The sequence below is a fragment of the Microcaecilia unicolor genome, chromosome 5 (assembly GCF_901765095.1).
Source record: "Microcaecilia unicolor chromosome 5, aMicUni1.1, whole genome shotgun sequence".
Lineage (NCBI taxonomy): Eukaryota > Metazoa > Chordata > Amphibia > Gymnophiona > Siphonopidae > Microcaecilia > Microcaecilia unicolor.
The window spans coordinates 360,822,539-360,894,627 of record NC_044035.1 but is presented as its reverse complement, the minus strand read 5'-3'; the positions used below and the strand labels follow the sequence as shown (position 1 = coordinate 360,894,627).

The 72,089-nt window shown below is 45.5% G+C and overlaps 1 protein-coding gene across 1 annotated transcript; it reads left to right on the top strand.

Annotated features, from left to right (window-relative positions):
* The first annotated feature begins 28,318 nt into the window (after positions 1–28,318).
* On the top strand, positions 28,319–64,570 carry PSMD7 (proteasome 26S subunit, non-ATPase 7). Its single transcript, XM_030204670.1, has 7 exons — positions 28,319–28,476; positions 30,892–30,983; positions 39,470–39,562; positions 41,812–41,909; positions 42,862–42,942; positions 48,869–48,960; positions 63,751–64,570. Exons 1-7 carry the CDS (start codon positions 28,403–28,405, stop codon positions 64,178–64,180), a joined length of 960 nt encoding a protein of 319 aa, XP_030060530.1. The 5' UTR covers positions 28,319–28,402; the 3' UTR covers positions 64,181–64,570.
* The last annotated feature ends 7,519 nt before the right edge of the window (positions 64,571–72,089 follow it).

Here is a 72,089-nt window from a genome sequence, read left to right as displayed (position 1 = left end):
AACAATCTGCCATTTATGGTGGGTTACAATAAAACACCATTAACCCATAAAAACATCATTTTTAAATAAATAAAACAGTGTAATACGATAATCACAAATGGCGGTAGACTGAAAAACACCAGTCCAGTATCCTAGAAATCAAGCGCAAGGGAATGGTTCTGGCCCTTGCTCCAGTCTTCCCATGCCCTGCAGACCAGTGCTACAGCTAACCTTCAGATACAGACCCAAAACAAAGCTCCAGTTACCCGCCTTATGCAGGTGATCCACGTGGGATCTAAGGGGTCCTTTTAGTAAGGTGCACTGAAAAATGGCTTGCGGTAGTTTTGGGCATGCGCCGATCCATTTTTCAGCACACCTGTAAAAAAGGCCTTTTTTAAATTTTTGCCGAAAATGGCCGTGCGGTAAAATCAAAATCGGTGTGCATCCATTTTGGGTCTGCGACCTTACCGCCAGCCATTGACCTAGCGGTAAAGTCTTGCACTGTAACCGGGCAGTAATGACCTACACACTTGAAATGCCACTAGGTGCGTGTCCGAGACGCACATCAAAAATGAAATTACCACAAGAGCCAAGTGGTAGGCGGGCAGTAACTCCATTAGTAAAAGGGCAAGCCAGGCAACTTTTAGATTCAAAAATATTCAGGCTAGAACAGTTAGCATGTTTTACTGTTAAAGCCTATTAAAAATAAATCTGAGTTTTGAAATTGTATTTCCGACATATGGCTGATAGTTTTTTGGGGTTCAAAGATAGATATATTTCCTGACATATCAAGGGAATTGCTGACTAGGAGGTGTGAACTCTTGGCTTTTAAGCCAAGAATCATTGCCCTGGGTGGGACCTTCCTAGTGCGATTCCCTTGTAAGTGTTTTATTTCCTGATTACTTATTTGTTGAACCCAGGAAATTATAAGAGTTTGTGGAGTTAAAAGAACAGATGAAGAACCCTCTGCAGCAACTTCCTTTAGTTACCACTGTACCAGCTGCAATTACCGATTAACCTTCCTCCCTCAGAAAATATGAATTGTAAGATTAACCATTCCGTGTTTTTCTTATTTTCTTTGAGATTGTTTTCCTGATCTTGGATCCCCCAATTGTGGACAATAATGTGGACTAACAAAGATGATTAAAAATAAATCTGAGGCTTTCTCAAATATCCCAAAATTCTACCCTTCATCCAGGCATTACCTTCTCTGTGTAATAACACTCTGGTCTATAGGCTGTTAATCATTCACCCTCCTCCCTAAAATAGCAGGTTCACTTGAACTGATCCGCCACACCTTAGAAACTGTTGTATTTTCTGATCCTAGACTTTGGTTGTATAAAGGAAATCTTAAAAACCTCTGAAAAACATTCTTATTAACTGAGGTTAGTCTGTGATTTACAGTACAGGCAATATAGAACTTATCCTGAGCTCAGCTTGCCAGGAGCCACTTTCTCAACCAATAAAATGAGTTACTGTATTCTATTAGCAGAGCTTCAAGCCTGATGGTTAGACTCTTTAGCCAGTTCCTGTAATGCACCATCCAAGCTTATGATGTATATCTGTAGGGCAGATGTGTCCAATTTATTGTCTGAAACCCCAGACCGTTAGTACGGTGCAGGTGTCCCTTCAGAACTGTACTGCTACCAAAATATCACTTTGTTCTGTTTATTTTCCACTTCAATCCTGCTATCTTTGCTCTTCTTGTCTCAGGCAGCTGCCTGGGTAGTGCGATGGATCCTCACCAGCTCAAGGGCTGAACCCTCGTCTTCAAGGTGCATCCTTGGTACCACTTGCTCTGGAGTGGCAAGAGTATAAAATCAGTTATCCACCCCTCCCCTCCAGAATCCACTTCCTCGATTACACCCAGACATGACTGGCCTCAAAAGTGGGGAGATCTAGTCTTGGATATCATTAGGAATTCACCTCACAAGCAAGGACAGTTCCTCCACTGGTAAACTAGGCAGCTGCCTAGAGCACAATAATTTCTAGGGCCGCTAACAGGGATTTTGCTATGCGTGAACACATCGAGGTCTGTCCCTATGATTCTACTGGCCAGTGCCCTGATTCTGCATCCCGCCCTAGCTCCATCCCTACCAGGCAGCGGTGTAGCCTTTTTGTTTGAAGGATTCAGTCAGGATTTTGAGGTGTTTATCTCTGTCTCTTGGGTCAGAACAGATATGGTGGTATCGTGTGGCTTGGCTGTGTATAATGGATTTTTTTTGTACGTGAAGGGCTGAAGCTGGAGTTGTGGAGACAGCTGCATCTGTCCTTAGGTTTCCTGTGTATTCATGTTTGTATACAGCCATTGCTGATGGAAACTGTGGTGTCTGGGGAGATCAAGCAGACACATCAAATTAAGATCAAATGAGTATAAATCTCATTTGACACATAAAGTAATGAATGCTCTGGACATACGATAGAAGATCTTGAGTGAAAGGTGATAGATAAGATTGAGATGGGTTGGGAGGGAGGTAACATTGAATATTACATAAGCACATAAGTATTGCCATACTGGGAAAGACCAAAGGTCCATCAAGCACCCATCAGGCGACCCTCAGGGGGAGGAATGCTGGCTTCGGCCTAACCCCTTGTAAGCCTTTCCTTGGCTGAGAGGTGCCCAGCTCTACCACCGGCTGCCTTTCAGGTGCTGTGGAGGACTTGCAGCTCATCTGCATATCCTTACAGCCTTCTCCGGGGTGACACCCAGGTCCACTCCGATCTTCCCAGGGCCCTCACTCCAGGTGCCCAGGGTTTCCAGGTGCTTTTTGGGTAGGATCAGGCAACCCTCAGGGGGAGGAATGCTGGCTTCGGCATAACCCCTCGTAAGCCTGTCCTCAGCTGAAAGGTGTCCAGCTCTACCACCGGCTGCCTTTCAGGTGCTGTGGAGGACTTGCAGCTCATCTGCATATCCTTTATAGCCTTCTCCGGGGTGACTCCCAGGTCCACTCCGATCCACTCAGGGCCTCCGCTCTAGGAGCCGCGCGCCATCATTTTTCTCTTTACATTTATTTTTCTTCCAGTTACTACTTATGGTTCCAGTATACTTTTTCTTCTTGGTACTGTCCTTCCATCTGAAACCACTGTACACTGCAGGAACACATTGTCCACCCTCTGTATTCATCATCTCACCATCTCTTTTTAACTCTTCCTTTTTCTCAGTTCTCAGCTCTATAGGGGAATCTTGGTGCTCCGATGCTTATAGGATTAGCTCTCAGTGTGCTGCATCGGTGCCTAATTTAATCTAGTAATCTATAGGGGAATCTTGGTGCCCCGATGCTGTTATAGGATTAACTCTCAGTGTGCTGCATCGGTGCCTAAGTTATTCTACTATTCTATAGGGGAATCTTGGTTCCCCAATGCAGTTGTAGGATTAGCTCTCAGTGTGCTGCATTGATGCCTAAGTTATTCTACTATTCTATAGGGGAATCTTGGTTCCCCAATGCAGTTGTAGAATTAGCTCTCACTGTGCTGCATCGGTGCCTAAGTTATTCTACTACTCTATAGGGGAATCTTGGTGCCCCAATGCTGTTATAGGATTAGCTCTCAGTGTGCTGCATTGGTGCCTAAGTTATTCTACTTTTCTATAGGGGAATCTTGGTTCCCCAATGCAGTTGTAGGATTAGCTCTCAGTGTGCTGCATTGGTGCCTAAGTTATTCTACTATTCTATAGGGGAATCTTGGTTCCCCAATGCAGTTGTAGAATTAGCTCTCACTGTGCTGCATCGGTGTCTAAGTTATTCTACTACTCTATAGGGGAATCTTGGTGCCCCAATGCTGTTATAGGATTAGCTCTCAGTGTGCTGCATCGGTGCCTAATTTAATCTAGTATTCTATAGGAGAATCTTGTTGCCCCAATGCCTTTATGGAATCAGCACTCAGTGTGTTGCATCAGTCCCTATCTTATGCTAATATTCTGTAAGGGAATCTTGGTGCCCCAATGCTGTTATGGAATTAGCTCTCAGTGTGCTGCATCGGTGCCTAATTTAATCTAGTAATCTATAGGGGAATCTTGGTGCCCCGATGTTGTTATAGGATTAGCTCTCAGTGTGCTGCATCGGTGCGTAATTTAATCTAGTAATCTATAGGAGAATCTTGGTGCCCCAATGCCTTTATGGAATTAGCACTCAGCGTGTTGCATCAGTCCCTATCTTATGCTAATATTGTGTAAGGGAATCTTGGTGCCCCGATGCTGTTATGGAATTAGCTCTCAGTGTGCTGCATCGGTGCCTAATTTATTCTAGTAATCTATAGGGGAATCTTGGTGCCCCGATGCTGTTATAGGATTAGCTCTCAGTATGCTGCATCGGTGCCTAAGTTATTCTACTATTCTATAGGGGAATTTTGGTGCCACGATGCTGTTATAGGATTAGCCCTCAGCATGCAGCATTGGTGTCTAACTTATGCTAGTATAATACAGGGGAATCTTGGTGCCCCAATGCTGTTATAGGATTAGCTCTCAGTGTGCTGCATCGGTGCGTAATTTAATCTAGTATTCTATAGGAGAATCTTGTTGCCCCAATGCCTTTATGGAATTAGCACTCAGCGTGTTGCATCAGTCCCTATCTTATGCTAATATTGTGTAAGGGAATCTTGGTGCCCCGATGCTGTTATGGAATTAGCTCTCAGTGTTCTGCATTGGTGCCTAAATTATTCTAGTAATCTATAGGGGAATCTTGGTGCCCCGATGCTGTTATAGGATTAGCTCTCAGTGTGCTGCATCGGTGCCTAATTTATTCTAGTAATCTATAGGGGAATCTTGGTGCCCTGATGCTGTTATAGGATTAGCTCTCAGCGTGTTGCATCAGTCCCTATCTTATGCTATTATTCTTTAAGGGAATCTTGATGCCCCGATGCTGTTATGGAATTAGCTCTCAGTGTGCTGCATCGGTGCCTAAGTTATTCTACTATTCTATAGGTGAATCTTGGTGCTCAATCGATACATATCTTGTGACACCAACTATACAATCAACCATTATTTGCTTTCAGTCACTAGTCCACTTGGCAGCCATTCACACCTGAGCCCTGTATTTATCTTTCTTGTCAAGGACCTGCCCCTCTCGTCTTGTACCTTTTACTGACGGTCACCTAAAATAACTTATTATTTTAGGTTTCTATCCCGTTTGACTGGCTTTACTGATATTATTTATCTGGGGCTGGTGTCTTTTAATGTATGGTATACTGGGAAAAACCAGCAGCTCTAATCACAAAGATTTTGTCAGTTTAAGTATCATGAAATCAAATACAGCTTGATGTGTGCTTCACTTTTTAAATAAATTATACGTTTAGCCGTCCATTTAATAAAGCTCCTGCTATTCGCAGCACCTGGGAAACAGATTTTCTCTCCTCGTTTCTGGATCTCCATCATTGTTGATATAAATTTAGCAGAGGTTGTTTCTGCTCAACATGGGGAAATGTCATGACATTAGTTCCCCAGCTTTGCTGCCTGTTCTTTTAATTCTCATCCTGTTATTAGGTTTTAGGAAAGGTTCATTCGTTATCTGCGGCGCTTGGGGAAAACAGATTTTTCACGGTGTAATCTTAAGTGTTCTATTGAAGGTAGCACCACAAGGGGGTACTAGAACTTTATCAAATTTGTCCTGATAAGTTGCTTTATTAAGGTGAAGTGATTACAGCTTCACAGAGTTAATTTTAATATGTTAATGCATCACAGCAAGTTGGGGAATGAGTAAAATTATGCAATTAATTTCAATTTATGAGCTGTAGCACAGTTTAGTAAGGCTGTTTGTCAATTATATTAACATAAGTTATCACGTTTAAAATTCAATCTTCTTAGAAATGAGCAGCGTGCTCTTTCCTGACCACAGAATGAAGCATTTTTGTGATTCTTCCCTCAGGTTTCTATTTGAAAAAAAAAAAATTAAAACCAGTGAAAATCAGAATTCACACCTTAATGTGAATTATTTACATGTTGAAATGGTGCATCTTGTCTGTCTCTCTGATCTGATGATTAGTAAAGCCAGGGCGGTTACTGGAGCTGTTTCTTCAGACGGTTCCTTTCATACACTGCATGATACAGGGAAGTGAATTTGTGTGTGCATAGAGTGCTGTTTTGTGCATTTGTAGTGCAGCTGTATCTTGCACTTAGTTGCCTTACTTTCTGCTAGTCATAACTCTAATCTCATTGGTTCACCCTATGCATGTGACCCCCCAGCTCACACTCAGCACAGCTTGTCTGGTCTTTCCTCGTTCCACTATCTCTTATTGGTTCTGATCTCTGATTTCGTGCCTGCTGGGTAGGTTGCTCTCCTCCTCCTCCTTCCACTGCTTTTGACACCGTTAATCATAACATTTTACTGAACCAGATACAAACAATAGGATTGACTGGTACTATATTATGCTGGATCCATTCCTTCTTATCAGGTAGAAGTTACTGCGTATTTAATGAATCTGAGAATTTGAGTTTGTTGCATGTTCAACTGGAGTTTCCCCAGGGCTCCTGTCTGTCTGCAGTGCTTTTTAATCTTTTACTCAGGGGCAGCCTGACCATTAGGCCACCTGAGGCGAGGGGGCCTCGGGCAGCAGTCTTCAGGAGCGGCATCATCTCCCCCTTCGCAGCATTTTACCTCGTCACATTCCCATAAACTGCCCTGCCGCCAGCACCCGCCTCTTCCCTTTACTGCGGCCACCTCTCTGATGTAACTTCCTGTTTTGTCAGAGGCTCAGGCAGACGCAGTAAAGGGAAGATGCGAGTGCCGGCGGCAGGGTAGCATATGGGAATCGCTGCCGCTGCCAGGTTTGAAACATGATGAGGTAAACGCCGTTCGGGGGGGGGGGGGGGAAGGCAGCATGTTAGCTCCGCCTCAGGCGACATCTTGCCTTGGGCCGACCCTGCTTTTTCTTATATCATTATGCATTCTTACTGAAATGTCTTGGAGATAGCAGATAGCCAAGACCTGTCGCTTCTTCCTCTTTAACATCAGCAAAATTCGCCCTTTCCTCTCTGAACACACCACCCGAACTCTCGTCCACGCTCTCATTACCTCTCGCCTGGACTACTGCAACTTACTCCTCACCGGCCTCCCACTTAGCCATCTATCCCCCCTTCAGTCTGTTCAGAACTCTGCTGCACGTCTCATATTCCGCCAGAACCGATATACTCATATCACCCCTCTCCTCAGGTCACTTCACTGGCTTCCGATCAGATACCGCATTCAATTCAAGCTTCTCCTTCTTACCTACAAATGCACTCAGTCTGCTGCCCCTCACTACCTCTCTACCCTCATCTCCCCTTACGTTCCCGCCCGTAACCTCCGTTCACAGGATAAATCCCTCCTCTCAGTACCCTTCTCCACCACCGCCAACTCCAGGCTCCGCTCATTCTGCCTCGCCTCACCCTATGCTTGGAACAACCTTCCTGAACCCTTACGCCAAGCCCCCTCCCTGCCCGTCTTCAAGTCTTTGCTTAAAGCCCACCTCTTCAATGCTGCGTTCGGCACCTAACCCTTACCGTTCAGTGAATCCAGACTGCCCCTATCGGACCGACCGTTCACTTGTCTATTAGATTGTAAGCTCTTTGAGCAGGGACTGTCTCTCTTTGTTAAATTGTACAGCGCTGCGTAACCCTAGTAGCGCTCTAGAAATGTGAAGTAGTAGTAGTAGTAGTATGTTGATGGCATCCAACTTTTTATTGCCAGTTGTAACATAGTAAGTGACGGCAGATAAAGACCTGAACGGTCCATCCTCTGCCCTACAGTCACGTTCATTATCAATTCAAGATTAAGTCAACAATGAACTTAATATTATTATTTATTATTTGTTACATTTGTATCCCACATTTTCCCACCTTTTTGCAGGCTCAATGTGGCTTACATAGAACCGTTAATGGCGTTAGCCGATTCCGGTCTGAACAAATACATAGTACGAATGAATACAAAGTGATATTGTGGTAGAATAAGGTACATGTATGGTAGGTACAATTGGGGGGAACTTAGGGAGGGAAAGGGGGACGAAGAGTCCGGTAATGTCCGTTACGGTCTTTGGTTACATTGTGTCGCAAGTGTCCAGGTCGGTGGGGTATGCTCTTCTGAACAGGTCCGTCTTTATGTACTTGATCATGGTCTTTCTTTGGTATGTCTAAGACACAGACCGTAGAAGTCCGTCCAGCCCACTCCAGCCTATCTGAATCCATCTTGCCATTTGCGGGACACAGACCGTAAAAGTCTGCCCGACACTGGCCTCACGTTTCCGTTGATGCTCTCTCCAGCCCATCCTACACCGGATTGCTATATGCAGGACTCAAACCATACAAGCCAGCCCAGTACCGGCATTACTTCATACAGCCAGAGTGGCCAGCTAAGGACCACTTGACGTGCAAACCTTCAAGTTTTGGTTTTACACCATTCATCCCACACCATTTTGAATCCCACTACAGATTTTTCAGTGGCATAGCTAGCTGGGTTGCCAGGGGAGCGACCAGACCACCAGCCCCTTGCATTCGTATCTTTCACAGGTCCAGGCTTTTTTTTTTTTTTTTTTTGAGAGCCCAGACCTGTCAAACAACTGCTGTGGGATGATTATGCCCTGGGCACATGCCCAGGCACAATCCTCCCACAGAAGTACCCCCATGATCAAAGCTAATCGTGTGCATAAATTTGCACACTGATACCTTCGATCATAGTGGTGTTATTTCCCCACGCTGTTCCAGAGCTAATTTTGGAATAGTGTGGGGAAATTGATCATTGGGGCCATAGCTTGGGGAAGGCAGATGTGGTTCCTGGGAATTGTAGTAGAGGGGATTTTCTCTCACAGGTGGCCTATTTAGTCCCCAACTGGTTAGCAGAGAGAGAGGGGGGACGTGACTCACACTGTGTACAAAGCCAGTTTCACAATGGAGAAGGTCCTATAGTCATGTCTGAAACTGAAAGAGAAATGGAGAGGAACGTCATGTTCCTTTTTCACAAAAATAAAACAATCATCCTGCCTGAGTGTGGCTGCTATGGATAGGCCAGGTTGGACTGGAATGGATATGACTATGGTACTGTTGGGCTGTGGGTGGGAGGGAGGAGGGGTGGCCCTGAAACTCAGACGGAGGGAGGGGTGGACCATGAAACTCTGAGGGAGGGGCGAGGGGACCAAGAAACGTGGAGGGAGGGGGTGAGGGGACACAGAAACATGGAGGGTGGGGGTGAGGGGACCCAGAAACATGGAGGGAGGGGGTGAGGGGACCCAGAAACTCTGAGGGAGGGGGGTGTACCCTGAAACTCTGAGGTAGGGGGGTGGGGCCCCTGGCACACACTCTCATTCTCACACACATACTCTCACACACACACTCACACCCAGTCTCACTCGCACACAGTCTCACTCTCTCTCTCACACACCCCCACTCGCACATTCACTCTCTCCCTCTCACACAGTCACTCTCACACACACTCTCTCAAACATGCACACTCTGAGGAAAACCTTGCTAGCGCCCGTTTCATTCGAGTCAGAAATGGGCATAGGCGTAGTTTGACTGTTTCATTTGGGGGGGGCAAAAAAAAAATGGGCGGAGCATATTAGCATATCATTTGCATATATAAATATGCAAATGAATATGCTAATATGGAGGAAGGAAATGAAATTTACAGGCAAAATATCACAGATGCACATTTCAAAAAGCTGACACATTTCAATTAATAAATTATGAATAAGATACTTTTATTTACCTTTGTTGTCTGATCATTTAGTTTTTCTATTCGCTTTGATCCCAGTGTCTTCTGTTTTATGCAGTGTCTTCTTTCCAGTAGGCTTCCCTCTGCTCCCCACCCTCCCAGTCCCATCCATCTCTTGCTCCTTCCCTCTGCTCCCCAACCCTCCCAGTTCCATCCATCTTCTGTTCCTTCCCTCTGCTCACCATCCCTCCGTCCCATCCATCTTCTGCTCCTTCCCTCTGCTGTGCCTGACCTCTCCCAATCCCATCCATCTCCTGGTCCATCCCTCTGCTCCCCACCCCTCGCAGTCCCATCCATCTCTTGCTCCTTCCCTCTGCTTCCCACCCCTCCCAGTCCCATTCATCTCCTGCTCCTTCCCACCCCACCCAGTCCCATCCATCTCCTGCTCCTTCCCTCTGCTCCCCACCCCTCCCAGTCCCATTCATCTCCTGCTCCTTCCCACCCCTCCCAGTCCCATCCATCTCCTGCTCCTTCCCTCTGCTTCCCACCCCTCCCAGTCCCATTCATTTCTTGCTCCTTCCCTCTGCTTCCCACCCCTCCCAGTCCCATCCATCTCTTGCTCCTTCCCTCTGCTTCCCACCCCTCCCAGTCCCATCCATCTCTTGCTCCTTCCCTCTGCTTCCCACCCCTCCCAGTCCCATTCATTTCTTGCTCCTTCCCTCTGCTTCCCACCCCTCCCAGTCCCATCCATCTCTTGCTCCTTCCCTCTGCTTCCCACCCCTCCCAGTCCCATTCATCTCCTGCTCCTTCCCTCTGCTTCCCACCCCTCCCAGTCCCATCCATCTCTTGCTCCTTCCCTCTGCTTCCCCCCCCTCCCAGCCCCATCCATCTTCCCCCTGCTCCCCCCCCCCCCGAGGTCCAAGATGGTGACTCCGTTTACCCCCTCGCTTCCTCCCTCCCTCCCTCCGGTGCAGGCAACAGTCTTCAGCTTTTCCAGCGTTCCTGGCAGCGGTAGCGATGTACACGCTGCCTTCGGTCTGCCCCGGAAGCCTTCTCTTCAAGTTCCTGTTCCCACCTATGCGGGAACAGGAACTTGAAGAGAAGGCTTCGGGGCAGAGCCAAAGGCAGCGTGTACAACGCTACCGCTGCCAGGAACGCTGGAAGACTGCTGCCTGCGCCGGAGGGAGGGAGGAAGAGAGAGGGGTAGACGGACACGCTCCTCTCCGTCCGCTTGGCTTCCCTGCCCTCTCTGTCTGCGTCCCGCCCGAAAGGAAATGACGTCAGAGGAAGGCGGGACGCAGATAGAGAGGGCAGGGAAGCCAAGCGGACCGAGAGGAGCGCGTGCCTGCATGTGTTTTTTTTTTTTTTAAACTAATGGCGCGGCGGCGCCTCGTGTCGTTTGGGGGGGCATTGCCCCCCCTCGCCCCCCCCCCCAGTCTACGCCTATGGAAATGGGTATTTATTACTAGTAATAAATAAATACTCAAGGTGAGGTCGCACCATGGAGCGATACAGAGACATTATAATATTCTTCCCTTGGTTCATTAATCTCATCCCATGGCTTTTCCTCCCATCTCTATGCTGATGACTCCCAAATCTACCTTTCTACCCCTGATATCTCACCTTGCATCCAAACCAATGTTTCAGCATGCTTGTCTGACATTGCTGTCTGGATGTCTCAACGCCACCTGAAATTAAATATGACCAAAACCGAGCTTCTCATTTTCCCCCCCAAACCCACCTCCCCGCTCCCCCCCTCCCCGTTTTCTATTTCTGTTGATGGCTCTCTCATTCTCCCTGTCTCCTCAGCTCGAAACCTTGGGGTCATCTTTGACTCTTCTCTCTCCTTCTCTGCTCATATCCAGCAGATTGCCAAGACCTGTCGTTTCTTTCTTTACAACATCCGTAAAATCCGCCCCTTTCTTTCCGAGCACTCTACCAAAACCCTCATCCACACCCTTGTCACCTCTCGTTTAGACTACTGCAATCTGCTTCTTGCTGGCCTCCCACTTAGTCACCTCTCCCCTCTCCAGTCGGTTCAAAACTCTGCTACCCATCTCGTCTTCCGCCAGGGTCGCTTTACTCATACTACCCCTCTCCTCAAGACCCTTCACTGGCTCCCTATCCGTTTTCGCATCCTGTTCAAACTTCTTGTACTAACCTATAAATGTACTCACTCTGCTGCTCCCCAGTATCTCTCCACACTCGTCCTTCCCTACACCCCTTCCCGTGCACTCCGCTCCATGGATAAATCCTTCTTATCTGTTCCCTTCTCCACTACTGCCAACTCCAGACTTCGCGCCTTCTGTCTCGCTGCACCCTACGCCTGGAATAAACTTCCTGAGCCCCTACGTCTTGCCCCATCCTTGGCCACCTTTAAATCTAGACTGAAAGCCCACCTCTTTAACATTGCTTTAGACTCGTAACCACTCACCTCCACCTACCCTCCTCTCTTCCTTCCCGTTCACATTAATTAATTTGATTTGCTTACTTTATTTATTTTTTGTCTATTAGATTGTAAGCTCTTTGAGCAGGGACTGTCTTTCTTCTATGTTTGTGCAGCGCTGCGTACGCCTTGTAGCGCTATAGAAATGCTAAATAGTAGTAGTAGTAGTAATTCTTGGTCTTATTTTGCATCCCTTTCCTAAAAATTCCTAACATCCTGTTCGCTAACCGCCATGTACTGCTGAATATTGCCGGTTAGAGGCTGGCGGATGATATAACCAGCTATCTGCCGATTTTTAAAGCCTGACTTGCCAAGTTTGGCTGAATATCGGTTTGGCCAGTCAAAGTCAGACCGGCCAAAAACAAACCAGATATTCAATGCCAGTCACTGGAAACGGCCCGGCATTGAATACGCTTTCTCAGCTTTGACCGCTGGAGCTAGCCGGTCTAACTCCACAGTCTGAAAATCGGCCTCTGTATGATGTTTATATTTATTATTAGGTCTGCTTCACTTGTTTGGGCAGCGGAAGCCATGGGCTTTCTGTACTATCCTGGAAAGAACTGTACATCCCCTCTAGATACTTAATCACCCTAACCTGGTATCTGCTCATGACAGGGTTACACAGTCAAGGCAGTATAAACCTATGTAATTAGAAAGGAACCCAGTATTTAGTAGATAAAGAAATAGTTTATTAACATTGATATCTCACCTAAATGTAGTACAAACAATTCAGGCATTCACATGGTAGTACAGCACCTCACGACAGATGACATGTGCCTTCAAAGGTTGCTGGCTTCTCTCTTCTTCTCTCCAAAGCACTGCTTAGGGAGCAGACCTTTTATACTTTTTTGATCCCATAGATCCCTATGAGCATTTCACTTTCACACCTGCACTTTCGTCATAATTGGCACATATATCCAATTATGCCCAAGTTCTAACTTTTCTTATCTTTCATCCAATTAGGACCGAGTTTCAACCTTAGCAAGTTTGCTTATCAGTTATCCAATCATGACCAAGTCTCAGTTTTCTTATCTCTTATCCAATTATGACCAAGTTTCAGCTCTCCTATCTCCAAACTTTGCTTACCCTTAAATTGAACTTTTCTTCATCTGGCCCAATTATTTCTTATAGTTTCTTAGCATGCCTATGTCCAGCTATACACAACCCTTGCCAACTTTGTAACTCTGCCAAGGTTAAGCAGGCTGTCACATTTCTTCAGTGCTGAGAGATGCTATCATTTTAGAGGCCTAGTTTACTTTAGAAAGCCTGAACCTGTTTTTCACTGCATTCAATTTGTGACAATTATTTCCAATGACTAACATTCTTACAGTAGCCTCATAAAATTCAAACTTTTAAGCAGATGCAGTTTTGATACAAGGACTAAACCCTCATATTTTACAGGGGTTTTGTATAGCCATGTCTAGCTCAAATGCTCCACTGTTTGCACGTGTTATATAATACTAAATCAGGAGCCCAACTTCTCACTCAGGGTATCTGCACTGTTAAGCACCTACCCACCAACTGGGTTCCCACCCCACAAGCTGTTCTTTACTGGTTTCTAAACTCACTGAGATCCCACAAAACCCTGAAGGTCACCGAGTCCTAGCAATTACAGGTGACGAACACAAATTGTACCGTGAATTACTGACCAGTCACAAGACATAGGGCTATAAAACAAAAAGTTTAGTGACAAACAGAAACAACGAAGAAAGCAAAGGATTAATTCTACAATGAACCACAGGTAAAACAGCAGATAATCACTGTGTTTAACCAGTGCCAGGGGACGTTCAAAATAAACTGTCCTCACTAGAGTTGGGAAAGGACCTTGACACAGATCTACTTCCTCAGTACTTCAAAGCAAATTTGGGGTCAGTCTCCCCTGCTAGACTATTTACAACTCAGGGAGAAAACTGGGAAACACTCCAAGCTCCAGAGTTAGGAGAGCCAGAACAAGCCCTAAAAGACAGTCATAGGGAAAGGAGTTAGACTGCCACCTGCTGGTCAGTTTAAAGAAGGACATATCACTGAGGAACCCCCCCAAACCCCACCCTTTCACCTCTCTGCAAAAAAATAAATGCATGATCCTGACAACTAAAACTGCTTGATTTTATAGCCCGCTCTGTTCTGGGTTTGCTGCCTCTGAAGGATCCACTTATCACTGTTTCAATAGAGCGAGTGATTGGCCCGTTTTCACTGAGCTTCAGAACCTCCTCAGCCACTTTTTGAAGTTCTTTGGTCGATGTCTGTTCTTCAAAGTTTGTCAAGGGACAGTAAAGGTACAAACCTGTGTCCATCTGCACTGCTGGGATGATAATCTCAAATTATTTCGAGAAGGCAGTTAAGGATCTGCGAAAACCTGGTCCCCTTGACATGCCGTATGTCAGAAGAGTGCAAACGAGCCAGCTAATCTACCAAATGAAACATCAAATTAAGAAATGGAACAGAAAGGCAGAGCGAGTCATGAAAATCTCCATTAATTGGGCCCAGCTCACACTCTATCAACTGATATATTAATGTCTTCCCAGAAGAGCTGTCGACTGGGATTGTCATGCAGAGTGGCAATGCCAAAGGTCGACACTGCTTATGAGCTGCTCCAACACAGCACGCTTTATACCTTTACTGTCCCTCTGTTATTGCTTGACATGATTTAACAACTGTAATTCCTTATTTAATGATGTCAAAGGTTTTTAGGAAATTGACTGAATTTCAGCAACATTATATTTCTTCTTGATTACTGAGTGTTTAAAATGATTTTTAAACCAAGGCAGCAAAATAAAACAGGAATACAATCAATAAAATGTGCTTAAAACATTCCTTCTATTAGGTAATGACATTTAAAATATCCCAAGCTTGTAACGGCACTTAGGATATGCCCAGAAATCAATGTGCTAAATTACTTATTGAACGAGTTAATCTGAACATTGAGCTTTGTATATGGATAGTGGACAGGCTGAGAGAACAGACATGTCTCCCTCTGCCGGAATAAAACTCAGGAGAACAAAAGGCAGCAATCTGAATCTTTTGTGCAATATCTGGGGTATTTAAAGGGTTAACAGCAGAAAACCATTCTTAATATAATTACTGTAATCCAGTGTAGACTGTAAGATGTGCAGAATCACACGCTCCCTTTCTGGCAGCATATTCACCGAATTTGAGGGGTAAGGGGGGGGCTTAATCTTTTAAGGGCAGCCTCTCGAAAAACACCCCCTCCTCACCTCACAGCAAGACTTTACACTTGAAGTTCAGTTGCGATACTTCACTTTATTGATCCAAAGAGATTACTCCAGCTAATTAGACCAGTCAACTTGTACCGGCATTGACAATTTAATGCCCCCCAGTTGCTCTCCTGTAACACCTGAGCTGAAGAACTGGATTCCCAGAAATATAACTGTGACCACTGCCAGCACACTGGTAGGCACAGAGGTGATTTTTAGAGCATCAAATATTACTTTGAAAAAAATCTTCTGATGAAAAGAATCTTTCATGTATCAGGATGGGAATAACGAAACTAAGTGTAAAGTTCATTTGTGACTAAGGCTCATAGTCCGCTGATTCATCTAGCCAAAAAGAGTCTGTGGGCTGAAAAGGTGCTTTAATGACAGATGCATAAATGACATTGAGGTCTATGGAACAGGCTTCTTCAGTACCCATGGTCTGAAATGAAGAAGTTCTTTCAATCTGGAAACAACTGGACACCATAAAGCCAGAGCCAATAGAATGACAGAGGCCATTTGCAGCCCTAGGCAATAAACATGGTACCGATATTGCAGCAGGGTGTACACCAAGAGGGGTCTCGACCATTAGTGAAGCACCATTTAAACACAGGTTTATCTGTGTCTACTTCTTTCTTGATGCTACTAAAATATTTGTTATGCGTTTATCTGACACCTTTTTCAGTAGTAGCTCAAGGTAAGTTACAGTCAAGCATAGTAAGTATTTTCCTGCCCCCAGAGAGTTTACAATCTAAGGGTCTTTTTACAAAATGCTGCATGTCTTGTTTTATACCTAGGGGGTCACATGTCACTTAATGCACCCTAGTGTCCAAGGGTCCCTGAGTTTGTACCTGAAGCAATAAGTCACAAAGAGCAGCAGTGGGGTTTGAACCCACTCCAGAGCTATCCCTGCTTGCCTTGGATTTGAGGAGGAAAAGCCCAAGGAGGCTTTTGTTCAATTTCTATGCTACTAATGCCAGTAGTTTGACATTGGGATGCAGAAGGAAGCCACAAACAGGAGTCTGGTGAATCCATTGCCACGAGAAAATGGCATATATATCATGTCTTCTCATATGGATTACTCTATTTCTTTCACCGGTCTAAAAAACCTCTGTATGAAAATACATTTTTACTTTGTAATGAAATGCCTAGCCACCTGCCTGGGGCTAACCCATGGCCACTTAGAGGGTTTATTCCCAGCACAGCTCAGGTCCGCCTGTACCTGCTGCTTGTGCTCTACACTAGTACCTTCCTCCCACCGACTGGGTCCCAACCGCCTCTGAGCAAGTCTCCTGCTCTCAAATTATCCCCAGTGATTTCTAGGTTACTGGAGGCCACACAGCTCCCAGTGGTCCCACAGCTCCCAGAAAGCACTCACAGACCCAACACACAAACCACCAGGATTCTTAGTCAGTCCAAACAAGCAGAGGCAGTAAACTAAAAAATGTTTATTGTCATGAAAAAAATATTGAACAGTGAACCACAGAAGCAGATGGAACAAAACAGCACATAATAACAGATAACTGAATATGGATCAATTATAACACTCTCTAAACATTTGTTTACTATCTAAACAGTACCTGGGGAGATCAGGACATGTAGCTGCTCACAAGTTATCAAATCTAACTGCTCCCAGGGCCTCAGCAAAGAGATCCTGCTCTCTTTTCTCCCTGGCAAAGACTGGAGAAAAAGCCAGTACAAAATGAATTGAGCTCCTGGACAAATTAAAGCCCAGAACAACAAGTTTTTAAAAATAGCTGGCCACATCACTGCAGATTACCTCTTATCTGTGTTAACTAAAGAAGGCACAGTCAGTTCTCTGTAACAGCTTTAAACATAAACATGCACCACCTGCTGGCCAAACTAGATAAATACACTTCAAGGAATTATTAATACAGTTTTACAGGCTAAAAAAAACCCACTGTTTTGTCACATACTTCTTTTGAATTATTTTCCTTTCGTATTTTTTTTCTGCAATGCTGTCACCATACATAGTAGATGACGGCAGAAAAGACCTGCACGGTCCATCCAGTCTGCCCAACAAGATAAACTCATATGTGCTACTTTTTGCGTATACCTTGATTTGTACTTGTCCTCTTCAGGGCATAGACCATATAAGTCTGCCCAGCACTATCCCCACCTCCCAACCACCAGTCCCGCCTCCGACCACCGGCTCTGGCACAGACCGTATAAGTCTGCCCAGCACTATCCCCACCTCCCAACCACCAGTCCCGCCTCCCACCACCAGCTCTGGCACAGACCGTATAAGTCTGCCCAGCACTATCCCCGCCTCCCAACCACCAGCCCCGCCTCCCACCACCAGCTCTGGCACAGACCGTATAAGTCTGCCCAGCACTATCCCCACCTCCCAACCACCAGTCCCGCCTCCCACCACCAGCTCTGGCACAGACCGTATAAGTCTGAGCTAATTAAGCACTTAATTTCAAGCCCAATGTGGCCACTGTTTCACCTTGTGGCTTCCTCGTGGGCTTCAAATAATTACTGTACTCAGAAGCTGCTTTAATTCTGAAAAAAAAAGACACCATTAAAATCACAATAAAATGGTCATTGAAAAATCAAACACCCAAACTTAACAGCTTACAATTTATCATTTATTAAAACCTTCTATATGCCTGGCAACCAGTGATCACAGCAGTTTACAATATAGAATCCAAAATGAGAAAGGAACTCCATTGTAGATAGGATAGGCCTAACCTAAACCATATATGCAACAGATCTTAAGTCATAAGAAAACAAAACCCACAAACACTATTGCTAATTTCCCTTTTCTTCAGAAACATCAGGAAGGCGAAATGCTTGGGTAAAGAAATGTGTTTTTAGTTTTTTGTAAAGTTAGGAAAGGATTCTATTTTGCGAATATCGGATGGAAACTGATTCCACAGGCAGGTGTCAACTAAAAGAATGTACTTTTGCAGGTAGATACCCAACGTGCCCGAGTGAGGGAAGGAATAACCAATCTGTGCTGAGATAAAGTTCTATCTGGGACATAAGGAATAGTCAAGGGGTGACTTCTTGAAAAATGCTTTATGTGTCAGTATAGAACCTTAAATTCAACGCAGTAGGGAATAGGCAACCAGTGAAATTGGATATACAAAAGTGATACGTGATCAAACTTGTGGGCATTCCAGCTGCCGAGGGGGCCCGATGTTTGAGAGGGAGATTTCAAGACATGTCCCCCAACCCTGCCCTACTCCACCCAACTCCACCCCAGCCCCACCCACTCTACTTCCTGGCTTCGCCCCTGGCTCACCAAAATTCTGCAGGTCATCTCTCTTTGGGAGCAGGACCAGTCTTGCTGTGAGATTTTGCAGTTGTATTGCAAGACTCATCCTGCAGCAGCAAGAGATGACATCTTTATTAACACGTCTCCTGCCGCCAATGGATAGGGCTGTCAACTTTTTGACAGAGAACACAACCTGACACCTGCCCTGCTCCATGCCCCTCCCTTGCTCCTCTGGTTCCTTGTCCTGCCCCCATGCCCTGCCCCAAATCCTTTGCCACATCAACTGTTGCACCCTTTGCTCCACTCTTCTACAATCAACTGTCTGCACTAGGATTGCTATTTCAGAAGAAAAAAACTGCCAGAAATACGGTCTAATATTAAATCAAACTAAAATTATATTAAAGTTTTAGTGTCCCCCTCAACAAGGCCAACACACAATCCCTCCATTGGAAAACACTATGCACAAACACACTCAGAACCTCACCGTATCATAACAGCACTAATTCCAAGAGAAAGAACCTTATTCGTAAAAAGGAAGCCCTAAAACATCAATACACACCTGGTGAGAAAACAGAACAAGCAGGACTGCTGCAGATCTCCACACAGAAGTTACATTACTGCATCTTGGTCACATGTGCAAAACACTGACAGACCCCCCCCCCCCCCCCCCCCCCCCCGCAAATATGAAATGTGGGACCACAGGTCAGTAACAGAGATATGAACTTAGGCAGTCGGAGGCTCAGCTGTTTGGAGAGGCTGAAGTGGGAGGGGCTGGGGCAGAGCCGAGCTGGGACCTCAGTCTGTAGTCGTTTGACATGCAGAAAGAAGGGTCAGCAAAGTAGTTGCAAGTAGTACCTTTTTAAAAATTTAGGTATAAAATATTTATCAAATGCCAAAGAATAAAATGGAAAGAAAAGTAAACCGTGTAAACTTGAGTATAGAGAGGTCTCTTTGGCAACTGAATTAAAGCAGATTGAAAAACATGTTTGTAGATGATGCCTAGGCTTCCATGAAGGTCTGCAGCCAGTCTGCTTCTCTCTTACACAACTTCCTCAGCCATCAGATCCTGTCTGATGTAATGACAAACTAAAATTATGTTAAAGTTTTGATATCACCTCAGTAAGGCCAGTACTCAATCCCTCCACTGCAAAATACTACACTCTACCTAATGCTCCCCTTTCTTTTCCCTTCCTCCTGCACTACCTCTCAATTCCCATCACCCCTTCATAGTCCATCCCCCTCTCTTCCCCTCCCCCAGTCCAGTCTCTATCTCCCCCACCACCACCACCAGCAGCTGGTTCACATCTATAACTACCCTCTCCCTCCTGAGTCCAGCATCTCTTCATGTCTGTCCATCTGTCCTCCCCTCCTCCCCACCCCCAGGTCAATCACATGCAACTCTCTTTCTCTCCATCTCACAGGTCCAGCATCTCTCCCCTTCCCCTTTCCTCCTGCGTGGTTCCAGCACCTTTCCCTCCTTCCCCACAGTCCAATGATCCCTCACACTTGCCTTGATTGCTGCTGGTACTGGCACTGCAGCGATTACAGCAGTCTGCTTCAGTCTTGGCCTTCCCTGCCACGCATCCCGCCTCCTTTGATGCAACTTCCTGTTCCGCATAAGCTAAACACTTGGCAGGGAAGGCCAAGACTATGAGACAGGCTGCTGTAATGCCTGCAGGGCCACCACTGGCAGCGCTCAAGGGAGCAGGAGAGATGCCAACAGCCCAGGACAATGCCTGCCCTGAACTGAAAGCTGGAGGGGGGAGGAGAAACCTCTCAAATCCCCTGTTGCTGGTTGCTGTAGTGGGCTCTTTGCTACGTGCTGTGTTGGGATGCCATCGGTTTTTGACTTGGTGGGGGCTGGTTGCATTTGCAGCTGGAGAGGCTTAGCCTCCCCAAGCCTCTTCTACTGGGCAATTATGGATATGAAAACAAAAAATCTGTAAACATCAAGAAGCCAGACTTGCAATAATAGAGAAATAGAAACTGAAATGTAAGATATCAGAGATACACATTTCACAAAGTTGTATGTTCCAACTAATATATTCAAAATAAAAGTTTTCTCTACCTTTGTAGTCTGAGCATTTTATTATTCGATTTGATCCACCAGTGAAGTACATGTAATTGTTTTTTCCTCCCCCATTAGATTGTAAGCTGCTCAGATACCAGTTGATGGGCCCTTAACAAACTTGAAACTTGATCCAAGTGTCTCGTCTGCTTTTCTGTTCCTCCTGTCTTTCCAGGATCTCCTGTACATTTGACATTTCTTCTCTCTCCATCTTCCCTCTGCATCCTGTCCAGCATCTCTTCTCTGTTTCCCTGTTCCTATCCTCCCCCATGTTCAGCATCTGACCTCTTAGTGTCCCTATCCTCTCCTTATATTCAGCCCCTCTCATACCTATCCCATCACCTCTTTTCTATCATTTCATCTCTGTAACCATGTACCTATGATTATCCCATGCCCAGCATCTCTCCTCTGTGCCCTGACCCTTCTTTTTCTCTTCCCTTTCTCCCACACTCCCCACCTGGTCCAGCATTTCTCCCATGTTCTCTCTCCTGTCCCCCTCTCTCACGGTCAAGCACATCTCCCTCTTTCCCTTCCTGGAGCCAGTGTTTCTCCTCCTCTGGAAGCCTGGATTGGCCGCTGTCGGAGACACGCTGGGCTTGATGGACCCTTGGTCTTTTCCCAGTATGGCAGTGCTTATGCACTTATGTACTTATCTGTTTCCCCCACCAATCCAGTCTCTGTCTCTTCCCTCCTGCCTAGGGTTACCATTTGTCCGGATTTCCCCGGACATGTCCTCTTTTTGAGGGCATGTCCGGGGCGTCCGGCGGGTTTTGCCTGCATGCACGTTTGTCCGGATTTCTGGACAAACGTGCGTGCGGGAGGGCGCGCGTGCGTGCAGTTGCGCGATCCATCGGCGCCGTGGGTCTCCCCTCACCTTCCTTACCATCTTCCCTGGTGGTCTAGTGACGTCTTTCGGGGCAGGAAAGAGTCCCCTCTTTCCTGCCCGGAGCTCTGCCTTGCCCATCCTCCTTCTCGGTCTCTGCTGGTGATTCAAAATGGCCACCGAGAGTTGAAGTCTCGCGAGGCCGCTTCAACTCTCGGCGGCCATTTTGAATCCTCAGCCGAGACCGAGAAGGATGTAGGCAAGGGCAGGCAGCGCTCCGGGCAGGAAAGAGGGGACTCTTTCCTGCCCCGAAGACGTCACTAGACCACCAGGGAAGATGGTAAGGAAGGGGAGGGGAGCATGTGACAGGGGGAGGGGAGTATGTGATGGGGGGGTGCGGGGGAGGGGACTATGTGAAGAGGGGAGGGGAAAGGGGGCGGAATTACGATCCAAAAGGGGCGTGGCAGTGGGCGTGGCGGGTGCAGGCGGGGGCGTGGCATGTGTCCTCTTTTTCAGAGGACACAAAATGGTAACCCTACTCCTGCCCCTCCCCTTCCCGGGTCCAGAATCTCTCCCTTTTCCCCTCCTCCAGTCCGCTCTCTCTTCTTGTCCCCCTTCCTGGCAGGTCTAGCATATCTCCATTTCCTCCTCCAGTCCAACACATTTCTATCTCCGACTCCTTCCTCCCCTCCCTGCACATCTCCATCTCCCTTCTTCCCCCCTCCCCCAGGTCCAGCAGATCTCCATTTCCCTCCCTCCCCAAGGTCCAATACACATCTCCATATCCTTCCCACCTCAGGCCCAGCACATCTCCATTTCCCTACCCCCTCTCCAGTTACAGCACATCTCCATCACCCCCCCCCCCCATGTCCAGCACATCTCCATCTCCCAACTGTCTCACTGAAGTCCAGAACATCTCCATCTCCTTACTCCCCCCCCCGATCCAGCACATCTCCATCTCCCTCCTCCCCATATCTAGCACATCACCATTTCCCTCCCTCCAATCCAGAACATCTCCATCTCTGTCTCCCCCCCCCCTCCAGGTCCAGCAAATCTACATTTCCCTTCCCTCCCCCTCCATCTCTTCCTACTACTACTACTACTTAGCATTTCTATAGCGCTGCCAGGGTTACGCAGCGCTGTACAAGTTTAAACATGGGGAGGACAGTCCCTGCTCAAGAGAGCTTACAATCTAAAGGTAACAAACTAAGTAGTCAGTGTAGGTATCATGAAGGGGGAAGGTGGTTATACGCCAAAAGCAAGGGAGAAGAGATGGGCTTTGAGTAAGGACTTGAAAATGGGCAGGGAAGGCGCCTGGCGTATAGGCTCGGGAAGTCTGTTCCAGGCATAAGGTGATGCGAGGCAGAAGGGGCGGAGTCTGGAGTTAGCGGTGGTGGAGAAGGGTACAGATAGGAGTGATTTGTCCTGAGAGCGGAGGTTACGGGTGGGAACATACGGAGAGAGGAGGGTAGAGAGGTAATGGGGGGCTGCAGATTGAGTGCACTTGAAGGTCAATAGGAGAAGCTTGAATTGTATACGGTAGCGGATCGGGAGCCAGTGAAGCGACTTGAGGAGAGGGGTGATATGAGAGTATCGGTTCACGCGGTAGATAAGACGTGCGGCGGAATTTTGGATAGATTGAAGGGGGGATAGGTGCTAAGTGGGAGACCAGCGAGGAGAAGGTTGCAATAGTCAAGACGAGAGGTAACGAGCGAGTGGACGAGGGTTTGGGTGGTCTGTTCAGAGAGGAATGGGCGAATTTTGCTAATATTATAGAGGAAGAAGCGACTCACCCCTTGATGATTCCAGTACCTCTACCTAACCCCACAAATGAGTCCAGCATCTCCCTCTCATACCCCAAGTCCTTCAATTCGATCACCAGCAGCGCCTGCAATTAAGGTAGACCGGAGGACATCTCTGCCAATGTCAGGGTTTTCCCTGTATAGTGTCCCACCCGCGTGTAAACAGGAAGTTGCATCATAAGAGGGAGGGTGCTGTACAAGGAAAGCTCCAATGAGGCAGCTGCTTCCAGTAATTGAGGCCAAGTAGGAGGACCAAGGGGGACTGAAATCAGAAGCAGTGGATGAGGAGAGGAAAATGGAGAGATAGAGAGTTTGGAGGCTGCTGAGCAGGAATTCTTCACTCCCCAGCAGGAGTCTCCCGCTAGATGCAGAATTGGCAGGTCTGTAGCAGGTATTTGCTTAAAAGAAATATGCTGTGGCCCTACTATCCATAGTAGTAGGATCAGGGAGATAAAAGAGTCTGGACTTTTTCTGAGTTGGGAGTATGGAGTAAATGACCTCAAAGCTACTGTAAATAATTATTTTTTCCACTTGTTACCTTTTATACTGCTACTGCCTCTGCCACATTGTACTTTCATTGCCAAATAAGTGAAGTCCTTCATCATGCCTAAAATATCTGATGAATCAGATAAACTTTTATAAACAAGATCCCTTGATTTCTGCTGCATTTTCATCTTTATTAAAACTAGATAATCTTATGCTCATTCCATCTGACACTTCATTGAAGTCATCCTTATGGTATAACCCTAATATTCACATAAATAAACATCCTCTCCAATGGAAAGAATGGTTTCACAGTAACATTTGGACTGTTGAAGATGTTTTTTCAAGTAACAAATTAAAACCGTTCTCAGTTCTTCAAACCCAGTTCAATCTGCATCCTACCCAATATTTCCGTTGGATTCAGTTGAAACATTGTTTTGACTCCATCCAGACTTATTTATCATCCCGACTGGCTGCTCCTTCTCTTTTTGATTTTGTTTCTTCAATCACATCAAAAGGTCATGTTGCCTCTAAACATTTCAAGTTCATGATTACTTCACTCTACAGTGGAAAAGCTAGTCTACAATCCATATGGGAATCTGAGTTGAAATGCCACCTGACAGATCAGCAGTGGAGTTCGTTATGGACCAGAATCAGTAGACCTATAGCACAGTGGCGTAGCCACAGGTGGGCCTGAGTGGGCCAGGGCCCACCCATTTAGGGCTCGGGCCCACCCAACAGTAGCACACGTTTAGCGGTAGCTGGTGGGGATCCCAAGCTCAGCCAGCTGAAGACTTCCCCCTGATGGTAACAAAAACACTACTGTCCACAATACTGGCACCTGAGCATGCTCATTTTTCAGCACATGCTTGCTGTGGGCTGCCAAGGTGGAAAGAAGTGTTTTCCCACCAGCTGAGATATTTTTTGGTGGTGGTTGGGGGGGGGGGGGGGGGGGGGGAAGAACACTTGGTGCCCACCCACTTCTTGCCTAGGCCCACCCAAAATCTGTTGTCTGGCTACGCCCCTGCTATAGCATCTGCAAATTATTTGCAATCCCTCTTCTTTCCTCATCACAGGTCGTTGTGGACTCCTCACAAAATGAAAATTGCTGGTCTTTTGGATAATAACTTATGTTGGTCTTGTAAATCAGCTATAGGAACTTTCAACCATATTCTTTTTGATTGTTCTAAAACCTTCAAATTTTGGAATAATATTTGGCGTGTGATTGCTGATATTTTTCATTTGTCTGAAGTGCTTTCAATCAGTAAAATCATATTTGGTTCGCCTGTTATTGAAAGTGTTTTAGTCAAATATTCCTCCAAACTGTATGATACGTTAATTGCTACAGGCTTAAAAATGGTTTTAGCAAATTGGAAGGATAATTCCTTTCTTAATTCTCACTTTTGGTGGCATTCTGTTTTACAAATACACAAATTTGAATTATCTTTAGCCATCAAAGTTAAAAATTCCTTATATTTTGACAAAGTGTGGTTGCCTTTAAAAACATCTTTCTTTAAACAAGAGTTCTCCATAGTATTTGAGTGTAAATTGCAGATTCTGTTTTGAATATATTTATAACTTGCTTTCCCTTAACCTCCCCTCCTTTACCTCCCTACCTTTCCCTCCTCTGTTACTTATATATTGATATTCTTTGATATGACTATTTGATTATTCCTTGTATTTTCCATCTCATATCCCTGTATCATTATAAATTAATCAAATTTCAAATGGTACCAGATAAACTTTTATTTGACTTTCTAATCTCTATTGCCATTAAAATTATCGTAAATCACTGGAAGGATAATTCATCTCTCTCTTACCAAATGTGGTGGAAATGGGTTATTTTATATAAGAATTATGAATCCAACCTTCGCTGTCATACTTTCCCAAACTCTAGGAAATCATTAAAATGGAAAATGCTAGATACATATATTTTCTAACTTATAATTTGCAAGGCCAGCAATAATCCACTTTTGAGTCTACTACACCTTTATCCTTATATAAAATTCTTTATTACTCATGCTTGGGGTTTTTTGTGCTTTATTTAACTTATATTGTTCTCACAAATGTGACACTTATGTAATCTATTTCATGAATGTTACTCATATTGTTAATATTTGAAACTACAATATTTAAAATGGTATTTTGCTATGTATATTTTTTAAAAATAAGTCTTGGGGCTCCTTCTGCAGAGTGGCGCTGCCGATTAGCGCGTGCTAAATGCAAAGAAGGTCGTGGGAGTTGAATAGGCTTCTTTCAGCGCACGATAATCGGTAGAGCCACATTGTAGAGGGTGCCCTTAGTAGATTTGCATCTAGTGAAATGTTTCTCTCACCTTGGTTGTAATGTGATACAGCTTATTTGTAAAAATAATTAAAAAAAAAAAAAACCTACTCCCCTTGGGCTGGGCTTCCTCCCAGTCACTCCCCCAATCAGTGACACAGGGACTTACTGCTCTTAATAATCCCTACCTAACAGGGTATTACATATGCTACAGCCTCCTAAAGAAATCTGCCTCCATTGACTTTGGGATAGGCCACCCTTGGCATATGTACAGCAACTGAAGAGAATTTGGCTGGTCTTTTCTTGTTGTTTACAATAACGTTCGTTGGATTGTTGTCATTTTGTGTGTGGGTAAAGTCAATTGTGATTCTGTGACTGTTGTAAAGATTGTCACCTGCCTGGCGTCCTCACGTGCTCTAGACAAATATTCCTCCAAACTATATGATACGTTCATTGCTGTAGGCTTTAAAATGGTTTTAACAAATTGGAAGGATAACTCCTTTCTTAATTCTCACTTTTGGTGGCATTCTGTGTCTTACAGATCCACAAATGTAAGCTATCTTTAGCCCTCAAAGTTCGAACTTCCATATATGTTGATAAAGTGTGGCTGCCTTTAACAACCTACCTTTCTTTAAACAAGAGTTCTTCCTATTACTGAAGTGTAAATTGCAGGTTTTGCTTTGAATGCATTCACAAATTGCCTCCCTCCTTTTCCTCCTTCTGTTACCTGTCCACTGATATTCTTTGGTGTGATTACCTGATTATTTCTTGTAATTTGTATTTCCTACCCCTGTTATTAAAATTTAATAAAAAATTTGTAAAAATGAAAAATGTAAAGATTGTCACTACTACTACTATTTAGCATTTCTATAGCGCTACAAGGCGTACGCAGCGCTGCACAAACATAGAAGAAAGACAGTCCCTGCTCAAAGAGCTATGTAATAAAAGTGAGCCAAGTATAGGACAATCAAGCCATTGTGACATCACTGATGAGGTTGGCTCTTATTGGTGGCCTGAGGCATTATGACATCACAATATTAGCTCTGGTTACAAGAGACTACTACTACTACTATTTAGCATTTCTATAGCGCTACAAGGCGTACGCAGCGCTGCACAAACATAGAAGAAAGACAGTCCCTGCTCAAAGAGCTATGTAATAAAAGTGAGCCAAGTATAGGACAATCAAGCCATTGTGACATCACTGATGAGGTTGGCTCTTATTGGTGGCCTGAGGCATTATGACATCACAATATCACCTCTGATTACAAGAGACTACTACTACTACTATTTAGCATTTCTATAGCGCTACAAGGCGTACGCAGCGCTGCACAAACACAGAAGAAAGACAGTCCCTGCTCAAAGAGCTATGTAATAAAAGTGAGCCAAGTATAGGACAATCAAGCCATTGTGACATCACTGATGAGGTTGGCTCTTATTGGTGGCCTGAGGCATTATGACATCACAATATCACCTCTGATTACAAGAGACTACTACTACTACTATTTAGCATTTCTATAGCGCTACAAGGCGTACGCAGCGCTGCACAAACATAGAAGAAAGACAGTCCCTGCTCAAAGAGCTATGTAATAAAAGTGAGCCAAGTATAGGACAATCAAGCCATTGTGACATCACTGATGAGGTTGGCTCTTATTGGTGGACTGAGGCATTATGACATCACAATATTAGCTCTGGTTACAAGAGACTACTACTACTACTATTTAGCATTTCTATAGCGCTACAAGGCGTACGCAGCGCTGCACAAACACAGAAGAAAGACAGTCCCTGCTCAAAGAGCTATGTAATAAAAGTGAGCCAAGTATAGGACAATCAAGCCATTGTGACATCACTGATGAGGTTGGCTCTTATTGGTGGACTGAGGCATTATGACATCACAATATTAGCTCTGGTTACAAGAGACTACTACTACTACTATTTAGCATTTCTATAGCGCTACAAGGCGTACGCAGCGCTGCACAAACATAGAAGAAAGACAGTCCCTGCTCAAAGAGCTTACAATCTAATAGACAAAAAATAAATAAAGTAAGCAAATCAAATCAATTAATGTGAACGGGAAGGAAGAGAGGAGGGTAGGTGGAGGCGAGTGCTTACAAGTGGGGCATTTTTACACAGCGCTGCAGGATGTGGCTCTATTTACATTTCAATGTTTTGACCCTTCTTTAAGGTTTTTTATTAGAAGATATAATCAATTCTGGATTTCCAATTGAATAACACTTAAATTGCAAAGAAAAGAAGGCCTGTCAGTTGAGCGCCCAATCCTTAGTTGCGCAGTCGTCGTCCTTTTGCTTCCGGGTTAGTTAGTGCGCCTGCGCCGTAGCTTCGTTTCCTCTTCCGGGGCCGTTACAGCGCTGTTGACGTCACGTCCGGTGCGTGGGCCGGAAACCAGCCGGGAGGCGCGTTGGCTGCTGCTGCTGTTGCTGGGAGGACGCGATGCCGGAGCTGGCGGTGGAGAAGGTGGTGGTTCACCCGCTGGTGCTGCTCAGTGTGGTGGATCATTTCAACAGGTCAGTACCGGAGCCGGGTCCGACTCACGACTCAGGCCTGGTCCCGCCTCTGCTGACTCATGACAGGGGCCTGGACACATCTCCCTCTGCTTTCCTGCTGCTGACTCACGATGGGGGCTGGGGCAGGAGTAAAGTTATAGGCAAGCTAGGCACTTGCCTAGGGCCCTCTCAGATGCACTAATTCACTGGCAGAAGTGCAACTACAGCCACCAGTCTCCACAGAAGTTTGTCTAGAATCCTTGCATTGGCCCCCTTTGTATTGCCCTGCTTGTACAAGTTTTAAAATCTTCTATATCTTCTTCTATATATATAAAAGGCGACCCCAACGTTCTATGAAGCCTCCAGCCGGAAGTGTGAAGCGCCAGAGATATCCGGTTTCCCCATGAGTGAAGGAAAACAGCACAGCAGGAAATCCCTCTCTCTGTAACAGTGAAGGACTCAGAGGGGGGAGGGGAGACAGATGCCCTCACTCTAACACAAACACAGAACAGCAGGAAACTTAACACTGAAGGACTGGACTCCAAGAGGGGAGGGAGAGAGGGCAGAGAGCAGGGACACACACTCCCACATGCACACTCTGAAGAAAACCTTGCTAGCCCCCGTTTCATTTGCATCAGAAACGGGGCTTTTTTACTAGTCTATATATATATAAAAGGCAAGACCAACGTTCTATGAAGCCTCCAGCCGGAAGTGTGAAGCGCCAGAGATATCCGGTTTCCCCATGAGTGAAGGAAAACAGCACAGCAGGAAATCCCTCTCTCTGTAACAGTGAAGGACTCAGAGGGGGGAGGGGAGACAGATGCCCTCACTCTAACACAAACACAGAACAGCAGGAAACTTAACACTGAAGGACTGGACTCCAAGAGGGGAGGGAGAGAGGGCAGAGAGCAGGGACACACACTCCCACATGCACACTCTGAAGAAAACCTTGCTAGCCCCCGTTTCATTTGCATCAGAAACGGGGCTTTTTTACTAGTCTATATATATATAAAAGGCAAGACCAACGTTCTATGAAGCCTCCAGCCGGAAGTGTGAAGCGCCAGAGATATCCGGTTTCCCCATGAGTGAAGGAAAACAGCACAGCACGAAATCCCTCTCTCTGTAACAGTGAAGGACTCAGAGGGGGGAGGAGAGAGATGCCCTCACTCTCTCTGTATGCATAGACATGTCCCAAACATCAATATGGAGCACAGGTCATAAATAAGTAGTAGTTTGATATCTGGAGATCTAACTGCCTCACACAACCATCAGAACATACAATTGTTCTATCGCAATGAGCGAAATGGTGTGGTGCAAATCCTCATCGGCTCCTCTCATTATTCACCAACTATTCATTACATTCTTATATTTCTTTTTTGTAAACCACATATATGAGTGAGTAATGAGAGGAGCCGATGAGGATTTGCACCACACCATTTCGCTCATTGCGATAGAACAATTGTATGTTCTGATGGTTGTGTGAGGCAGTTAGATCTGATGGTCTCCAGATATCAAACTACTACTTATTTATGACCTGTGCTCCATATTGATGTTTGGGACATGTCTATGCATATTATTCAATAGTCCCCACATCCTCTTCTTTTGGTGTTTTTTTTTGTGAAGAGTCTCACTCTCTCTGTAACACAAACACAGCACAGCAGGAAACTTAACACTGAAGGACTGGACTCAGAGGGGGGAGGGGAGGGAGAGAGGGCAGAGGGCAGGGACAAACACACTCCCACATGCACACTCTGAAGAAAACCTTGCTAGCCCCCCGTTTCATTTGCATCAGAAACGGGGCTTTTTTACTAGTGTTTTATATTACAGTGGGCTCAGTGAGCTTGTTTGCCTAGAGCTTACTAAGGGGTTAATCCAATCATGGTTGAGGCCTGGCTCTGTTCTCGCTCCTCTCCTGCCTCCTGCACTTACATATATTTATATATACAAACACATCCCCTGGAGAGAGCTTCCAGAGCCACTCTACTTAGGTGCTGCTCCTCATTCATTACCAGGGCCTGGCTCTGCCTCTCTCCTGCACTTACACATATGGATATATACAAACACATCCCTCTGCTTGCCTGCTGTTGCCTCATGCTCTGGCTCCAGCTCCCCAAAGCAAGAGCTGACCAAGACTCCTCTGCTTACCAGGCTCGGGCAGATTTAGTCCCTTTTACAGCTTTCCCTGACACACACACACCCCTGAACTTGCTGTTGCTGACTTGGGCCTGGCTCTCCTTTCCCCTCCTACACTTTGTTATATACAGGTAAACCCATCCTCTGGAACGAGAGCTGCATGAGTCCTCGTTCCCCAAAGCAACAGCTGTCCAAGACTCTTCTGCTTACCAGGCTCAGGCAGATTTAGTCCCTTTTACAGATTTCCCTGACACCATGGCTATAATCCACAGCCTCTTCTTTCTCTCTCTCTTTGCTTTTCAGAATAGGTAAAGTTGGCAATCAGAAGCGAGTGGTTGGAGTGTTACTGGGCTCCTGGCACAAAAAAATCTTGGACGTGTCCAACAGTTTTGCAGGTGGGTTTTTTTTCATCATTTCACCTGACTGGTGCTAGTCCCTTTATTTGACCTTGTCTGCACCTAGATTCTGTCATTCTCCTTTACTCATTGTGTATTAACAACCAATCACAGGATGAGTGGTGTAGCCAGCAGGGCTCTTCCAAAAAGAATAAGAGGATGAATGGAGAGTACCAGACCCGATACGGCACTGTGTTTCAGCTAAGTGCCTGCTTCAGGAGCCTAAGGTCAAAACAATCTGTGGTATAACTCGAACATATATAAAAAAAGAAATAAAATGTGTAAAGCACATTGATAGGAAATGTATCTAAATCATTGTAAAATACATAAACTATAATATACATACACACAAATAGATTTTTATAAATGAATATATAAAAAACGGGGGTACGGACTACTTGAAAATATGCACATGTGTATATAGTAACTGTAATGTGTAAAGGATTAAAGCAGATATGATATTAAATATAAATGCATACAAATTCAACATTACAAATGAAAAGCAGGAAATGGTTATGAAGCAGAACAACACACCTTTATATAGTTTTTCAATGTCTGAACTCACATTGCCAGAAAACACGCTGTCTGTAGAAAAGAAAAAGGGACATAAGACAAAACTGTGGGAAAACACTGGGCACGTAAAAAAAAGTGATAGTGCCGGGTTGTGGCTGGGAGACCTGGGGCCTAGAGCTATGCTGGACACATTGTATAGGAGGCACTTACAAAAGGCTAATGGTTAGGACTCCTCCTCTGCGTGTGATATCTTGGAATGTATCGGGGATAAATTCCCCAGTGAAGCGGACCAAGATACTAACATGTCTAAAACACCACCAGGCCTCTATTGCATGTCTGCAGGAGACTAAGTTGTCGGACGAGGAACACCAGAAATTGAAACAACAATGGGTGGGGGAATGTTATTACTCATCGGCCACAGGCCGTAAGGGAGGAGTAGCAGTCCTCATAAAGAGGGGCCTCCCCTGCGAGTCACGGGTAGTGGAAAGAGATAAGGAGGGCAGATACATTTTGATACACATAAATTACATGAGCCAGAATTATTATCTTTGTGGTATTTATGGGCCCAATACCCGTGACCCAAGTTTTTTTCCAACCTTAGTAAAATTAGGACTAAAATATGACACGGCACCATGGATAATAATGGGAGATTTTAATCAAGTGTTAAACCCAGATCTGGACCGATCATCGTCCACGGCTTGGGGGGCAATGGGTAAGGGAAAAGGTTTAGATTATTTATGTGACACGCTAAATCTGGTTGATCCCTGGCGGCTGCTGAACCCTACGCAAAGGGATTACACCCACCTCTCGAGGGTTCACCGGACGTGGTCTCGTATCGACTATATATTGGTATCGGCCCCCTTGTTCTCTGCAGTACACTCTGCGGAGGTGGGACCGATGGCTATTTCAGACCATACGTTAATTTGGATAGATGTGGAATTGGGGCCACCTATTGAACAACATAGGCGATGGAGATTCCCGGCATATTTAGCGGGAGACCCAGATTTCAGGTCTTATTTAGAACAGAAGTGGGATAGTTATATTGAGACCAATATACAGCACCAGGACACACCTGAGTTGTTCTGGGAAACATCCAAAGCAGTGATGAGAGGAGAGATCATTAGTTATGTAGCTGCCAGGAACAAGAGAATATCACAAGGCATTATCCAATTAGAGCGCCAGTACACGCAGGCCAAAAGGAAGCACCAGCAACACCCAACTGACGCCACTTATGAGCACATGATGGCAAATTTAGCAGGGCTTAACACATTGATACATGAACGAACGAAGAAATTTTTATTCAGTAGGCGATATCATTATTTTAAATTTGGCAACAGAAACGGGAAATTATTAGCAAAAATGGTAAAAACATAGACGACTAAAAAACTTATTCACACGTTAACAGCACCAGATGGTACACAGCAACACAAACCTACTGAAATCTTACAACTCTTCACAGACTATTTCAAGAAGCTATATGGGGCAGACCCAGAAGCAGTAGGACCAGCGCCCGGGGACTATTTAGAGGACTCGGGAATGCCACGCCTGCCCCAAGAAATTAGGGACCAGCTTAACGCCCCCATAAGAGCTCAGGAAGTGCAGAAGGTGATTAAGTCCCTTGCAGGAGGCACAAGCCCGGGGATAGATGGGTTCTCCACAGAATACTATAAACTTATGGGACACAGGGTGGGTGGGCCTCTTACACTATACTTTGAGGATGTGGTGGAGTGTGGAGCATGGCCTCTTAGAGTGAATGAGGCCCTAATAACCCTGATACCTAAACCGGGTAAGCCCCCAGAAGCTTTAGAAGCATATAGGCCAATATCTTTATTGAATCTTGATCTCAAAATACTGGCCAGACTCCTAGCAGATAGGCTAGCAAAACACTTACCGTCTTTGATAGGGGATCATCAAGTTGGTTTTGTGAAAGGGAGGCACCCTGGGCTCAATGTCAGGCGAGCCTTGTTAGCGCTAGCACAGAGTCAAGAGCGAAATGATCCGCTCCTACTAGTGAGTCTTGACGCGGAGAAAGCGTTTGACAAAGTCAGCTGGGCATATCTTTTTGAGGTATTGAAATATGTGGGACTAGAGGGCTGGTACCTCAGAGCGATTTTAACATTGTATGCAGCACCCACAGCACGTGTTATAGTAAACAATATGATATCTACACCCTTTCCAATACAAAGAGGAACGCGGCAGGGCTGTCCTCTTTCGCCCCTTCTCTTTTTATTATATTTAGAGCCCCTGCTGCGCTCGGTCAGTAAGAACAAGGAGATTGCAGGAGTAACAATGCCGCAGACTGAAATTAAGGTGCTAGCGCTTGCGGACGATATCCTGCTTACACTTACAAGGCCACAGGGCTCCCTAACGGGATTGTTGGAAACAGTAGAGGAATTTGGATATTACTCAGGATTCAAATTAAATAAACAAAAATCCGTAGCTCTGCCAACTAATGAGACAATAAAGACACAGTGGGAGGGATCCTTCCCGCTGCAATGGGGCACAAAAGCGATTAAATATTTGGGAATATACATTCCAACCCAATTGAATAAGGTACACGCCCTCAATTTGCGACCATTGTGGGATACCACAAAGACAGCTTTACTGATGTGGCAAAAATTACCCCTCTCACTATTGGGGCGGGTAGCGCTATACAATATGATCCTCGTACCTAAGTGGACGTATGTGGTGCAGGTGCTCTCATTGTTTCTAACTCATAAAGAGGAGGTAGACCTCCATAGGATGCTTAAGCGATTTTTGTGGGATGGACGTAGGGCCCGAGTGTCATTCAAACAAACATATCTACCAAAGGACAAGGGAGGATTGGGTGTACTGAGTGTGAAATGGATGTCGGTAGCAGGATGCATGCGACACATAGCGGATTGGTTTAAGGGAACATCACACTTTTCCTTCCCAGAAATGGAATGTACGCTGTTGGGCAACATACATTTTAGCTATTGGTTGCATGTAGGGCTGGGAAGGGGGACACACCCAAAAAATATATTGACACTCTTTAGACCTATGAAAAAAGCGTGGAAATGGATCTGCAAATTATTCCAGTTAAATCCGAAGGTGACCCCATTCTTACCCCTGGGAGGAAACGCAGAGTTTCCAGTGGGCAGCTCCTCAGCTACTTTTGTCACCTGGAGAACAGAGGGCATTTTTTTTCTGTTCCAGATCATGAAGGGGGACGGCACGTTAAGGACAAAGGAGGAGTTGTATAGCCGCCAGGGATTAATGTGTCAGGACTTTCTTGCATACACTCAGCTAAAGCATTATATAAGCTCACTCCCACAACGGTCACTTACTTCCAAAGTGCGCAGCCAGTTGACAGAAATATATGACCTAGAAGCACAGAGGGCGGTACCTCTTAAATATTACCATGCGCAGATTAAAGAGGCACAGGCACCAATACCATATGCTAAATTGGCACAGGAATGGTCACTAGAGCTGGGGCTTCGGGTGAGGGAAATAAACATACAGTCTTGCCTCCAGACATGCTATAAAGAATTTGGGAACACAGATATTAGAGAAACTCAGTATAAATTTTTGATGAGATTGTATGTCTCTCCCCATAGAGCCTATAAGGCAACCCTGCGGCAGAGTGATGACTGTCCGGGATGCACGGGGCAGAAAGCACACTTAGGCCATATGTTTTGGCATTGCCCACCTGTATTAGCCTTTTGGTCCTTATTATGTACACAAGTGTCAAAGATGTGGGGGGTTTTGTGGAATCGACAACCTGGCCTATTGTTTGAGATATATGCAACCAGGGGCAGAAAGAAAACAGGTCTCAAAGCCTTTTTACGGAGAGCGGTGATGATGGGGAAGAAATCTATACTTAAATTGTGGCTCAAGGAGGAAGGACCCTCGATCCAGTTGTGGCGGGCCTACATGCTCTCCTTATGCGCTATGGAGCGAAAAGATCTACCTGATTTAGCATCCCCGAGGGGAGACAAGTTCTTTAAGTGTTGGCAGCCTTTCCTGGATACTCTAACACCCTCGGCACGGAGTAGAGTGCTTAATGGATAGGCATAAGCATACTAGCAGAGCACTACCTGGGAGGAAGGGAAGGTGGGTGGGGGGTGGGGAAGGGTAGGGGGAGAAAGGGAGGGAGAGGGATTAGTTTAAGGGAAGGGGGGAGAAATAACAAAAGGTGTGACAATGTGAGACAAAAGTTACATGAAGGTTGTGAAAATGTTATACTTATTGTGATAAGACTGGAATAACACAATTGTTGATGTCACCAATAAAAGTTTATTTAAAAAAAAAAAAAAAAAAAGTGATAGTCCATATGTGTGGGTGCATGGGAATGTGACATAGTTGGTTAAAAAAAAAAAAAAACAGGGAAAGAAACGTGAGCAAAATGAAGTACTTTGAGTAAAGCTTCACTTCTGCACATAAAGGTTGGACGTTGAAAAAAAAATAAAAGTGCACAGAACAAGTAATACATAAGAGATAATATGTTATAGTTAATCGGAAGCTTTAATACTACAATACTAAAAATGAAAGTATACCAGATGTATGTGGAGAAAAAGCAAAATAACTTCCAGTGTAAGGGAAGGAATAACATATTACAGTGTGCAGTATAGACAGTGGGATAGAGGCAGCAAAGTAAATGAACAACGAACCAGAGATCGTGAAAGCAATGGGCACCAATTACCAGTGAAAAAGAAAAATGAGACTGGAGATATAAGCGCTGTCGAATGCGCTCAAAGTAGAGCAAAACAGAAGAAAAGGCTGCTTTCCACAGTCAGAAAATCATCACAATATGTAAAATGATGACGTGGTCGACCATCAAATCCTACAAAGAATACTTCACAAATCCAGAAACGGAGGAAGAGCAAGTAAAATCAAACTCTTCCCCCCCACCCCCCTCCCGGGAAGCAGAGTGCGGAGCCCTCCTCTTACCAATACTATTTAACCTATTCCCCCTTGCAAGGTCTCTATCCAAACATGGCTTCAACTCCTTCATCCTACGCCAATGACATATCAATCTATATCCCTTTCAAGAATGACCTAACTGAAATCACCTCCATAATCACAAATGACATAAGTAGTATGGAATCTTGGGCATCCACCTTCAAACTGAATAGAGAAAAAAACACCGAACGCTACACCAACATCAACACCACGGGATCATCGCTTCCAGTAGTATACAACCTAAAAATACTAGGAATCACAATAGATCACAACCTATCCCTCGATAGCCAGGCAGCAAACACCACAAAGAAAATCTATACAACACTATTTTCCAAGAGACATGTTCCGCACCCTTGTCCAAACCACGATTCTTACTCAGTGGAATCTACACTGAATGCGAGGACCAAATTCTACAGAAATTACAAACGGCACAAAATACAGCAGCTAGACTCATATTCGGGAAAGAAACGATTCAACTGTGCTAGACCTTTACTCCAAAAATTCCACTGGCTACCCATCAAAGCACACATATCCTTCAAGATCTGCTCTCTGACCTATAGAATAATCTTCGGCCTCTCACCAAAGGCTATATGACCAGTCAGACCTACCAATTTGGAACGCAACCAAAATCCTCACCCTCCACTTCCCTAGATGCCAAGGCCTAAAATATAAATCTACATCCATCACTGGCTTCTCTTATATATGCACCAAACTCTGGAACACTCTACCAAAAAACATAAAATTCATGGATGAGTATCCTTTTGAGAACACCTGAAAGCCCACCTATTCAGACAGTTCCTGTCAGGCAACCCAACGTAGAAAAGCAGATCACTGATAACACACTCCATCATCATGAAAAAGGAGAGAACTAGAGCAAGCCTACAGGATGGTCGGTTCTCTGCTATTCACTCACTGAAATAACTCCATATAGATAGATGTAGGACCACAAACGATGACATAGGTGCACATTGGCCCAACCTATATGGAGTTATTTCAGTGAGTGAATAGCAGAGAGAACCGACTATCCTGTTTTACAGATAAGTCTTCCTGTTTTTTGACTTATTCTATTATTGACAATGGACTTTGAGAAAATCATGGTAGGGTGGACTATTAATGTTCAACGATAGATGACAATGACTGGCAGATATGATGTTTCACACATACTTGAGTCACGTGTAATTTCTGAGCACATCACTTTACACAAAGAAGTTTTTATTTTACATATTTTTGAAGAGTTGATAGTTAATTGATTCCTTGGATATGTGACGACGATTAACTGGCCATGTCAAATCCAGACAAGAGAGAGAGAGTCTGGGACAGAGCCTGGAGGAACTAAGAGTTGTGCAGGTACTGGTGACATTCAGTGCATGAAATGTGTATATCATAGAGGCCATGAAAAGGTGCAAACCATACATATTTCTAGTTTTTATTCTAATATTGCTGGGAGCAGATCTGGAATTGCAACACAGCATTTTTTTCTGGTAACTACTTTTCTAACTATGTAGAAATTTGTGGTTTGACATTTGACCTATGCTAACTTGTGAAAAGTTGCTGGTCAGCAACTAAGAGCCAGATGCTTCTATGACTAAGGACATGTGCAGTATCCAGATAAACAATCAGAAGGAGAAGTAAGTGGTTGTGGGTAAAACTATAGCCTTAGCAAGAGGGTGGAGGGGGCTAGTATGATGACTGTGCATACCAAGGACATAGGTCAACCCATAATGAAAATATGCTTATATATGCATCACAGGCCCTAACTGCCAATATAATAAGGGAATAAATGATAGAATTTGATGGAACATGATTCATAACAGGAAACAGAATATTCTGGAAAGATTCATTAGGTAGGAAGGGTAATTATAATTGATAATGAAGAAAGGAAGAAAAAGGTATTTAAGAGGAAACAGAACTGAGGATGGCGAGCCTCAGTGTGTCCACTAGCAGGTGGACATATTGACAGCTCCCAGGGAAAACACTGTTTTTATTTGCTACATATTATACTGTATTGGGAGTTTCCTCAGCGACCCTCCAGACCGGTCAAGACGCTTGGGTTATGCACGCCTACCAGCAGAGGGAGACTGAGAACACTAAAACCTGCCAACCCCCAAGCAGCCAGTAAATCTCAGTCTCCAACAGAGGGTAGATGTGCAACCTGAGCAGTCAGCCTGGTCTGGTAGGCTTTTTTGTTACAATTTCATTAATTACTGATTGGCTTCTTTGGCAATTTGAATAAACATTTATTATGTCTAATACTTATTTAGTAGCCAGAGTTTTTCTTGCCTGGAATTCTGCCTGGGGGAGTAAAGATTTACTCGAAGCCAAGAGATCTCCAGAAGGTTACTTCTGTCTCAGAGGCAAGACAGAAAGTGAACAAATGCAGTCCTGTCTTTGCCCAGTTATCTGTCTGAGGCCTCGCAACTACCAAATGTGCAGAACACTGCAATGATGGGAGATCACTTGCACGGTCATTTAAGAGTTTGCAACAGGGAAGAAATTCTTACTGGGGCAAACAGACATCCCAAGAAAGACTCTGTGCATATAAAAATCTATATTTCACCACAGATGCCTTCAAAGCATTCTTGTAGCTTGGTCAGGGAAGAGCTGTTTGTAGAGCAGTACCCAATACAATTAACAAAAATTATTTGGCCAAATTTGAAGAACAGGCATTGAGCTTTAACAAATAATAAAAGAAGTATCGTGAAATCCGAGATCAAGTGTTTATTTCAGTAGGATTTATCACAGTAGAGCCTGGATTATTTGAATTTAAATCACTATTCGGCCAAATACAAACGTTTGGTACAGCTGTAGTTCTTTGGTAAGTCCGTGTTGACTGTGTCCCATGAATCCATGCCTCTCCGTATGTTCAGTAATTTTGTTTTTCAGATGTGCTCCTTAAGTGTGGCTTTTCATCAAACCACAATATTTAACGGCTCTAATACTGTCTGTCTAATGATCCGATAAAATCTGTTTTATGCTTGAGACAGTTGTAAAATATTCTTCATTTAAAATCCAGAACCTACATTGATATGTTTAAATCTTTGCTTTGCCAGTTCCCTTTGATGAAGATGAAAAAGATGATTCCGTCTGGTTTCTTGATCATGATTATCTGGAAAACATGTACGGCATGTTTAAGAAAGTGAATGGTAAGTGAGTCTGTGTAAGAATGAGTCTACCCTCCTGTCATCAGATATGTGCCAAGCATGGGACAGTCTCAGACCTTTCAAGAAATTAATCAGGAACAAACTGGCAGGCCAAGACATTTTCCCAAATCTGCTAGTCACTTAATCCTCCATTGCCCCATCTAAAAAATAAGTACCTGTATATAATATGTAAATCGCTTTAATTCTAACCACAGAAAAGCAGTTTATCAAATCCCAACCCTTTCCTTAGTATAGGAACCATTCTTGAGAGATTTAAGTTTCATAGGAGAAGTCTTTGAAGCAATACCAAAATGCAGATTAAAAGCCAAGAGAGATTTTGCATTAATGTGCTTCTTAACTATCGTGTTTAGTTGGAGGCTTAAGACAGCGTGTGAATGTGGTCTCCACTGAATTGTCTTGGATTTTTGTCCTTGATATACATAAGACTACAAGTGTTAAGGTATCGTGATTTTCACTTTTGTCATGAAAGCAGTAAAATAAAGCGTAGTGGATTATTAGATAAGGTTCCCATATTCTTAGATGCTTTATTCCAGTGTTCTTCATTGCAAGGCCTGCAAACCAGTGGCTCCGTTGCTTTTTGTGTTTTCTAAAATGTGTTAACTGTTGCTTTTTAGTGGTAGCACAAGGGGAGTTACATTCAGGTACAGTAGATATATATTTCCCTCTGCCCAGAGGGCTTACTATCAAAATTTTGTACCTTAGAGATTCAACAATTTGGAGTGTTTGCATTCTTGACAGAATGAGGAAGAGGTGATGACCTTCGTGTGGGCCAGTAACAGCAAGGAGGCATGTCAGCTGGTAGAAACAGTGGTGGCAGGGTGATGGGAAAGGAAGGAGGGGAAGAGTAGAAGCAGGGCAAAGGGAAGGAAGGAGGGGAAGAGTGGAGGCAGGGCGAAGGGTAAGGAAGGAGGGGAAGAGTGGAGGCAGGGCGAAGGGTAAGGAAGGAGGGGAAGAGTGGAGGCAGGACATTATGTACCACTGATGTCATCTGATGCCACTGAGGAAATACCTTCAGCATTTGCAAGGATCCAGCTCAACGTTAGAAGCTTCAACAGGGGAGTGTGTGTCTTGAAAGACTCCTACTCTTAGAGGTGCACTGAGGCTTCCCGCGGTAATTTGGGGATGCATGAGCTACCCACGCCCTAAAAGTAAAATGCGTTTTTTGTGCTGGGGGCAGAGTGGGCGTGTTCTGCGCTAATCAGTTAGGTGGTTGTAGGGACTCGTGTGCTAACAGGAAAATTAGCACTTGGCCATTAATACTAAAAATAAGAAATATGGTCATCTTAACCCAGTAGTAAACATGGCCTTGTTTAGTAAAAAGGCTTGTAAGTTTATAACTGAGGTAATGGAGGGTTAAGAGATTCACCCAAGAGCAGCAGTGGGATTTGAACCCTGGTTCTCAGCCTACTGCTCTGGTCATCAGTCAGACTGGATTTTCTTCACTGCCGTGTTGTTGTATAACTGGTTTGTTTGGGGGGTTTTTTCCCCTAATTGATTAGTTTTCCATGTATTGAAGATGTCGTTTGTCCAAAGAAGTGAAAGCACGTACTGCCTGTGTTGGGTACCGGACTTGATTCATCTTGGTGCTCTGAAGTGAGCAAGCAGTTTTCCTGAGCTTACCTTGGTGGTTTCTTTCCGCATGGGTGTGCTGAGATTTGAAATCCGATGTTCGTTTAAGAGCCTATATGGGCCAGTGTATCCATTCTGTTTGTTGGAACACTACATTTACTTATTCAAATACTTCAAAAGGTCGTTTTTTTACATATTTAAAACAAATTCTATGGATTGATGGAGATGATTAAACAGAATGGAGCTGAGGACTCTCTAGCATAAGTTCACATTTGTTTTGGACAACTTTAGACCTCGTGCAATATGTTGGTGTTGAAAAAAGGTCTGTTTAGAGAATCTTCAAATACGGCATTTATGTAACAAACTCCTTTCTCATTCTAGTTTTTTGTTGGTTGCCTCTTTATTGGCTTTTGTGCTTCTGACTATTGACATGAATCTGCTTGGCTTTGTTTTCTGATAGTTTTCTGTTAAAATGACTGGGAGCTTCTGTGCTGCAGCCTGAAATAGGCAGGGAACTGCTTGCGTTTACTTCACAATTGGCAGGGTTTGTTTTTGGCTTGCATGTCTCATTCACGGATTTCTTTAGTCACGTGGCATTATGCAAAGAGAAATCGCTTGACAGTTCTGGGCTTTTGAAATTATTCTTGCTTTTTTCTTTACAGCAAGAGAGAGAATAGTTGGCTGGTACCACACAGGACCCAAACTGCATAAGAATGACATTTCTGTCAATGAGCTCATGAAAAGATACTGTCCCAACTCGGTAAGTTCTGCTGCAGGTCGCTTGTTCCAGCTTGATTGAGGTGCTCTGATTTCCACCCTCCCCTTCTTCCGTTTGTGCTTTTAAATGTGACTTGTTCTTTGGATGTTAGCATGGTGCGGGTGTGTACTCTGGAACTAATTAACATTTTAGTCCTCACTTGTCAGCTTTTGCTGTACGTTATTGTCTTTTAGGACATGGCTGGGACCCATGAAACCAATCCTACGTTTCAGGGTGTTCCAGCAGTTAGAGGTCAGCTGAATTTCGGTTTCAGCACCGAAACCAGACTGAAATCCGGGTTTAGGTTTCTCCCGAAAATGTGTCTGCATTTTTGGCTGAAACTCAAAACTTGACCCCTGCCCTGATCACTCACTCTTCTTTCCCCCTCCCCCACCCGACCACCTGTAGGCCCTCCCCCCTTATTCCTGCCCGGTGTTGCTGCTCTGATGTAGTGGCTCCTGAGACTTCCCACAGCAGTCTCGAGAGACTGTCTCAAGAGGTCCTGGCAGCCATTTTTCCGATTGGAACCAGCACAGACAGGAGTGAGTCTCCCGCCCGTGCTGGTTCCAGTCACAAAATGGCTGTCAGGACCTCCCAGGGCAGTCTCGGCAGCCATTGTGTTGGAGCAGCGGCATGGGGCTCATTCTTGCCCCCGAAGAGGTCACTGTGCCACCAGGGCTTCCTAAAGTAGGCCCAGGGAGGGCCTATTTGTGTGATGGGGAGTGCGGCGAGAGTTAAGGGGCCACCGCCAGGGGGAATATTCGGGTGGTGGGCAGATTCATATAAGATTTCAGTTTCTGTCAAAACCGAGCAGCCAGTTTTGGTTTCAGATTCAATTTTGGCAGAAAGCAAAGATCCTGGGTTTGGTGAGGCTGTATCAGAAAGGTTATCCTAGTTGTGGAGGACAGGTGACTTCATTTGAGCTGTGCTTTGAGAGATGTCTTTTCTCTTCCAGGTGCTAGTAATCATTGATGTAAAACCAAAGGATCTTGGGCTCCCTACAGAAGCCTATATTTCTGTGGAAGAAGTTCATGATGTGAGTTTACTTGTCCATTTCTACCCATCTTAACCTTCCTGATTCCACTCTTTGAGATACAGGATGTGTGTTTGTGTGAAATTATACATCCTGTCAATTTTGAGAAAGATCTCTCCCCTTAGTGGATCACCATATGCATGTAAAATCATGTACAGGGTGAAAAGGTCATGGATTTGATATTCTGCCTTTCTGTGATACAACCAAAGTGGTTTACATTTATTATATACAGGTACTTTCTCTGTCCCTAGTGGGTTCACAATCTAAATTTTTATTATGCCTGGTGCGCAATGAAGGGTTAAGTGACATCAACTAATTATGAAACCCCAACTGGACAATTAAAAAAACAAAATAAAAACGCAGGAGCCTTTTTGAAAGCGTATGAACCTTTTTGTCTTAATTCCCGAGGCAGTGCATTTCATATAACTGGCCCACTACTAAAATAGCCCCACAGGGTGTAGGAATGACAAGCACAGACCTGTCTGAGGAATGTTTAAGAATTTGCTATACTGTACTAATTTAGTAAACCAAAGCAGTTTACAGACTAACAACAAAATAGGAAAGGAGCGAAAAGTCAGTTCATCCTGTTAAGAAACAACGGGATCTTTCACAAACGGAAGAAGACTGGTTCTCATATACAGATTGCAAATTCACGCATTATGAGTGGACAGCGAGAACCCAAACACTGTCTCAAAAAAAGTGTGCAGAAAGCATGAACTGACATAGCTTCTTTGTATAATCTGGGCCTTCTCCTGAAGTAATACCTTACATTTAACCTGGTTTCTTATTGGTAACCAGTGAAGCCCCCTAAGATGGGGAAGGATGCTTGGGATATAAACATCCTTCAAAAATGTGCGCGACAATTTTGTGTTAATTGTAACACTTGCATTTTAGATTGGGTAATCTGACAAAAAATGTTTTAACTGGCCTGGATTACTGTAATATTGAGCGGAAGTGGGCGGTTTTGGCAGATAATTTGATGGAAGGCCAAGGTCTTGCCTCTGATCAAGCCTGGGAAGCACTCTTAACAATGCTAACTGCACTTTAATGGAAGATGAGGCCAAGACCCTTGGCCTTCTCAAAGCTGTCCTGCAGAAAATCCAAAATATGAGGTGCCAAAGACTTAAAACAGCCAAATCCGACAATCCAAGCACCACTTTCAAAAATACACCAGACTCTGCCATAAGCCAGAGAGCTAGATTGTTTCCTAGAATGTAAGAGGGTACCACTTGCTCTATCCAAATACCCTCTCTTCCTCAACCACACCCTCTCAAGGGCCAAGCTGTAAGGCAGAGTGGAGACGGGCCGGGCATTGACACCTGTCCCTGGCTCAACAGGTCCCCTGAGTCCAGTAGCCAAAGAGGAAGGCCTGTCACCAGACGCACCAGTATAACAGCCACCACCCGAACCACCGGTCCCCAATGAAGCCCAATTCTCTGAATGGTTCTGCCCTGGAGAGTCCACAGAGGAAACACATACAGGAAACCTGACGAGTGCCACTTCTATGTCAGGGCATCCTATGCCTTCTGACTTCTAATCCCTTCTCTGACTGACGAAACGGGGAACCTTTTGCATTGTGGATAGACACCATCAATTCTATCACTGAGAACCATATGTGTTCATGATGTGGTGGAAGGCCCTGCATTCCCAGGCTTCACTCCCTTGGATCCAGCACATATCTGCTCAGAAAATCTGCCGGAATGTTTTCTATGCCTGCCATATACCGCAGACAGATCCTCCAGATGATGCTGTGCCCATGACAAGCCACCTCTTCTGCCAATAGCCTACTCTTGGTACCTTCCTGTCAGTTCACATATGCTACCATTGTGGTGTTGTCCAAGATGACTTGATTGGCCTCTCAAAGTAGGTCCAGAAATTAAAGGAGTGCCAGACGAATCGCCTTCATCTCCGGTTGATTGATAAACCGTTGAGCCGCCTCCAGCAATCTTGAATCACAAGGCCCAGACAGTGGGCTCCCCAACCTTTAACGACTGTCCACTGAGGAGGTTTCAAGCTTCTGTCCCCACACAGATTGTGAGACTGTAACTACCAGGCTGTGCCTCACAGAGCCCCCAAGAAGAATTTAAATTTCCAAGGACTTGAAACTATGGTCACCACCTCAAAAAAAAAGAGCTTCCTGCAGCAGTCTCATGTGGACCCTAGTCCATTGGCACCACTTCCAAGCTGGCTGCCATCGAGCCCAGCACCTGCAGGAAGTTCCTGGCCCAAGGGCAGTGGAACTGTAGCAAAGGTTCATACCTGGGATTGCAATTTCTGAATCCAGGCTTTAGGAAGGAACTCTCTCCCTAATTTTATGTCAGACCAGACCCCTAAGTAGTCCAAAAGCTGCAACAGATGCAGCTGTCTGTCCACTGTTTCGCCCAAACATCCAGATACAGATGAACCAAGTTTATTTCCTTCCGCAGAGCCACCACTACTACTTCCATCACCTTGGGAAAGGTGCATGGAGCCATTCCCAGACCAAGAGGGGAGCACACAAAACTGATAAAGCTTCCCCAAAGGAAAGCAAAGGAGTCTTTGATGCCCCTGCTAGACCAGATTATAGAGGTAAGCCTCTGTCATATCCAAAGAAGTGAGGAATTCTTCTGACCTTGCCACCACAATGACCGACCATCATTTCCGTGCAAAAAGAGGGCACTTTGAGAGACAGATTCACCCCCTTCAAATCCAAGATGGGTTTGAATACCTTCCGGTGCCCAACTCCTTTTGTGGAACAGGAAGCACCACCTTGCCCAACGTGGAGACTCCACAAAGGCATCCGACAGGTTGCAAGCTATCTCTAATACCCACTGATTGTCAATAATCTGGGTCTACCTCTGATAAAACTCTCACTCCTACAGCCACTGGAGGCTGGACTCCCAACAGTTTCATTGGAAACAATGCTCCCATATTGACCACCATGAAAGGACTGAGTTCTCTGAAAAACCTACTGTGCTGACCTCCACTGATCTTCTAGGCCTATTCCTTTGAAACTCTGACCTCTACCTGTTGTCTTAGGCCTATCCTCTAGCAGTCTGGGTGCCTTCGTCTCACCTAGACTCTTGACCAGCTCATCCAGGTCATCACCAAACAGAGACCCCTTAAAGGGGAACTTATCAAGGTTTGACTTAGAGGCCACATCTACTGACTAGCCACGCAACCACAAGGACCTGGCCACCACACTGAGAGCCATGGACTCTGCTGACACTCTAAGAAGGTCATACAAGGCATCAAACAAGGAGGACCCTATCTCAAGTTTCGCCACCTCTTGGTCCAACAATGCCATATCGTCCCTAGACCTATCCAATATCCACTCAGACTATCACACAAGTTCTCACCATGTGGCCCCACTGCATGTAACTACCTTCACTGCCAATGCAGCCACATCAAAATTCAGTTTCAGTGAGACCTCCATTCTGTGGATCTAAGGATCCTTCAAAGCCGTACCACCATCCCCCAGAACCATATTCCTATCAGTAACTGTCGACACCATAGCGTCCACTACTGTGGGACATAATAACACTCTGTCCTTCTACAGAATACAGTACAACTGGACAATGGAGCTTGCCACTCACAAGGGGGCATCCAGGCAATTCCACTGTGCCTGGATAACATCCCTGACGTCTTGCTGCATAGGAAAAGAATGTGAGGCCTTCCTCATCCCCTTGAGCAATGGGTCCACTGTGTGGACTGGATTTAGGGTCCTCCTTAAACTTCAACAGCGCTGATACCTGGCTGATGAGCTCCTGTAACTCTTCCCTGTGGAAGACCCTCACCACAGAAGAATCCTCCCCAGAAGACTTTACCTCCTTCCAGGCATCCTCCTCCACATCCTGGCTGTTCAACAGTTCCTTGTCCTCTTCTGCAAAATCATTCTGTGAAAGAGGGGAATCTGTGTCTACAAAGACTTCCTTCTCCCAATCAGCCTCTGCTGTTTGTCGGGAGGTAGTGGTTCCTGCGGTCCCCCTGGTGCCTTGCTCAGCCTGACTCCTGCCTGACACATGCAAAATGCTTGACACATAGAATAAGTTCTGCGGAAAAATCCACTCCGGAGTCTTTCAGGGCTTGACCACCTTCAATTTGATTTGGCAGCACCGACATGGGCTCCAGCTGTGGAAACTGTTCTATTCCTGATGCTGGAACTAACATGGTGGCGGTTCTTGCCTAAGATCGGATCGCTGACACCTGCATGCTCGAACTGCTAGCCTTCACCATGTTCCTGCCGGTTATAGCTACTTACCCAATACCAGCCCTCCACCCCCACAGGTAATGCGATTCCTACCAATTCTACACTGCACCGCACGCAGGCTGAGCACTTCTTCAGTCTTTCTTTATTTCTTTCTTTTTTTTTACATCCAGAATTTAATTTTTATTTCCATCTTCCAAAATTCCAGACAGCAGATGTACAGATCAGCAGGACCCAAAGCAGTCCAAAACAAGTAGTCAGAAACAACACAGTTTATACCTAGTTGTTCAGCCACCTGTAGGATTCACCTTTGGGTTTAAACAGCAAACCATGTGTATGTAAGGTCTAGATCAAAGTTTAAAGCAAATGCCCATATGTAATACGTGGTCGCAATAATGAAACGGTGATGGAATATTCACATAGCAGGCAGACTGAGCCAACAGATTTATGTTCCACTGAACATAATTAACTTTGTATGAACTTGGCAGTCAATAGTGTGCTGAACTGGACAACGTTGGCACATTTAGGCTGAGTCTAGACTTCTGCATTAAGGTAGAGCTCTGTCCTCATTATTCAATATCTGTCTTTTAAATAATAGTAACAAAAATATCAAGTGCATTTTTTTTTTACAAGAAATGTTTATTAAAGTTTTGAAAACAGTAACATCAGTACAGAGATATCAAACAATTGGCATCCTTTCAAGATCCCTCTTCAAACCAAACTCAGTACTAGACAGTTAAGATTTCCCCTGAACCCCCCCCCCACCCCCGTCCCCTTTAAACCATACACAATAAACGATCCAGATGAATCCACTCATCCGCATTAGGATCAAACCTCCCCAATCGGCGATCCATCAGTACTTCTTCAGTCTTTCAGCATTCATTGTGATTGCTCACCCACTATGGCTAAGGATCCTGACAATTGGCCTAACTCCCCACAGCCACCCCAAACTACCCTGGAAGCGAAAGGAAGCAAGCTAAACTGCTACAGCCCAAGGGGACACAGGCTAACCAACTTGTTCTCTCTTTTTTCTTTTCCCCCCAATTCAAGCAGACAGGCTGGCTGTCTGCTGCTAGGCTGAGTAGAATAGCCAAGGCAAGCACCAAACTGTCCCGAAGGGTGAGGGACCCAGCCACCCAGGTGTGACACTGCTGCAGTGCAAGGGATTCCCAAGGGCCTTGGCCCCTGTTCAGCGCACGGCCACCCTTAAGAAGGAATAATGCAAAATATAGCGGAAAACCTTTTTTCTTTTTTGTCTCTTTTTCTTTTTTTTTTTTTTTAAACAGACCCCAGAAGACCTAATCCAATACCTGACCAGGACTGCACAGACTAAGCATGTCCACCACTTGCTGGAGACTGAGAACTACTCTGTGGCTTGCACAGCATGGTTATAAGTGAACTTAGAAGTCAGTTGTTCTCGGTCTCCACCTGCTGGTTGGAGTGCATAATCCGTTTGTCTTCCAGTCTGAAAAGACGTTAACAAAACACCCTTTGTAAATCAGGCCATATCAGAGCAATGATAGACCTCAGGGAACAGCTCTTCAACTTTATTGGGGACAGTGCTGTTACACACAGATAAAATTTGTGAAGGTATGCGATGACCCCATCTATGTTAAATGCCTTGACTATGACCTCTGGCAACAAACTTTTTTTCCATTGATCTTATTGCAGCAACAATCTTGAACCACTTTCCTCTTTAGGTATCATTTCTTGTTAATCTTGTTTTTATCTGAAATCCTGTAGGATGGAACTCCCACTTCCAAAACATTTGAACATGTAACCAGCGAAATTGGTGCAGAAGAGGCAGAGGAGGTTGGAGTTGAGCACTTGTTACGGTAATGAAGACCTTTTCTTGTGTAGCAATTTGAGCCGTTCCTGAATTTTTACTTTAAGCAAAATTAGGGTACCTGGTCGAAATAGCCCCGACCAAAACAAAAACATTTGAGTCCCCTTTGCCATTCCAGTTTGAATGCTCACTGTCCAGTTTGTCTCCCTCTTTCTTGCCTGCCTGGCACCGTAAACTCCTCCACAAGCGATCCTCCAATATTCCTGTGGGCTGCCAGCAAGAAAAATGAGCTGCTTTTGGCCAGCCCTGGAAGCGTTCCCTCTGTTGTGTCCCGCCTTGTCTGACACAACTTCTATGTCTGCGTAGGCAGGACACAACAGAAAAGCACACTTCCTCCACGACCCTCCAGACCGGTCAAGACGCATGGTTATGTCCTCCTACCAGCAGAGGGAGACTGAGAAACACTGAACTTTTGAATACTGTATATATAACCTGTGCAGTACATTCACTAGCCAGTATTTTCTCAGTCTCAGCAGAGGTAGATGGACAGCCTGTGCAGTCTTCAATAGTCTGGTGAGGTAGTTTGAATTTATAGTTAAGGGGGTTTCTCCTCTTATTTCCTTATTTGTTGGTTGGGAGTATTCCCTGTACGTGGTAAAAAAAAAAAAAAAAAAAAGTGCTTCGGGGCCCTGGGTCCGGTGGGGCCCAGTTTTCCCCCCTGGGGTGTCACACCTGTTTTCAGGTCCCTCCCCCTCTGCTGCTCTCTTTGGAGACGCTGGCAGCTTGTGCCTCGGCTGCTTTCTCTGATTGTAGCCTTGAGAGCCCCCACTTTTCAGCTGCCAAAAAGAAATTGGTAATATTTCTTTAAGAGCCGTCTGCAGTTTTGTGGGTAATATCCCTTTAAGAGTCGTCTGCAGTTTTCTTTACATAGGAACGGACGCAGGCCCGTTCCTATTACTGGCGAAAGAGAGAGAGAGCAGGGAGGATAATTGTTGTGGGAGAAAGCGGTGAAACAGAGGGTTTGCGCCGGTCAGGGCTTTGAAGTTATGGCGGGCAAACTTCTTCGCTGTCGCGCGTGCTCGCGTCGGGGTATAGAGGCGCCGGGAGGGCAGTGCCGGCTGTGCGGCGATCCGAAGCAGGTCGCGCCGGTGGCGGCACCCCCGGTGCTAATAGCGGAGGCCCCAGCTAGTTCGGGGGTGTCGGGAGTAGCAGCAACGTCGGCAGGGCCGTTTTCAACGAATTTAGTTTTGGCGGGAACGGCCGCCATTTTGAATTCCGCGCGTCCCGTGGAATCAGCTGTTTGTGGCCCGGCTGCTCCCGGATCGGCCCCGAAGGTGGCTCCGGAGGGTCCAGGAGGCGTTGGCTTTCCTCCGGATTTTGTATGGACCCTGTTTCAAGCCTGGAAGGCGGGACCCCCACCTTTGGGGGAGGGGGCTAGTGCGACCCCGGCTAAGAGGCCTCGTTTTGAGTGGGACGACGAGGAGGGATTCTCCCCTGTAGGATCTGAAGGGGCCTTGAGTGATAGCGCGGATCCTGAGGGGTTTGAGGGTCCTCAAGAGCCGGAATTGGTGGTCCCTGGGGAGGATCCTTCTGTAGTGAGAATTTTTCACAGGGAGGAGCTTGCGGAGCTCATTGAGCAGGTTTCTTCCACCCTTAAGTTCGAACAGCCAGAGGCGGTTTTGGGGGAAGCTAGGCAGGTGGATCCCTTGGTTAAGGGGATCCAGCGGCAGGCTCGGTCTTTTCCCATGAATAAGGACATCCGGGATATGGTAGTTCAAGAGTGGCTTTCGCCGGATTCTCCCTGTAAAGTGTCTAAAGCGATGTCTAGGCTGTACCCGCTCCCACAGGAAGATAGAGATTCCTTTAAGGCCCCCACAGTGGATGCGGTGGTGACAGCAGTCACCAAAGCCACGGCTATACCGGTGGACGGGGGGACTGCTCTCCGGGATCCCCAGGATAGGAGACTTGAGGCCTTCCTCAAGCGGAGTTTTGATTTGTCGGCCCTGGCCCTGCAGGCCTCGATTTGTGGGGGGCTGGTTGCGAGGACGTGTTTCAGCTGGGCTGAGAAACTCCTTGATGACTCGGTGGAGGTTGGGACCTCCGGGGTACAGGAATTAGCCAAATTGGAAATGGGATCCTCCTTTTTGTCTGATGCGCTTTATGATTTGCTCCGTGCTTCGGCCAAAAATATGGCTATGCTGGTGGGGGCACGTAGGGCGCTGTGGTTGCGAGGTTGGGTCGCAGACGCGGCCTCCAAAGCTAAGCTTTGTTCTCTTCCGTTTAAGGGGTCCATGCTCTTTGGTGAGGATTTGGATAAGTTGGTAAAAGGTCTCAGCGATGCCAAGGCCCCTCGTCTTCCGGATTTTCGTCCTAAGGCGGCGTTCAGGGGTACTTCCTCCCGAGGTCGGTTTAAGGAGGCTCGCCGGTATAGGCCCGGGAGGCCTAGTGGGGCCTTTAGAGGTCGGTTTTTCCAGCGAACACAGTCCTTTCGGGGGAATCGGCGCGGAGGCCGTGATTTCTCCGCGGGAGGACAGGGAGGACAGGTTTCGGGGCGTAATTCACAATGAAGGTGTGCGGGTCCAGGCCCTGGTTCGGGTAGGGGCTCGGCTGAGTCAGTTTTACCAGGACTGGGCCCAAATCACATCGGATCAGTGGGTTCTCGAAGTGGTGCGAGACGGGTACGCGCTGGAGTTCGACGGCTCGCCTCCCGAAAGATTCCTGGAGTCCCCTTGTCTTTCCAGACTCAAACGGGCGGCGGTGCGAGACACGTTGGCGCGGCTGATCAGTCTGGGGGCGGTGGTACCTGTTCCCGCCGCTCAGCGCCGCTTGGGCTGCTATTCAATCTACTTTGTGGTCCCAAAGAAGGAGGATGCCTTTCGACCTATTCTAGATCTGAAGGCAGTCAATGCAGCCCTCAGAGTTCCCACTTTCCGCATGGAGACATTGAGGTCGGTCATTGTCGCGGTGCGGGAAGGGGAGTTTCTCACGTCTTTGGATCTGACAGAGGCTTATCTGCACATCCCCATTCGGGCCGCTCATCAGCGATTTCTGCGTTTTGCGGTTTTGGGGAAGCATTTTCAGTCTTGTGCTCTGCCTTTCGGATTAGCAACGGCTCCGCGAACGTTTTCCAAGATCATGGTGGTAGTGGCGGCGGCCTTGCGAAAGCAGGGGGTTCTGGTGCACCCGTATCTGGACGACTGGTTGATTCGGGCAAAGTCCCAGTCGGAGAGCGAGGAGTCGACTGCTCGAGTGGTGCACTTTCTTCAGTCTCTGGGCTGGGTAGTGAACTTTGGCAAGAGTCACCTGGTGCCGTCGCAGTCGCTGGAGTACCTGGGGGTTCTATTCGATACCAGGAACGGTCGGGTCTTTCTGCCAGGCCCCCGGATTCGCAAGTTGCAGAGTCAGATTCGGCTATTTCTGTCGGAGGCGGCTCCGACGGCCCGGGAATACCTGCAAGTCCTGGGGTTAATGGCGGCCACCATAGAGGTAGTTCCGTGGGCCCGGGCGCATATGCGGCAGTTGCAGTCAGCTCTTCTCAGTCGGTGGGCGCCTCTGTCGCAGGAGTTGGATGTACGCCTTCAGCTACCGGTTTCCCCACGCCTCAGTCTCCAGTGGTGGCTAGACCCAGGCAATCTGGAGAAGGGAATGCCGTTGGAGGCTCCGCAGTGGGTGGTTCTCGTCACAGACGCCAGTCTTCAGGGCTGGGGAGCTCATTGTCTCGGTCAGGTAGCTCAAGGACGCTGGTCTCAGGTAGAAGCTCAGTGGTCCATCAATCGTTTGGAAACCCGGGCCATTCGACTAGCGCTTCTGGCGTTTCAGAGTGTGCTGGGGCAGAAAGCAGTCCGGGTGTTTTGCGACAACGCCACTGCCGTGGCTTATGTCAACCGTCAGGGGGGCACAAAGAGTCAGGCGGTCGCGGAGGAGGCGGCGCTGTTGTGTCAATGGGCGGAGGTTCATCTTCTGGCGCTCTCCGCGGCACATGTGGCTGGAGTAGACAACGTGGAGGCAGATTACCTAAGCAGGCATGCTCTAGACCCCGGAGAGTGGTCGCTTCGTCGGTCGGTGTTCAATCGCATTGTGTCGGTCTGGGGTCTTCCCGTGATGGATCTCATGGCAACAGCCCGCAATACTCAGGTTCAGAGGTTTTTCAGTCGCCGGAGAGATCCTCGAGCGGAATGCATAGATGCGCTTCTAATGCCGTGGCCGCAGGAGTTGCTGTATGTGTTTCCCCCATGGCCGTTGGTCGGTCGGGTGGTTCAGCGCATCGCTCGACACCCCGGACAAGTGATTCTGTTAGCCCCGAATTGGCTGCGTCGGCCGTGGTACGGAGATCTGGTGCGGTTGGCGATAGCGGATCCTCTGCCGTTGTCAGGTTCAGGGGTGTTGTGTCAGGGACCGATAGTTATGCCAGATCCGGATCGGTTCTCGCTTACGGCCTGGCTCTTGAGAGGCACAGGTTAAGGAGGAAAGGTTTTTCGGCCAGAGTTATCGATACGATGTTGAGTTCGCGTAAGCGGTCCACTTCGTTGGCGTATGTCCGGGTCTGGCGAGTTTTTGAGCATTGGTGTGCATGTAGGCAGGTTCTGCCCTTTCGGGCTTCGGTGACAGATGTCTTGGAGTTTTTACAGGATGGTATGGACAGGGGTTTGGCCTTGTCTTCTTTGAAGGTGCAGGTAGCGGCTTTGTCGTGTTTCCGTGGGAAGCTCCAGGGAAAGTCGTTAGCTTCTAGTCCTGATGTGGTTCGATTTTTGAAGGGTGTTAAGTTACTGCGCCCGCCACGGCGGCGGATGGTGCCTTCGTGGGATTTGAATCTCGTTTTGGATACTTTGGTGAGGCCGCCGTTTGAGCCTTTGGTTTCTGTTTCAGATAAGGATCTGTCCCTAAAGACGGTGTTCTTGGTGGCTATTACTTCAGCTCGGCGAGTGTCAGAACTTCAGGCTTTGTCTTGTAGAGAGCCCTTTTTGTCCTTTTCCAAGGAAAAGGTTTCGTTGCGCCCGGTGCCGTCCTTTGTGCCCAAGGTGGTCTCAGAGTTTCATGTGAATCAAGTGATTTCCTTGCCAGTTTTGGGTGACTTGGCCGGGGATGCAGAGCAGCGTCGACTGGCCAAGTTAGATGTGCGAAGAGTCTTGCGCTGTTACATTTCCAGAACTCGTCACTATAGGCTTTCTGATCGTTTGTTCATTCTCCATGGTGGGGCAAGGAAGCGCGCGGCAGCTTCCAAAGCTACGATAGCTAGATGGTTGAAGGAGTCAATTGCGTCGGCGTATTTGCTGAAGGGCCGCGTGGTCCCTAAGGAATTTTCGGCTCATTCTACCAGGAGTATGGCGGCCTCCTGGGCGGAGAGTAGTTTGATTCCTCCGGTAGATATTTGTCGAGCGGCGGTTTGGTCGTCTTTGCATTCCTTTGTTAAACATTACAGGATTGATGTGCATGCCAAGGAAGAGGCAGGGTTTGGGGCTGCGGTGTTGACCTCGGGCCTACGGGGTTCCCGCCCTTAAGATATTACTGCTTGGGTACGTCCCATGCGTCTTGACCGGTCTGGAGGGTCGTGGAGGAAGGTGAAATTACATCTTACCTGCTAATTTTCTTTCCTCTAGACCCTCCAGACCGGTCAAGGCCCGCCCTGTCTGTACTGTAGGCCAAGAGGTCTGTAGTCTGTTGTTCTATCTTGGCAGCTGTTGAGTGTGATTTCTATGGTTTCAGACTTGGTTTGTATAAGTCTGGTCAGGTGTGACCGTGTTTGTTCGTCCACCTGTGGAAGCACACACTATCTGAAGGACACAATGAAGGATATGAAGAAAGTGTCCAATTGACAATTACCACGTACGGGGTTATTAGTTCTAGTTGGTGTTTTTGTTTTCTCTGCTTTGTCAGGGTTATACTGGCTAGTGAATGTACTGCACAGGTTATATATACAGTATTCAAAAGTTCAGTGTTTCTCAGTCTCCCTCTGCTGGTAGGAGGACATAACCATGCGTCTTGACCGGTCTGGAGGGTCTAGAGGAAAGAAAATTAGCAGGTAAGATGTAATTTCACCTTCTGGGGCTGGCTGACACTACCGGCAGCCCACAGGAGCATTTGAGGATCACTTGGGGGGGGGGGGCAAGAGAGAGAGCGGACTGTGCAGGGCAGGTGGGAGGAAGAGGGAGACATGCTAGACTATGTGGGAAGGAAGGGTAAGAGATGCATTTCCAGACCATGGGAAGGGAGAGAGATGCCAGAATGCAGGGAAGGGGGTAATAGTAGTAGTACACAGATGACGGAACATGGGGGTGGGGAGAGAAAGATGCGTCACTGGAGAGAGAGTTGAAGGAAGAGAGAACTCAGATGAGGGAGTGGGGAGAAGAGATGCTGGACCCCCAGATGAAGGGAGACAGAGGTTTGTTTATTTTTTGTCAAGGGGCTATTCTTTCTGGGCTGTTACGTTAGGGTGCCCAGAATTAGATATACTCGAGAAGTTTTGACTTGACTTAAGCTGTGATGAAGCTTATAGTACAAGCAGAAATGTTCACTCAGATTCAGTGGGAGCTTTGTGTACATTTTATATACATTTGGCTGCAGTAATATTAAACTTCACAGTTCCTTTGGGGCGTAGGTGACCACAGGGAATTGGTCCCCTTATAATAAACAGTGCACACCACGCACGTTTCAAGGAAGTTTAATCTTCACTAATCTTATATACAAAACGATGGGGGGAGTTGTCTTCTCGCAGCCCTTTGTAGAAAAGACATGTAATTGCTAGGCAAGAGCACTGGCAAGGAACAGCTGGAGTTTCCAAGTTTAATATTTGCTACACTGCCCACGAGGGCCAGCTGAGCAGTTTACAAAATTAACATAAAACAAAAATAGACTATCGTTACAAGCACTTGAAGGATGAAAGGAAAGGAACTACATCCATTGATGTAAAGGGCAGAAAGACATAAGATGTGTTACAGGCTAGTGAATACTCAGACACAGAGATCACGGCCAGTTGGAAACTTGGGAGATGAACAAGGAACACGAGAATTGCAGGTAAAGATTCTGTGCTGGTCCAGGCCAGAAGTAAAGCTTATAAAGCCCTGCTCTCCAGGTCGAACCCAGCCAGGGTCAGTCAGACAAGGTCAGGGTTCTCAACCTAGTCCTTCAGACGCACCTACCTAGCCAGTCAGGTTTCAGGATATCCAGAGTGAATATGAATGCGGGAGATTTGCCTGCATTACTTCCATTCTGTACAAATCTATCTCATGCTTATTCATTGTGGGTAGGTGCGTCTCGAGGACAAGACAGGTGGAGGCCCAGGACCAGAACTAAGAGGGCAGCCCTGACCCATGAAGAAACGCAAAGGATGGAGGGAGACAGTTCCTCCTAAAGGCAACACCTCTAATGCCCAGCACTGCACTGGTTAATCTAAGTGGCCTGCTGGCCCTGACGTGAGAGATGGTTGCACAGACAACAAGCTTCACTTGGAGTAATGAAATGGAAATTTAGAAGGAATGGGGGAAAATGATTGCAGGGGGTTATGGAAAGTAAAAGTGAAGATGGGCGTCAGTCTACTTTGCTAGTGCTATGAAGTAAGTTTTAGTTTTTTGATAATAGTTTGGACTGGTTTACTGGCTAAACAGAATATATAAGTGTATAAATTAAGTGGTCTCCCATGTATTTTGTAAAAATGGACTGTTCCGGATAGACCTGAATTTTGGCACTGGCGCAATCAGGTACATCAACTGATGACTTGGGAGGCGCAAGAGGCCAGGGGTTCCTTTAAGCGGAAATCACGTTTTTTAAAGACATGGAGTCCCTTTATAGCCAAACTCACGCAAAGAGGAAGAAGTCTCATCCTTAACAAACTATGATTGAGAACCTGGAGACTCCATTGATGCCTTTAGACAGATCATAGGGAGGGGGGATGGGGGGGTGGGGGAAAAGGGAGGGATGAAAAGACTATGTAAAAGTTTGATGTTACTTTAACAAAAGGTTTTGTTATTGACTTTAGAGATATCATTTTGGTGATTGTAATTGATGCTTAAATGCTGTGGATGTGACATCAATAAAAAAATTAAACCATAAGTGGTCTCCCATACAGCACACCACTGAAAGAGGGACACCTGGACCAGATGGGGATCACCTCTTCCTGCCCCCCAGGGGTATGTGAGGTGCAATTTAGCCTGGCACCAGTCCTGGCTGGATCGACTGGAGGTTGGAGAAACACCCTCTAGTGCATTCTGGGAAAGATATGCCTGCATCCCAACAGTAACTTTAAATAGATTGCCTGTAGCTTGATGTATGTGTGTAAATGTGTGCTGTTACACTGTACACATACTTTATCTATATACAGGGTGAGCAATTTTTCAGAAACCTATTCCTCATTTCTCCAGACCAGCCCAGATGCCTTGGTTTATGCTCCTCTAACAGCAAATGGAGACAAAACTGGTCTGACATCACCTTTTTATAGGAACCTGTGCAGACCTTAGACATTCAATATTTCTCTGTCTCCAGCAGATGGCACAAGTAGCATTATCTATGCAGTGAGCAGGCAGGCTGGCCAGATCAGAGGTCTAAGAATGTCTGGAAGGCACAGGGTGATCCAAATGGTCTCATTTGACATCAGATTTGGGGCCCTGGGGCTAAAGGGAAGGGTCTAGGTGATGACCCCTCTCCTTTCCTAGGAAAGTTTATGTAATGATTTTATTTTCAATTCTCCTGTCTTTGAAGGGAGGCTGAGGACCTAGGGGCTATAATCTGGCTATAAATTTTTTTAATAAGGAGAGAAAAATGACACACCTGGGGAGAATTGACTTTGAGGGAGGAACCTGCTGTGGCTGGCTGGGGTAAGTTTAGGTGGGTTGCAGGAGCGTGCTCTTTCCTGTAGACTGCAGATGAGTTGACTCAGGGCTGTAGGATGCAGGCTGAGTATAGCAGGCACTGCATGGCTTGTGGAAGTCTCAGCGCAGTTGGGCTTTGCCATGGATGTTGGAAACAGGCCTGGGGAGGACAATCTCAGGAGCCAGAAATAGCAGACTGCTGGCAAGAACGGGCAACATATTTTGGGGTGGGTAACCACTTGGCTGCAGACATGAATGGTGGGGCCGCTTCCTCTCATTGGAATTACTTATCTGCTTGCTTCCACCCAAGATGAAGGAAGACCTTTATTACTAGAGCCCCCGGTTTCCTCGCACATGTCCTCTTTTTTCAGCGGACTGTTCCGGGCAGTTATTCTAATCCGGGGGGGGGGGGGGGGGGTTGTGACCATTTGTCCAGGTTTTTAAAAATATTCCCATCGTTCCCAACAGCGACATAGCCACAGGCCCACCCACTTTGGGCTCAGCATAATCCACCCCTGAAGTCTGGCGTGTTTCCCTCTTCTCCTCCTCCCGGCAAACTGGCACCTCCTTACTAGTCTCCCCACCCCCCAAGTGGTCCTCCAATCTTCCAATACTTTACCAGCAGTGACAGTGATTTGAGGCACCCACTGCCAGCTGGCTCCTAAAGTCTTCTCTCTACCGTTTCCCACCTCCAGTGATGCAGTTTCATGTTCTCGTGTAGGCAGGATGCAGTACAGAGGACTTCAGGAGAGTGGCTGACAGTGGATTGCCTCAGTTACTGTCACTACCAGCAATGTATGTGAGGATTGGAGAACCTCTATGGGGAGGGGGGATAGAGAGAAATAGGGAAAGATGCTGCTTCCGCATGGGGAGGGGGGGGGGGGAAGGAAGGAAACAGATTTCTGAATACAGGGGTGGCATCTGGCAGGGAGATCAGATGAGAGGATGGGAGAGTAGAGTGAACAGATCGGATGAGGAAATGGGGAAGAGAGGAGGAGAGATGCAAAATAAGAGAGAGAACGATGCTGGGAAGAGGGTCAGAGAAAGATAGAGAGAGGGACAAAGAGATGCTGGGTTGTGGGGAGGGAGTAGGGGAGAGATGCTGGCCCTGGTGCAGGAGAAAGGGAAGAGAAGGCGTTAGGAGGAGGGACAGAGACACACGGGGTGATGGGGGACAAAGAGTGCAGATGCTGATCTTAGGGGAGGGATAGGGACAGAAACACAGAGGAGAATGATGGTGGACATGGACAGAGAAGAAATGTCAAATGGAGCAAAAACCCTGGAAAGGGTAGAAGATAGATGGGACTCAGGGGCTGGGAGATCAGAACAGAAGCTGGATGGGACTCGGGTACATTTACTGGAACAACAGAAATAACTGGGATTTGGTGAATGAGTGGGAGAATATTTTGGTGGGGGGGGAGCAGGGAAAGTGGAATAGTGATGACCTGGCAGTTGGTAGGTAAGAGTGGGGGGTGTGTGGATGGGTTGGGTCGGGAGAATGAGTGAGGGTGTGAAATGAGCAAGAGAGGGGGATGAAGCTTGAGGAAGTGGTTTAGTGAGGGTAGAAATGGTCACACCTCTCTCTATACAGCCTAACAACCTTCTAGCTACGGCCACCGCCTTGTCACACTGTTTCGTCGCCTTCAGATCCTCAGATACTTTCACCCCAAGATCCCTCTCCCCGCTTAACACATACGTCTCCCGAGGATTTCTGTTCCCTAAGTGCATCACTTTGCATTTCTTCGCATTGAATTTTAATTGCCAAACCTTGGACCATTCTTCTAGCTTCCTCAGATCCTTTTTCATGTTCACTCTGTTACAAATCTTAGTATCATCCGCAAATAGGCAAACTTTATCTTCTAACCCTTCGGCAATGTCACTCAGATTGTAGCCATTGGTCATTCTTCGGTGGCTCAGAGGATTACGGGAACCATTGTGCCTTACAGATTTATTTATTCATGACATTTATACTCCACATTAGCCCAAAATAGACTCAAGTTCAATGTGGCTTACAAACAAACAATAAAGTGAATAAAACATAATAATGTACAGAATATAACACAAATTACAATAAGTTCAAGAAGCAATCAATACATGTGCAGTGAGTAACCAGGGATTTAAATTATCTCAAGGACAAACAAACAATTAAGGATGGATAGGTGATCACATACATTCTGCTCTAGGGTTCAGACATAGTAACATAGTAAATGTTGGCAGAAAAAGACATGCTTGGTCCATCCAGTCTGCCCAACAAATCTGGCACTCGAAATAGCTTCCACTTATGATTAAACACTCGTATACTTGATTTCTGTCCATGACAATTTTGGGACACAGACAGTAGAAGTCTTCCCGACAAGGCGGTGGCCGTAGCTAGAAGGTTGTTAGGCTGTATAAAGAGAGGTGTGACTAGCAGAAGAAAGGGGGTGTTGATGCCCCTGTATAAGTCATTGGTGAGGCCCCACCTGGAGTATTGTGTTCAGTTTTGGAGGCCGTATCTTGTTAAGGATGTAAAAAGAATTGAAGCGGTGCAAAGAAGAGCTACGAGAATGGTATGGGATTTGCGTTACAAGACGTATGAGGAGAGACTTGCTGAACTAAACATGTATACTCTGGAGGAAAGGAGAAACAGGAGTGATATGATACAGACGTTCAAATATTTGAAAGGTATTAATCCGCAAACGAACCTTTTCCGGAGATGGGAAGGTGGTAGAACGAGAGGACATGAAATGAGATTGAAGGGGGGCAGACTCAAGAAAAATGTCAGGAAGTATTTCTTCACGGAGAGAGTAGTGGATGCTTGGAATGCCCTCCCGCGGGAGGTGGTGGAAATGAAAACGGTAACGGAATTCAGCATAAAGGAATCCTGTGCCGAAGGAATGGATCCTCAGGAGCTTAGTCAAGATCGGGAGGCGGGGCTGGTGGTTGGGAGGCGGGGATAGGGCTGGGCAGACTTGTACGGTCTGTGCCAGAGCCGGTGGTTGGGAGGCAGGGCTGGTGGTGGGGAGGTGAGGATAGTGCTGGGCAGACTTATACAGTCTGTGCCCTGAAGAGCACAGGTACAAATCAAAGTAGGGTATACACAAAAAGCAGCAAATATGAGTTATCTTGTTGGGCAGACTGGATGGACCGTGCAGGTCTTTTTCTGCCGTCATCTACTATGTTACTATGACACTGTAGGCAAGTGATCTGCAAGATCCAATATGACACGGATGAAATGAAGATTAGCCCTTGAGATACTTTATTCACCACAGTATCCAATAAATATCTAAAAGCCCCACATGGCTGTGTTTTGCCCACGTAAGGGCTGCGTCAGGGGCCAGTTAAATCAAGCAGTGTATTGAAGTGGTGTCACCTACTCTGGCAGAGCATTATAGTACACTGCTTGGTTTTATTGACCCCTGATGCAGCCTTTACATGGATGAAACACAGCAGTATCAAACTTTTAGATATTTATTGAATACTTTGGTGAATAAAGTATTTTAAGGGCTAATCTTCGTTTGATCTGCTTTTTGTGTGCTTTTAGTGAGATGCAGCCTCCAAAATTGAACAGAGTACTTAAGATGGAGTCTCACCAACAATTCATACAAAGGCATTAGCCTCTCTCTGTGCAGCCTAGCATCCTTCTGGCTACAGCCACTGCCTTGCCACGTTGTTTCTCTGCCTTAAGATCCTCCAACACTATCACCCCAAGGTCCCTCTCCTGGTCTATGTTTATCATCCTCTCACCCTTAGCAAATACAACTCTTTAGCTCATTACTCTGTACTTCTCTGGATTAAATTTTAACTGCCAAACATTAGACCATTATTGTAAGATCACGTCTCATGTTGTCCACTCCCTCCAGGGTGTCCAATCTGTTCTAAATCTTCGTCGTCCACAAAAAAGCAAACTTTCCCTTCTAACCCCCTCTGGCAATGTCTAACACAAATATGTTGAATAGAAGTGGCCCCAATATAGATCCTTGGGACACTCCGCTAATCGCTTTTCTTTTCTCCAAGTGAATTCCATTCACTACCACCATCTGACATCTGTCAAGTCAACCAGTTTCTAATCCAGTTCACCACTTTGGGTCCTAACTTTGACCGGTTCAATTTGTTTACAAGGTGCTTATGAGGAACCATGTCAAAGGCTTTGCTGAAGTCCAAATAGACCACATCTAGTGCATGTCTGAGATCCAGTTCTCTGGTCACCCAGTCAAAGATGTAGGTTGGTTCCACCACAGGATTTTGCCAGGCACCACTTGGGCTTCCCTGTTTTCTGTAACTATTACAGACTGGATTTTCAAGCTCAGGAAGATGCCAGCATCCTGCCCTAAGCATGAGCTGCATCCAAGGCTTGTGGAAATACAATACAGAAGGAGAAATTAGGTCTGTCTTACTAACATTCTCTCCTTGAGTCGATTCAGACCAGTCCAGAACTCCTTCCATAAAAAAAACCTGCGGCCTGAACACTGTATTTCAGTTGGTTTTCTGTCCAGGGCATCTTTCCCCTGCATTATTCTTCCTAGTTTGGTTCTTTTTGCTGGTCTGTCTAATTTGTTGGAGCCTTGGAATTGGGGGGATGATTTGTTTCCAATGTTCAGACCCTCTTGTTCATGTTTACAAAAATGCTGGTGTAGACAGGTCTCTATATAGGGTGACATCAAACTAGTTTTATCTCCATCTGTTGGTAGAGGAGCCTAAACCCACAACAGGACTGACCTGGAAGGATTCAAGGAAATACAATTAGCAGGTAAGATCTAATTTCTCCTTCCTTGTGGAAAGCAATTTTACTCTTGTGGGGCTGTTGTAATAAGGTGTGCACTGAGCTTCGGTGCACACTGGAAAAAGAAAAAAAAATAATGGCATGCAAATTACTGCTGATGGAAGAAATGGTGCACATTAACATGTTAATGTTGTCATCCTTCCTCCCCTCCACACCCCGCCCCCCATGATGGCCCAGTAATACGTGCTTGCAGGAAGATATTCCAGTGGTGTCCTCTTCCTCCTGATGCCATCTCAAAAAATGGTGGAATCTAACCTCTAGCGGTATGTCAAGACACGGGGTCAGTCTGCCAAATAAGGCAAGCACTGATTTGAGAGACTGAACCAGAGTGGAATGTCCTCACATGCGGTAGTGATCAGGACAGTGACATCGGAGGCATTGCTCCTGCCTGCTGACCACGTTAGGTTGGGGGTGGTATTTACACGGGGGAAGGGTTACATTGGACCTACTGAGCCACCAAGGATTTCTGCCAAAACGAGTCATATGAGGTGAAATTGCTGCATTTCATATCAGATGACACTTTGCTCCCATATCATGAGTTAGAGTAAAGATTCAGTGCTATGAGAATTTAAAACAAAAAAACATTGGGAGCAATTTCGGCTACAGCCTGCGATCTGCTTGTCCTTTGCGCTGCTTTTTAGCACACTGGTTTTACTGCTGATTTTTTTTACCGCAAACAGTCTTAACATGACAGACTGGGAGTAAATTACCACACTGAAGGGTATTGCTGCTTATTACTGCCCCCTCAAGGAAGGGAAGTACACTGGCATATTTACAGGCACTTGGTTGGTCCCGGCTTTTCATCTGCTATTTTAGCCTGCTTTTATCGAAGCAGCTATAGCGCTAAGAGCATTTTAACAAATTCGTTTGGCAGGTAAACGCTGTATCCCTTTCCCGTACAGAGGAGTGCTCTAGAGTACCATCATTGACCTCCACACATGGGTCAGCTGGCCTGGCAAGCAAATGCAGCTTTGTCGCTGGACTGGCCCTTTCAAGCTTTGTTTGAATTGTTTTTGTGTTGTTGGGATTGTGTGCTTTCATTTTCACACTTTTTGGTGCCGAGTGGTTTACTATAGCTAATGTTGCATACATTTGCTATTAATCTTTGTACCCAGAAACAATTTCTTGAGGAATAATGTTAGAGATAAATCGTTCTGCTTTCCTTCCCCCCCCCCCCCCCCCCCCCTGTTTTTTGAATATCAAATATTTTTTGCATATTTTGGTTTAAAATTGTTTCCTGCTATGGAATAATAAGCTTAAGCCTTCTGTTTCACAGTGACATTAAAGACACTACAGTGGGGACCTTATCTCAGCGTATCACAAACCAGGTGCATGGCCTGAAGGGACTGAATTCCAAGCTGCTGGAGATCAGGAGTTACCTGGAGAAAGTGGCCATGGGCAAGCTGCCAATCAACCACCAGATCATCTACCAGCTTCAGGATGTCTTTAATCTGCTCCCCGATGTCAACCTGCAGGAGTTCGTCAAAGCCTTCTACCTGAAGACCAATGACCAGATGGTGGTGGTGTACCTGGCATCACTTATCCGCTCTGTGGTTGCCTTACACAACCTGATCAACAACAAGATTGCCAACCGAGATGCGGAGAAGAAAGAGGGGCAGGAAAAGGAGGAGAGCAAAAAAGATCGAAAAGAGGAAAAGGAGAAAGAGAAGGAAAAGAATGAGGCAAAGAAGGAGGAGAAAAAATGAAAACTTAGCATTTTCTTTGTACATTAAATTCTTGTAAATGTTGCTGCTGGAGGGTTCTTATTGGTCTGTTAAAGTATTTTGTGTTTGGAAGGTCCTCTGCTTGTCTTCTCGCATGGGAGGAGCTCTGATATTATCAGGACATGGAGTCTGGGCTGGCTTGGCCCTTACCTTTTGGAGTGACCGTGGAGCTTCTGGAAGTGTTGACCACCCACATCCCTCTCTCTCTCTCTCTCACCTACAGGTCTTCTTGCAGTGCTCAGGGCAGATTTTCCCGGTGCTCAAAGGAGTGGGAAATGTTTTCTCTGATCAATGCCATTATAGCTTCTCTGCTCTGGCTCCATTTGATTTACCTTCAGAAGTGATAATTAAATAGTTGAGTTTATAATTTCATGTGTTGCTTAAAGTAAGAAGAAATAAGTGTGTGTATTTAAATGTATGGTGTGTCCTGCTTCAACGATGAAAGAACTCGGCCACTTCCATCCTGTTAAATTATTTTGATTCTTAAAAAGGGGCATTTAACATAACCTGATAGGTTGAATGGAGACCAAATGTATGTCCTGTTTCAGGCTCTCAGTGACTGTATCTGACAGGTTGTAAGTGTAGAAACACATGTTCTCACGTAACCAGTACCATAATGCCTTGACCTAGGATAGCAGCAGAGAAACATTACAGCTTGAGACCATAGGCCTAGCCCAGGGGTTCTTGAGGGCCACAAACCAGTTGGATTTTTAACATTTCCACAATTAATATGCAAAGCAATCTTATGCATAGTCATTGTGGAAGACTTGACTGGATTGTGGCTCGTGAGGACTACAGTTGCCTACCCCTGGCCTATCCTCTCCTCGCCCTTAGAGACCTGTGCTTGTCTTATTCTTGTTTTGTTTTCAGATTTTGTCCTTGCCACCTCTACTGGAAGGCTGTTCCCACACATCCACCACCCCTTCTGTGACGAGCGATCTGCTCAGGTTACTTTGAGTCTGCTGTCTTTTTCAGCTGCACTCTGTGATCCCCAATTCCAGCTCTCCTTTCCTGGGTCTCAGGGGCAGGCTATGCAAAAGCCACACTGCTATTTCTGGCCCTTTAGGCTTTGGTAATAGAGTTAAATTAACAGACTGTAAATTCAATGATGAGTAGAAGTCCTATTGCAAACATAATGATCCCACGTAGCTGGCAGCTGTGCTCTAGAGTGCAAAGTACAGCCATCAAAGCCTACAAGCTGCCTTGAATAGACAGTGTTGAGTGGTCAGGTTCTGTGGCTGACAGTTGGGATGTCAACGTAACAACGTAAGCAGAAATAATTGAGCATTGCTTGGTTTCTGTCATCATAAGCTACTATGTAATGTTTGGCATTTAAGACCTAAGCAGAAAATTGGACTGGATAATCTTTAGCATTTGAGAAACTTGTAGGTCTCTTAAAGATTTCCATCAGAGGTTAATTCTTTTAAAAGAAGTCAGTTATAACACCTTTCTGTAGTGGGCAGAGCTTTCCTCCATTTGGGCCTGGAGGCTGCAGAGTTTGCCTGATGGATCTTCTCTAATGTTAAAAGTTGTTCCATCTGTGCAAATTAATCAGAAACAGCTTTTACAATTTTAGTAACCATATAGCTAGGCCTATTTGCAGAAAAGCTTCATGACCTTATGTCTCGCAAACAGGCATGTTACACCCTTAATATAGTCCTAGTTAGGGAAATCTACATCTTGACATGGATAGAGGTGGACAGATTACACTCAGACAATATACTGACTGGAAAGGACTTTAAAAATAAAGTGAGAACTATGTGATCAGTACAGGCTCTTGCACTCTGAGACTGAGTAAAGTTCTCGTAGTTAATGTTAAATGCTTGTCAAAAAATAAAATCCACTGTGTTTTTAAGGCTCACTGCAGCGTAAGCAGGTCGGATTCTAATCTAAGCTCTTGGGCATAATGATGGTTATAACTCAAGACACCCTGCTACAGAAAGGCAGTATTTCAAATCCATGATCTTGTACAGCAGAGAGAGAAACTCCAGGGCTATATGGGATTAAATGCTCTGGTGAATCCCTGGGGGGGCTCAGGACGTTCTTGTCAGAGGCAATGAGAGTGTTGGACAAGAGGCGTAAGGGGATTCCTGTTGGTAGTAGTAAGCAGTCCAGAGCACAGCTTCGTGGCTGTGCTCTGGAAGGCCACTCTTCATTTTGCTCTCTCGACTCATGCCTCTTCCCATCCCCACTCTGGGTCTTCAGCTCTCCAAAAGATATCTGCAGAGAGCTGAGCTTCCGTGGAGGAAACAAAAGGACCCTTCGTCCCTTCACCATTTTCAATCTCTCAGCAATACTGCTCTGATATTAAGAAGGCCCATCATGATTATCTCACAGATCTCATGAACCATGACCCCAATCGACTTAAGCTATTTTCATTGGTTTCAGAATTGCTTTCTGTTCAGGACTTTGCCTCCTTTTTCTCTTCCATTCTCACTTCTATTCGTTCCTTTTCCTCCTCCTCCTCCCCCTCTCCCTCTCTCCTCTTACTATTTTCCTCCTTTGGCATCTCCAGATCCCTCTTCTACCCAATCACCCCCGATTCCTGCTACAGTTTCTACCTTGACTCGTCTTTGGTCCCAGTTCAACATTCCATCATTGTCTCAATTCAACAAGTTTCTACAGGCAGCCAGGAAGACCACCTATTCTTTGGAACCAGTTCCATCGCATTGTTTCCTACTTGATTCCCATGGCCTTAGTCCATTTGCATATACTGCATGTGTACTGGTGTAGTACCTAATATTTAGAAATCAGCTTTGGTACATCTTATCTTCAAAAACCCCTGCCCGTGATCCTTCCCTCCCATCAAATTATCGCCCTGTGTCCAACCTCATTTCTTAGTAAATTATTAGAAAAAAAATCTTTGCCCAATTATCTCAACATATTGAGGCCTCCAACATGCTTCATTCTTTCCAGGTGGGTTTCAGACCTGGACACTCAACAAGAGACTTCTCACCTTTTTATTGGATAGCTTCCTAAAAAAAAGTCCATAAACCATTATTAAGATGGACTTTGGGAAAATCTACTGCTTATTTCTAGGATAAGCAGCATAAAATGTATTGTACTGTTTTGGGATCTTGCCAGGTACTTGTAACCTGGATTGGCCACTGTTGGAAGCAGTATACTACCTCCTATCCCATAACTCTCCAATTTCCTCTGAAGTCTTTCATGAGGTACTTTGTCAAAAAGTCTTATATCATCTGGATAAGATGTTAAAGGGGATGGGATTTAATTTACCGCCTTTAGGTGGTTACAGTCAAAGTGGTTTATATATTTTATGCAGGTAGCTATTTTGTACCTGGGGCAGTGGAGGGTTAAGTGACTCACCCAGGGTAATCAAATCCAGTTCCCCAGGTTCTCAGCTCATTGCACTAAACATTAAGCTATTTCTCCACTCCTACTGCCCTTTCATTTGCTACCCACTGTTAAGAGTTGCTTCTCCTAAGTTCACCTTGTTTGCTCTCTCCTTCCTTACCTTATTGTTGACAATTGCTCTACACTACGCCTTGGTGGCATCTAAATTAGATTATTGCAATATTTATGCCAGTCTCCCATCTATTGCTCTAAAGAAGCTCCAAACTGCAGAACACAGTTGTTTGTATCCTATGACCATGTCTCTCTCCGTCTGAAACAGCATTATGCACAGGGTTCTCTCAATTACTTCTCACTCTGGTACCCCGTCTTCTCTGGCTGGTTTGATTACACCAAACTGCCTTGCTCTTCACTCTGCCTTTTACCTAACGCCATTCCCTTGGAATTCCCTTCCCTCTGAATTCTTCTGAATCCCTCATTTTCTGCTGTTTGAAAGCCGTTTATTTTCCCAAGCATTTCAGGACTCCCTCTGAATCTCCCTGTCTGAAGGTTGTTAGAGATGGGACCTAGCAGACGGAGGGGAGGAGGGTTTCTCTTGATATCTTTTCTATTGATATTGGAGTTCTTTTCTTTTTTCCATTGTTTTGTATTGTACACTGCTTTGATGTGTTGTGCCAAAAGGTGGTATATCAAGAACTGAATAAACATAGAGCAGGTCATCATAACAGATATCTATATGTGAAATTAAAGTAAGCACGGCTACATTGACAAATATAGGCAGATAAAGACCATATGGCCTATCCAGTCTACCCATCCATACCATCTGTTCTCTCTATCACTCCCTTAAAATTTCTGTGTACTTGTCCCAAGCTTTCTTGAATTCAGATACAGTTTTCGGCTGTGCCACCTCCACCAGGAGGCCTTTCCACAAATTCACCACCCTTTCCATGAAGAAGTATTTCCTCTGGTTACTTCTGAGTCTGTCCCCTTTCACCTTCATCCTTGTTCCAGAGCTTCCTTTCAATTGAAAGAGACGCACCTTCTGTGCATTTATGCCGCATAAATATTTAAATGTCTCTATCATATCTCCCCTCTCCCACTTTTCTTTCATAGTATACATAATGAGATCTTTAAATCCTCTCCATACACTTTATGATGAAGACCACTGACCATTTTAAGTAGCTGCCCTCTGGACCAACTCCATCCTGTTTATATTATTATTTATTTATTTATTCAGTCTTGTATCTCACTGTTATCCAAAGTGGCTTACAGTTTACTTTTTAGGTGAGAATATTTTACCATTATGATATGGAGAGGGCATCGGTAGTTTATGTAGTGTTCTGTAGAATTTTCGGAATGGTAGTTTTGAAGAGGTAGGACGATAGTTTATGTAGTTATCTGAAGAGTTTTGATGAGGTAGATTTGTAGAGGTTGGACGTTGATCGAGGTGGGACGATTGTTTCTGTGGTTATCTGAAGAGTTTTGATGTGATTTGTAGAGGTAGAACGTCGATAGCTTATGTAGTTAGTTATAGAATTTTTTGAAGCGAGAGAGGTTTTCATTTCTTCCCTGAATTGAAGATAGTGATGCTTCTTGTGGCTTTTGGTATTGAGTTCCACCATTTGGAACCCAGGCAACTAAATCCTGCTGTGTAGATGGTTTTATATGTTATGTTTCTGCAGTTGGGTAGGTGGAGAAGAAGGTAACGGCTGGTTTCTGGGCTTGAATTTCTCTGGGATAGTTCATTCATGTCTAGCATATATTCAAGTGCCATTCCAAATAGTATTTAAAAAATAAGGGTATTTGCTTTGAAGAGTAGTCTTGCCTTGATTGGCAGCCAGTGCAGTGGAGTTGCTCTTTCATATTTCGGCTTCTTGTTGCCGTGTTTTGGACAGTTTGCAATGATTTTAGTGTTTTCCTTGCACCCTACGTATGCTGCGTTGCAGTAGTCTAGTTGTTACAGTATTATCGATTGTACTATTATCCAGAATGATTGTCTAGGAAAATAGTCTCTTCCTTCTCAGTTTCCATAATGTTTTGAAGCATTTTGATGTTATTGCTGATATTTGACTGTCCAGTGATAGATGTTTATGGAGAATAATTCCTAATACTTTTAGTTATTTCGATTTGCTATGTTTAATGATTGATTGTGAAATTTTGGTAAGATGTGGGGTTGTGTGGGCTGGATAAAACCAGGAGTTTGGTTTTGTGTCTGAGTTTGAAAGTAGTTGCCCAGTTTTCCATGAGGTCCATGCCTTTTTTAATTTTATCCATTATTTCTGTGATACTGTTTTGAAAAGGTGTAGATGGTGACGTCATCTGCATTTTGAAGGTGCGGTCTCCAGAATTGTACTCAATATTCTAAAGGTCTCACCAGTCTCATACAGGGGCATTATCAACATCCTTTTTTCTACTGGCCATTCTGTGCACCCAAGCATCCTTCTAGATTTTACGATCGCCTTTTCTACCTGTTTAGCCGCCTTAAGATCATCGCATATGATCACACCCAAGTCCCACTCCTTGTTTGTGCACAAAAGTTTCTTCACCCCCTAGTCAAAGGCTTTGCTAAAATCTACACCACATCTAGTGCTGACCCTGGTCATCCAGTCAAAGAAATCATATTTGTCTGACAAGACCTGCCTCCATTGGATTCCAGAAACTGTACTGTTCTCTGTTTTAAAAGCATTTCTATGACTTTACTTACCGGGCTGTAGTTCCCAACCTGTTCCTTACTTCCACTTTAGTGGAGAGGACCACATCTGCTCTTCTCCAGTCCTCCGGGACCACTCCCAGACTAGAGAAGCATTGAAAAGGTCTGCCAGTGAAGCCACTAGAACCTCCCTAAGTTCCTTCAGTACCCTCTGATCTATGCTGTACGGCCCCATCGCTTTGTCCACCTTTAGCTAGCTAGCTCATGAATACAGTCCTCTGAAAATCGTTTAGGGACTTCCATCCCTCTATTCCTATTTGTATTTGTCTTCTGCGGTTCTGCGCCTATCCCTTCAGCTGTACACAGAACAGAAATATTTGTTAAGCAATTCTGCCTCCACATGTATCTTAATATTAAACCACACCATCTGGTTCTCACCTCCTATAACAGCAGAAACACTCTCCCCATTCATAAGCACTAAGTCCAGTGGCCCCCATCCCATATAGGTTCCATTACTAACTGCTGAAATAGTTCCCCCTGTAGAAAATCCAGAATCTCCCAGCTTCTAAAAGACCCTGCAATATGGATACCCCAATCAACATCTGTCATATTAAAATCACCTATTAGTAGTACTTCCCCTTTCACAGCTGTATCTCTGTCCATGTCTTCAGTCTGTGAAGGAGGCCTGTATATCACCCCAATGTAAATACATTTGCCATTCCCTCCTTCCAGATTGACCCACTGTGCCTCTTCCTTATTCTGCAGGTCCTAGTGTGTGGCTTTAATATATTATCTTTTAACATATAATGGCACTCTTCTGCCCAGTCTTTCCTGAACAGATTATAGCCTGGTATATATCCCAGTCATGGTTTACCCAGAGGGCTCACAATCTAATTTTGTACCTAAGGCAATGAAGGGTTAAGCACAAGGAGCAGCAGTAGAATTTGAACCAACCACCTCTGGATGTCAGGTGCTCAAACCATTAGGCCATGCCTCCTAGTCTGCTTCTGAAAACACTTCTTCCCTAGTCTCAAAGCAGCAGAATCTTCTTGATTATTAATAATTAAAAAGAAATAACATTACTGTAAAATGAAATAACTGCAAGCTCTCTAGAACCAGTTGCCTGCATAGTATGAGTGAGCTCAGTACCCAGTAATAGGGCTCAGTAGAAATGATCAGTTCTGAAACAGCATGTGCTGGATTTTAAAACGGCTCCTGATCCCAGAGAACACTTTAAACCTGCTCTATTAAAAAGAATTCCCGTTTTGTGTGTAAAAATAACTTTAGTGATGCTGAAAGAAAGAAGTGTGAAAAAGCCGATTTGACCACAACACCTTCAAATATCCACGAGTGGAGCTTTAACCACAATCTGGGGTCCACGACATAGATGAAGCATGTTTTTTGAAAACCAACTTGTTTAATTTGTCACAAAAATAGGGGTAGCATAGAGATTTAAAGATTTAAGATGGGGGGGGGGGGTGTTATGCCTCTCACTATATACAGAGAGATTACTAGTGAAGACTTTTATTCCCCCCTCCCCCCCCCACACACACACACCCAAAGGTCATACTCTAATGCTATATATTGCTTCAATCTAATCAAGAGCTATTTGAGGTTGTTAGTTACAAGGAGAGTGTAGTCTCTTCTTTCCTCTGATAATTTTTGTAGAATCTGGCCTTTGAGGACCAGAGATTCAACCAAGCTACCACAGCCCAGTTACTTTTTACTGAACCGAGGCTTGTGAATATAGGTCGGATTTGTGTGAAGAAAGGAAAAATAAGATGATGTATTTAGTTCTTTTTATTAAGCAGAAAGTATATCACTGTTTTGCATCTGGTACAGTTCTACAGCTTGACAGCGCATGGAGTCCACATTCTCTCCAAAGTGTTTAAGTACATAAGTAATGCCACTCTGGGAAAAGACCAAGGG

Bases quoted from the DNA above. Each gene is read 5' to 3' on its own strand.
- PSMD7 (XM_030204670.1), top strand. From the start codon at position 28,403: ATGCCGGAGCTGGCGGTGGAGAAGGTGGTGGTTCACCCGCTGGTGCTG. The intron at 30,984-39,469 runs GTGGGTTTTTTT...TTGCTTTGCCAG, and splicing joins CGTGTCCAACAGTTTTGCAG to TTCCCTTTGATGAAGATGAA. The intron at 41,910-42,861 runs GTAAGTTCTGCT...TTTCTCTTCCAG, and splicing joins AAAGATACTGTCCCAACTCG to GTGCTAGTAATCATTGATGT.